The sequence below is a fragment of the Tamandua tetradactyla genome, chromosome 16 (assembly GCF_023851605.1).
Source record: "Tamandua tetradactyla isolate mTamTet1 chromosome 16, mTamTet1.pri, whole genome shotgun sequence".
NCBI lineage: Eukaryota > Metazoa > Chordata > Mammalia > Pilosa > Myrmecophagidae > Tamandua > Tamandua tetradactyla.
The window spans coordinates 76,840,995-76,913,083 of NC_135342.1; the positions used below are offsets into that span (position 1 = coordinate 76,840,995).

Here is a 72,089-nt window from a genome sequence, read left to right on the forward strand (position 1 = left end):
TTCTGGCTGGTGAATGAATATTGTGCAGACACCGGTCCAAGTTTTCCTCAGCCAATGATTATAAGGAACTCTCCCATGAAGTCATAAGAGGGGCATTGCAGGAGAAATGGGTGTTGAATGAGTTACTCTACACTGCTTATGCAACTTTTCGTGCCTTTCAATCACAAAAATGTTATACTCCTTTGATATAACATTCTACTTCATGAAATTTGTGTCTTACATGCCAAACCTAATGGATTTAACACCCAGTCTGTGACTGATAGGTTAAGTCACACAGTCCCTATGTAAACACAAGCTGCTGAAAGAGGTTTGGATTTCTCTAAAACCCATTTCTGAGCTGTGATGTCCTATTGGCTTTTGTTAAAAGCTCCAAACATCTTTTCTATTTGTCACAAACACTGAGTACCATTGAATCTGCTTCCAAATACAGCAGCTTGGGATTGTTACTTAGCCTTCTCTTGCTGTTTTTTTTTTTGTTTGTTTGTTTTTTTTTTTTCTTTTAAATTTTTTTATTAATCAAAAAAAAGAAATTAACACAACATTTAGAAATCATTCCATTCTACAAATGCACTCAGTAATTCTTAGTATCATCACATAGATGTATGATCATCATTTCTTAGTACATTTGCATCGATTTAGGAAAAGAACTAGCAAAACAGGAGAAAAAGATATAGAATGTTAATATAGAGAAGAGAATTAAAATAATAATACTAATAATATATATATATATAAAAAGGAAAAAGAAAAAAACAAAAACAAAAGATACAAACACACAAACAAACAAACAAAAAACCATATTTCAGGTGCAGCTTCATTCAGTGTTCCAACCTAGTTACATTACACTTAGGTATTATTGTGCTGTCCATTTTTGAGTTTTTGTATCTAGTCCTGTTGCACAGTCTGTATCCCTTCAGCTCCAATTACCCATTATCTTACCCTGTTTCTAACTCCTGCTGGACTCTGTTACCAATGATATATTCCAAGCTGATTCTCGAATGTCGGTTCACATCAGTGGGACCTTACAGTATTTGTCCTTTAGTTTTTGGCTAGACTCACTCAGCATAATGTTCTCTAGGTCCATCCATGTTATTACATGCTTCATAAGTTTAGTCTGTCTTAAAGCTGCATAATATTCCATCGTAGGTATACGCCACAGTTTGTTTAGCCACTCGTCTGTTGATGAACATTTTGGCTGTTTCCATCTCTTTGCAATTGTAGATAATGCTGCTATAAACACTGGTGTGCAAATGTCCGTCTGTGTCTTTGCCCTTAAGTCCCTTGAGTAGATACCTAGCAGTGGTATTGCTGGGTCGTAATCCATTCTGCCATTCTATGTCTTTTGATTGGGAAATTCAGTCCATTAACTTTTAGTATTATTACTGTTTGGATAATAGTTTCCTCTACCATTTTGGCTTTTGTATTATATATATCATATCTGATTTTCCTTCTTTCTACACTTTACTCCATACCTCTCTCTTCTGTCTTTTCGTATCTGACTCTAGTGCTCCCTTTAGTATTTCTTGCAGAGCTGGTCTCTTGGTCACAAATTCTCTCAGTGACTTTTTGTCTATAAATGTTTTAATTTCTCCTTCATTTTTGAAGGACAATTTTGCTGGATATAGGAGTCTTGGTTGGCAGTTTTTCTCTTTTAGTAATTTAAATATATCATCCCACTCTCTTCTAGCTTCCATGGTTTCTGCTGAGAAATCTACACATAGTCTTATTGGGTTTCCCTTGTATGTGACAGATTGTTTTTCTCTTGCTGCTTTCAAGATCCTCTCTTTCTCTTTGACCTCTGACATTCTAACTAGTAAGTGTCTTGGAGAACACCTATTTGGGTCTATTCTCTTTGGGGTGCGCTGCACTTCTTGGATCTGTATATTTAGGTCTTTCAAAAGAGTTGGGAAATTTTCAGTGATAATTTCTTCCATTAGTTTTTCTCCTCCTTTTCCCTTCTCTTCTCCTTCTGGGACACCCACAACACGTATATTTGTGCGCTTCATATTGTCATGCAGTTCCCTGATCCCCTGCTCAAGTTTTTCCATTCTTTTCCCTATAGTTTCTGTTTCTTTTTGGAATTCAGATGTTCCATCCTCCAGTTCACTAATTGTAGCTTCTGTCTCTTTAGATCTACCATTGTAGGTATCCATTGTTTTTTCCATTTTTTCTTCTTTGTCCTTCACTCCCATAAGTTCTGTGATTTGTTTTTTCAGATTTTCTATTTCTTCTTTTTGTTCAGCCCATGTCTTCTTCATGTCCTCCCTCAATTTATTGATTTGGTTTTTGAAGAGTTTTTCCATTTCTGTTCGTATATTCAGCATTAGTTGTCTCAGCTCCTGTATCTCATTTGAACTATTGGTTTGTTCCTTTGACTGGGCCATATCTTCAATTTTCCGAGCGTCATCCATTATTTTCTGCTGGTGTCTGGGCATTTGATCAGATTTCCCTGGGTGTGGGACCCAGCTGGTTGAAAGCTTTTTCTGTGAAATCTCTGGGCTCTGTTTTTCTTTTCCTGCCCAGTAGGTGGCGCTCGTGGCGCTCGTCTGTCTGCACGGCAGTCAGCCTGGGAAACCGCGCGTGGAGGCGGGGGTCGCTGGCCGCCGCGGCTTGGGAGAGTGCCGGTCCTAATTGCCCAGCTGGCCTGAAATGCCAAGTGTGACAGGAGGGCCCCGCTATCCAACGTTCCCAGTCAGACCGGGGAGCCACGTGCGTGGAGGGGACCCCAGTCGCCAGCCGCCCCAGCCGGGAAAACGCGCGCCCCTCAGGTATCTCACCGCAGCAGATTCTCCCTGCCCGTTCAGCTGTTCCAGAATGGGGTACGCTGTCTTTTTGGTCTCTGTCGTGACTCCGGGCCTCTTGCTGTTTTTTACTCAAAATGCAATTCTCATATTATTCAATAAATCGTGACAGTATCACTCACATGTGCTTTCAAAATTAAAAAATGCCCACCAAGAAATGATGGTAAGCAGTTTAAAATGTAGTAACTTAGTTTTCATCTTGGAGGGATAACTCGGAATTCTCTAGACTACTGGATATCAAGAAAGCTCTTCCGGAATGGGCCCATGAATTTTCAAGACTCTTAACACCCTTTGTATTGTATCTTACTAATGCATCTAAATGACTTGCTACTTTCTGCTAGTAAGGTCCAATCAGCATAATGTCATCATGGTGGGGAAGTGTGATGTTCCCCAAAAGACCAAGATGGTCAAGATCTCTGCAGACCAATGCTATGGCTGAGAGCAGGACGGATATGGTCATGGCAAGACTGCAGAAGTTGATCCTGCCAGATAAAAGTGAATAGTTCCTGGTGGGTCTTGTAAAATGGGTACAGAGGAAAAAGCATTTTCCAGGTTGACAGCTGCAGAGAATTTGCTAGGGGCTGTGCTGACTTGCTCTAGTAAAAATCATGTGTAAAGTATCAGCTACAATTGGAGTCCTTTAAGTTCAAGATGATCTAGTTACTAAGATCCTCCTGCCCCCTGCCTAGGCCAAACTAGGTGTGAAGGGCTTTGATATAGGTGATTCCACGGCAGGTGACGGGTCGTTAGGACACCTAATATGAGAAGGCATTGAAATGTTGAGGAACATCAGCAGGTAAGAGCGTTTCAGGGAAGAGGAGAATGCTAGGAATGGCAGTGGAGAAAAGTGGTATTATGAATTTCTACTTTCAGCCAAGATGAAGAGCCTTTCTATAGCTGCTTTTGGGGCACCAAACGCATAGTGCTGGGCTTGGATGAAGAACATCTATTATCTCTGTGCCTCAGTTTGAAGAGGGACGAGATGCAGAGAAAGATTTTGCTGTTTCTGGAATTTGGGGCAAAGGTCTGAAGGTCAGCTAGTTTTACCCTGAAATTTCTGGCTTAGTGGTCAGCTTCTGCAAAACACTTGGCTCCACCTGATCCTTCAAAATTACACCATCTTTCATTAATTGCTAATATTAAAGCTAGAAGCCAACATTAGTGATCAGAAGCTGGGATCACATCAAGAGCTATGCCTTAATTGAATGATTGTTCTGGAGAACAGACCAGCCAGTAAATGTTTTTTTTTTTATTGCTCTGATATTTTAAAATGAATCCATCATTAGCACTGAGTCTACTTCATTGACACATCACATCAATTAGTTGGTTTCATGATAATACTTGATTATACTATATAGCAATAAAGTTTATCACTTATATCACAGGCTGTGGAAGTAGGCTGCTTACTTAGGTCAGGGGTTGGCAAATATTTTCATAAAGGGCCAGATGGTTAAGTATTTTAGGATTGTGGGCCACATGGTCAGTTCTGACTACTCACTCTGCAGTTGTGGTAAGAAAACAGTCACAGACGATACATAAATGAGTAGGTGTGTTCAGTAACACTTTATTTACATTGGGCAGCTAGCTCTCGGGCTGTAGATTGCAGAAACCTGGCCTAGGTTCAAATCCCATCTCTTCTACTTAGAATTTGCATGACTGGGAAGGTCCTTAAATTCACATGAAGCACTTGGTGTCCATATAAAAAACAATTAAGTGTTAGCATTTTTATCATTCTTTAAAAATCTCTATCTTTTCCCCAGTAGCATCAGTTTTTTTCTTTCACCGATAAAAATTTCATACCTCCACAATTTGGATTTCTGATCTTGTGAATCAATAAATAAAAATAATCTATCAATCAATAAAACAAAATGACCTAAAAAAGCAAATGTATTATTGTTTCAATTAATGTTTTGATTTTTAATCTTTCTTTTTCTGCTTCCCTGGGCTTCTTCACTCTATATTTTTCATTGATCTTTCTCCTTTTTTGTTTTCAGGTTGATTTTAGGATACAGGGAAGTGGTCAGTACATAAAAATAAACTAAAAGATACAAGTCGAGGGCAAAATTGATAAGGAAATGCCCGGGGTGGGGGAGGGAGTAAAAGGACGCGCCGGAGAGCCCAGTGACACTGGTAATGGGGAAGACAATGAGCACATGGCAGCCCCTCACCTCATTATGTTGCCAGGGACAAAATTACATGAAATCAGTATTTCTTAAAAGGGCCAGGTATGCATCGCCAGTTAAACACACATTTAAATCCACACACCTCTGTACTGATTAATATTGAGAATAGAAGATGGACTGACCAATTGGTAAATCTACTGGGCTGTCTCATAAGAAATTGATTATTTTCAACTACTTTTACTGTAATAAGGGCAATTTCTTACAGTTCAACCTGATAACCATTCTAAATTAACGGCTGTTTTTTCAAAGTTACCATTTGGCTAAAAGTTGGATTACTGAATTGGACTAAAATTATTATTTGAAAGTAGAAGAGAACAGAAAAAGTTTGTGAAAACATGTTTATTTCAAAATAGACATATTTTTTAATTAAGGGCTTTAAGTAAATAACTATAATACCATAAACTGACAATGACTTGGTAGCATGCAAATACTTCAAGTTGGAATGGCATGTTCATTCTTGATAATTTACATAGAATAAATTCTCATAGACATTTGGTTTCAATATTATACATACAAATTGGTCTTAACCTGATAATTAAAAGTAAAATATAAACATAAGGGTAATTTGAACATTGATTTTAATTTATTTGAGCTAATTCAAGTCAGTGACTAGAGTGCTATATTTTAAAAAGTTGAGGTAAAAAAATCTTTAGGAGACAAACATGTACATACGTACATTTGAAGATCAAGGGCTAAAAAGCCATTCCTGATGAATACCATTAAGCAAAGGATGTATAACATCCACTGAACATCTATTTCAAAAACAGCATGTTTCCAAAATTATACATTCCTTTACAAATAAACACTATAGTATTGCTAATATAGAGAAACAATTAGAATGATTTCCAAAATATAACCTTCACAGGGCATCCTGGAACCATATCTTAGGGCATTCCTTTTAATCTTGGGGCTTTAAGAACATCTTCTTTGCTTTAATTGGTTTTATGTTTCCATTTTCATCTTCTTCATAATTGCCACGGTCTCTTTTCTTGGCAAACTTTTTTCCAATTGTTCCCACCAAGGTCTCATATCTATTAAAATGATATATAATGTAAGTTTAATACAAACTAAAATAAAGCAGACATCAAGTTTTGTCATGAAGATCAAACCAAATAAATGTCTAACAAAGGATAAAAATCAAAACCATAACCAAAAGAAACCTTCTGATTTTATGAATTTCTCCAGGAATGATTAAAGTCTTCAAATTTTGTTGTTTTTTGGTATTATTTTAAACTGAGATGTGCGTTTTTTAAATGTGTACTGGAAGCAGCACTGGAAATGAGTCTTCCAACTGGCAGCCTAAGACTGGCCTGAGATCATCCCAGGCAGTGCAGGAGGAAGCAGGTTACAGCCTCTGGGCTGTGGTTCTCCCCTTTAAAGGCACCAAAGACTGGGGGTAAGAAGAATGCGTATGTGTAAGCCAATAAATACTGGGCCCTGTTTACAAAACAATTCCAAGGTAACAGCTACCTTTTAGCCATTTCTTCATCGGACACATCGAGCTCCACTGTCTCATCTTCACTATCTTCTGCTTTGTTCTTAGCATTCATCTGAAGCATTAATTTCTGAAAAATACACCAATTCTGACCATCAGGGCTGGAAAAGGCTTTTGAAAGGAAAAGGTCATAAGCTTATTTGAGAATAGAGAAAGTAAAGCCACAGAATCTACAGGACCAGCCAAAATTTGTGAGTCACTGTAATACTTCATATCAAACTGGGATAACAAAATCAGCTCAGAATTTAAAAATGACAAAGCCCCCTTAAATTATATTTACTGTTAAAATTGGAAATTGTATTTTAGATCATAAATCTTATTCTCAGTTACTAAGCAGGCACATTGGTAATACACTCCAGTAAGAAAGCAAGAGAAGAAAAAAAAAAGAACCTCCTAGATTTGATCTGGATTTCTCATCTTTGAGTCAAATGAAAAAGAGTACTACAGTCAACAGTATTTTTAAATACATTTTTTTGGTGGTTGGGTACCAGCAAATTATTGGCTAGAACTGGAAGGCTAGCTCTGCATAATGAGGAGTCTGCATGTTGGCCTCACCCCCCAAACTTTAGGGTGGACAACATGTCCCACACAATGCCTGGGCACCACAGCGTCTCCTCTCTCTCTGTTCACCTTTGTTCTTCCTTGACAGATAGAAGGACAGAATCTTTTTTTTTTTTTAATGTGCAATAACTCCCTTAAAGCAAGCTTGGGGTGGGAGGAGGAAGGAAGAAAAGAGGGCAGAAAAGAAACCATTTCAACTAGTTTTTCCAACTTTTAAAGGGTTGAAAATAAAACCACTTCAGGAACAGAAGTCCCACAAGTGCAGAGATTTTGCATCCCATCTTCATTTCCAGTATCTGAAGAGGGCTGACAGACCACAGGTATATAATGAACACTACCAAAGAAACTCTATACCAGGAGAAATATATTAAATACAAAGAGTGTGTGTTCTAAATACATCCTGCTTTAAATGGGTGTCATTTTTTCCATAATCAGATATATTGTACTTTTATCACATTTTAAAATCACTCAAATCTAGAAGGTGAATTGTTCAAAACCTTTTTCCTGAGAATGCATTTATTGGTAGGAATTAAAGCCATTTTCTAATGACCTCCCACATTAAATTCTAAGGGCTGTATTGACTCTTTCCTGCTGAATGAGAAATATTTTAGAGGGCTTGCCTATCTACAATCTATCTACTCTTTGGGCATTATACACTAATTCATGAGTACTGATCTTTTCTTTTTCCTTTCTTTACTCCACTGTCCTCTTTCTCTTCCCCAAACTAAAGATTTTTAAGGAGGTCAAATCAAAGAAAGTATATATTAAGAACATATACGTTTATTCTTGACTTTGAGTAAAGTAATTATAATACCTTAATTATCAATACCCCCTTACCCAGCAAAAGGGGAAAAAGAGAAAATCAAATTACATTCTTTTAAATAAACTTTGGCAACCATCTTAGTTAATGTGGTTTTTACTAATACAGGCATCCTTAGAGAAAGTGGTCCTCCTGTCTTGGGGGTACAGGTGGGGCCCAGGGGACACTTGGCAATGTCTGGTTGTCACAATTTTTGGCTGTCAAAATTGGGAGGCTGACGTATTTCTGCTGACATCTACCGGATTGAGGTTGAGACCAGAGTTAGTGTTAAACATCCTACAATGCACAGGACAGCCCCCACACAAATAATTATCTGGACTTGAATGCCAATTGTACCAAGGCTGAGAAGCCTTGAATTCAAGTGATAAAACTAAAGGTTTGTGTGCTAGCTTGAAAGGATGTATGCACCTTAGAAAAGCCATGTTTTAATCAAAATCCCATTTCGTAAAGGCAGAATAATCCCTATTCAATACTGTTATGTCTGAATTTGTAATTAAATCATCTCCCTGGAGATGTAACTCAATCAAGTGTGGTTGTTAAACTGGATTTGATGGAGACATGTCCCCACCCATTTGGATGGGTCTTGATTAGTTTAATAGAATCCTATAAAAGAGGAAACATTTTGGAGAATGTGGGAGATTCTGAGAGAGCAGAAAGACATAGTCACGAGAAGCATAGTTTACCAGCCAGTGACCTTTGGAAATGAAGAAAGAAAATGCCTCCCGGGGAGCTTCATGAATGGAAGCCAGGAGAGAAAGCTAGCAGATGATGCTGTGTTCAACCTTCCAGAAGAGAGAGAAATCCTGAACCTGTTTGCCATGTGCCTTCTCACCCGAGAGAGAAACCTTGAACTTCACTGGTCATCTTGAACCAAGGTATCTTTCCCTGGGTGCCTTAGATCGGACACTTCTATAGACTTGTTTAATTGGGACATTTTCTCGGCCTTAGAACTGTAAATTAGTAACTTATTAAATTCCCCCTTTAAAAGCCATTCTGTTTCTGGTATATTGCATTCCAGCAGCTAGCAAACTAGGACAGTTTGTCTTAAGCAATTTATATTAATAAATGTCCATCTGGTTGGTTAAGACCTAAGAGGATGGCTTTTAACATGAGTTATAGAGTTCTAATAAATATTTGTCTAATGAAGCATTAATGCTTCTCCACAAACCTGAGGCAGGTGAATATTTGCTTTTAAAAAAACTTTTCAACTTATCAGTTTAAAAATCTATTTACAAACTTGGATTAAACCTTGTCCATTAAAAGTCAAATTATATGAATTTTAGTAGTATTTTCCCATTAGGTGCCAGAAAAATAATCTGTCATAATAGCATTATATGAATGAAATCCTGACATTCCTGTAAAAGACCCAAGCTGATATCCTGATACTTAAGTGGTACTGTCAGTGGCTGAACATTGCTATATTAAATATCTGCTCAATTCTACCATAAAACTTAGATTGCAATGCCTGCATTTAAAGTTCTTTAAATAGCTATGGTGTTATTTCGAGACTTGCTATTTTCTACATAATGAGAAGAAATAGTAGTTGGTAGGGAAAGAACCTAAACCCAATTATTAGCAGAATGAAATCAATTGGAAAATATTTACATCTGAAGCAATATTTAATACCTCAACCTCAGGATTAAATCCTCTGAATGACATTCTTCCATAAAGAAGGTCTTCACATAGCATAAAACTCTGCTCTTCTACTATGAAACTCCTAAATGAAAAAATAAACTTATGTTAATAGCATGTCTGCTTACAACAAAGTACAGCAAATAAAAGTCAAGACTTCAAATGAAAAAATCAATCTTACAATTCTTAGTAGAATCAAGTAAAAATACAGCAAGATTTCTAACCGAGAGTCAGAAATAACATCTGATTAATTTGGCCACCAAAAGCATTAGGAGACAAAAGCTGCAGGCTGGAGGCACGGCATCTTCTAAATACTACATTTTATTGGCAGAAATGCCTGCCTAATGTAGAAGCTCACAATATACATAAATCAGGATTTTCCAAAGTTGAATGAAACAAAACTTCCTTTATGTTTATATTCCCCACTAAGTTTTTATTAACTATCCAGGAGGCTGTGGGGAACCAGAGACTGGGGGGCCTGAAGAGAATGTATCAACTGAAGTTCTTAGTAGCAAGCACCAAAAATTGACTCTGGATGGTTTAGGCAGAGAAGGAATTTACTGAAGCGGTAGCGGGTGCCTCACAAAATCATTAGGAAAGTTGGATGCTCAGAGCCAAAATATGGACAGAAATAAGGTGACCTGGTGGTCAAACCAAAACCAAACTCCTGCTACAGAACTACCCCAGTTAAAACAACGCTGCTGCTGGGAGGACTAGATACCGCAGAGGGTGAGGCAACCACGCGTGCTCCTGAAACAGGACTTGGATGCGGCTATTTTGGCCCAAGAAAGGGATTCTCCTGAGCTCAAGATCCACATCCAGGTGAGTATATCTGACTACAGTCTAACCACAGGCCACACAAGAAGCTAGGAGAGTAAATTTCACCCTTACACCTTCTTTGGTGGGAGATATGCTCTGTTTCTCATCAGGACTGATTAACTGATTCAGTCATTCTTTCACTCACTCAGCAATTCATTACTAAACCAACTGCGTGCCAGGCACTGCTCTAGAAGCTAGGGAAACGGCCATGAATAAAATGGCCTGTGCTCTCACGAAGGTTGTATTCTGGATGGTGGTACCAGATGGTAAACAAGTAAAAAATTCATATTCTACAATGGATAAAAATAAAGCAAGTTATTCCATTTGTGGCTATAGGGAACAACTGTAATGGATTAGCCCTTCTACCATAATCAACTATAAAATAGGACAAAATAGGAAACTATCATTTTCAGAAAATGGACAAACAAAACCAGGATTGCAATCTTTAAGAGAAGAAAACCAAATGAAGTGAACCCTGTGAACACCCCCACCTCCAGCCTGGAGATGATTTCCCCAGACTGTGGAAGCCCAACCAGAGCTCAGCCTCACTGAGTTAAGAAGTTTGGGGTTGGAGGGGTGGTTGGAATATATGGGCAGGATACCAGGGAACGGGAGACACACTAAGGACTCTGGGCAGCTGCATCTAGGGCCTCCATGAATCTTGCACCTTAGGTTCCCTCTCTCACCTCTAGCACCTCACTCCATCTGGGACCACTACTCTGTTCTCTGTTAGGGAACCTAAATTCAGATACAACAAGCTCCTCAACTGTTTGTTCAGCCTTTCCCAAAACCTGGGATTTCCTCTCAAATGCTCCATCTTATCCCATTTACAGTACACCTGATAAAACTTCACCAAACCCCCAAACTGAATCACTTTTTTTAGGAAAGCACCAATACACATGCATTTAAGCATTCACTTAAGATACCAGGTGGACTGAGAAAGGAGCAACTTTAGAGGTCAGGAATGGATTCTGAGCAGGTGTATGGGCCCTTAGGGGCCTTTCCCATGGGTTTCTACAGACGTGAGAGCTTTAACATTAATAAGCTAATTAATTACAAAGCTGACAAAGTGGAATATTTCAAAATGTAAATATTTCTTTAAGTTCTCCATTTTCATTAAGAAGGATCTATAATTTTGGAACTAAAGCATACCAAGAAATCATCTGCTTTGAGAACTTTGTTTTATAGATGAGGAAAATTACTGCTCATAAAAAAATGACTAAAATCATAAATAATAAACACGGCAAATGAGGCAAAACCACACTGTTTTTGAACAAAAACTAATTTTGTTCATCTTGTGGGGAATAAGTTGTCCCTTTGTTCCAGATTATCTTTTCAAGGATGTTTGTATAGTAAACAACACTGAAAGACAGTGTCTCCCTCTAGTGAAGGGCAGATGAGCTTTCTGCCCAGGATAACATCCCCTTTGGGGCCAAGGACGAATTTGTTTGAAGTCCATTATCAGAGATATGGGTTTACTGAGCTCAGGATTCCTCAACTGTGATGCAAATCTACTGTGTGTACAGCATCCACCTGGGCCCCTCCAGCCACCCTGAAGGGACTTGGGGGGCAAGGGAGCAATGGCACAAATACGATGCTCATGTTGCTACTGAGCTGTGTGTATTAAATTCTTTATCTCTGACCCAAGAGTCTCCTATCTCTACTAGCAACCATGAAACTGTGGCAGCTAACTTGTTAGATTGCAAGTAAGAGTAAAATCTCAGCCCCCTTACAGTTCTTGAACTCCTCAGACCACAAAATTCAAGCACAAGAAGAATAATAGCTAAAAATACCTTTTAAGTAACCTCTATGGTAAAGGAGTAATTAAATGGATTATTCATACACTCTATCCTTTGGAGAAAAACAGTAAGGTTTCCAGATTCAATAGCCACCCCTGGCCCTTAACCCTTGTATTAGTTTGTTAAGTTGCTGAAATGGAATATACCAGAAATGGAATGGCTTTTAAAAAGGGAATTTAGTAAGTTACAAATTCACAGTTCTAGGGCTGTGAAAATGTCCAAATTAAGGTACCAACAAGAGCTACCTTCACTCAAGAAAGGCTGGTGCCATCTGGAGCACCTGTCAGCTGAGAAGGCACATGGCTAGCGTCTGCTGGTTCTTATTCCCAGTTCTGTTGCTTCCAGCTTCTGATGTCAGTGGTTTCTTCTCTAAGTGTCTGTGGGCATTCACTTAGCTTTTCCAGGACACAACTTTGGGTTCTGGTTTGCTTATTAGCACCTAATGGGAAGGCATATAGTGATGTCTGCTGGGTTCTACCCATGTCTAAGCATCTGCTCTCTCTGTCAGCACTCCAAGTATCCCAAAAACATCTGTGTCTCTGTCAGTTCTGAAGCAACGGTTCTCCAAGCATTGGCATCTGAGGTTTCTTCAAAACGTTTTCCCCTTTAAAGGACCTCCGGTAACCTAAGCAAGACCACCTTGAGTAGGCGGAGTCACATTTCCATCTAATCAAAAGGTCACACCCACAACTGGGCAAGCCACACCTCCCTAGAGATAATCTAATCAAAGTTCCCACTCTACACTACTGTATCAGGATTAAAAGAAACGTCTGCCTCCACAAGATTGGATCAGGGTAAACACGGCTTCTGTGGGGTACATAATAGTTTCAAACCAGCATCTTCTACCCTCTGGACCCAAAAAAAGACATGTTCCTTCCATATACAAAATACATTAACTACATGACAATAGCACAAAGCCTTAAACCATTTCAGTAACAATACAAATACAATACAAAATCAAAACTAGTACAAAATCTCCATCCAAGTCAGTGACAGGCATGGTCTATCCTAAAGCAAAAATTTCTACTCTGATTGTGGACCTGAAAACTCACAACAAGCTAATGCTTCCAATTTACAAAGGAGGGACTATCATAGGATACATGCTTCCACTGCCTTAGGGAAAAATAAAAAGAAAGACCGGACCCAAATAGTTCTGAAAAACTGCAGGGCAAACCCCATTGAATTTCAAAGTCTGAGAGTCATTTATCCTCCGGGCTTTAGCAAGTGTCAGTCCTACCCTTTTCAAGTACCTAGACAGCAGCTGTGCTCTTTTTCAAAATGCTGGGGCGAGTTGCAACACTGGAGTGCATTGGTGGGGCCACCCTTCTTTCAGCTCCACCCTCTTCAAGTTTTGGGGCAGCACGGGGGATCTCTGCTACCTCTGGGGCACACGCTCAACCCCTCCAGAACAACTGGGTGGCAGCCAGGCACCCCCTCAATCCCCAGTTTATGTGCTCCACCCTCTCTGAGGCCCGGGGTGGTAAGACTCTTTCTGAGCGAGCATCAAGGCAGAAGGCCTACCCTCTGCCTCTGGGGTGAACTCATCCTCTCCCAGTAGATGGTTGGTTTCACTCTCTTGGCCCAAGTTTTCCTGGCTTTAGACCTTAGCCTCCATGGCTCTCCCTCAGAAGTCATTTTTCTTTCAATTTGTCCTTTTTCATCCATACTGGCAGTGCTTCCATTTATAAAGATCCCACAGTACTCTTGCTGGTTTTCTATCTAGTAGGCTGGGATCATGCCCATCAAACAAAAGGACTTTCCACAAATCCATCTCTAACTGTTTGTCCTGTAATGGCTGGCTGCTTCCATGTTTGGTTAATCCTCACGTAGGGCTCTATTCACTGGGGGTCTCAATTTCTGGAAGCCCAGAATTTCCCAGAGTACCAATTTCTATTTTTTTGTACATAGAGTTCAGTTCTCAACTTACCTCTTTCCTCTCACATTTTACTGCAAGCTGCAAGGAGCAGCCAGACTGTGTTTTCCACATTTGGTTTGGACATTTCTTCTGCTAAATATCCAAGTTTATCACTCTTAAACTCTGCCTTCCATCCACAAAGAATGTCTTCCTTCCAGTTTGTAATGACACATTCTTTATTTCTGTCTAAATCCCTGACAGTAGTATCTTTAGAGTCCATACTTTCATCAACAGTCTCTTCAAAGCATTTTAGGCCTTTTCTAACAAGATCCTCACAGCTCTTCCAAAATCTTCCCCTTAGCTATTAAAAAATCCATTCCAACATGTTTGGTATTTGCAAACTGCAGCAGGACCCCACTCTCAGTACCAAAATATCTTTTAGTTTGTTAAGTTGCCGGGATGCAATATAAAAGAAATGGAATGGTTTTTAAAAAGGGAATTTAATAAGTTACAAATTTACAGTTCTAAGGCTGTGAAAATGTCCAAATTAAGGTACTGTCAAGAAGTTACCTTCACTCAAGAAAGGCTGATGCTATGCAGAATATCTCTGTTGACTGGGAAACCATCTGCTAGTCCTTGTTCCTGGTTCCGTTGCTTCCAGCTTCTGATGTGCCTCCACTTAGCTCTTCCAGGACACAGCTCTGGGTTATGGTTTGCTTAGCACCTCACAGGAAGGCACATGGTGATGTCTGCTGGGTTCTACACATGTCTAGGAATCTGTTCTCTCTTTCAGCACTCCAAGTTATCCCAAAACACCCATATCTCTGCCAGTTCTGAAGCATCTGTTCTCCGAGCATCTGCATCTGAGGTTTCTTCCGAGTGTTTCACCTTTTTAAGGTCTTTCAGTAAACTAATCAAGACCCACCTTGACTGAGTGGAGTCAAATCTCCATCTAATCAAAAGGTCATATACCACAACTGGACCTGTCACATCTCCCTGAAGGTAATCTAATCAAAAGTTTCTACCCCACAACACTAAATCAGGATTAAAAGTAACAAACAGCTGCCCCTATAAGATCAGATCAGGATTAAAACATAGGTTTTGTGGGGGTACATAACAGTTTCAAACCGGCACAATTTCCATATGTGGAGCAGAAATTATTCCCATTAAGAAGCCACAGGGTCCCGCAGCATTCCTAGTGGTTCTCCTATGCCTACTCACACCCTGATGGGGCTCTACAACTCTTCTCAAATTACCCAATTTGAGTGCCACCAGCTTGACCTAATAAACATATGATTCTGAAAAATGGCAAAAAGTTACTATATACCTTCCCAGGAAAGTAACCTAAAGGTCATTTTATAGGAACAATATGCTGTGTTGGGGGGTGGAGGAAGAAACTGAGAAAAGATAGTAACTATCTTACCATTCAATCAAAACAAATAACAAGACATCTGGAATACTTTGTGAAAACTTAGTCAAGGCACAAACTTAAATTATAGCTCCTGATTTCTTCCTGCTGCTCCCTCCTCTCCCCATCTCTGGCATTATCTTCCTCCTCCTCCTCACTAACACCTGCTTCCTTCTAGGAAACAAGTAGAGAAAAGTTAGTACCTTCCTTCTATTCCTTCTAGCGGGTCATAATTTCTGTTTTTAGAGAAAGACATCTGATCTTCTAAAAAAAGATCCAGAAGGGGTCAGTCAATGAACAAGAGAATACAACATGTTAAAAGCAAAACCCAAATTATGAGGTACTGAAAGGAAAAACATAAATGTGCCCGAAGGTAGTGAGGGGCATCTTTAGTCACTTGAAATAAACCAACATGCCCACAGAATTTACTAACCTATGAAAAGTATGAGGGAGAAATGATAACAGGCTCAGAAGAATTTTGATAAATTAATGGATGATGTGAATCCATCACTCTTTCATCTGAAATTATTCACCAAGCACCCAACAAGTTCAGAAGTGGAAGAGAAATCATTTGGTGAGTCTTCTGGTTTCAGTATTGACTAGCTGGGTGACTGGGCAGGCTACCATCCCTAAGTTCAGTACCTCAACTATAAAATGAACTTCCTGATAACAGCCAGCTCTCGGTCTGCTAGGAGGATTAAATAAGAGCTATAAAGTGCTCAGCCCAGATTCTGGCCCACACTATAGTCTCAGTAAATGTTAGTTAATATGTTTAGTAATAAAAGTAGTAACACTTAAAAAAAGAGAAGGTGGGCGGGCCGCGGTGGCTCAGCGGGCAAAGTGCTTGCCTGCCATGCCGGAGGACCTCGGTTCGATTCCCGGCCCCAGCCCATGTAAAAAACAAACAAACAAACAAAATACAATAAAACAAGAAAATGTTTAAAGATGTTTCCCTTTCTTCCTTCCTTCCTTCCTTCTCTCTGTCTTTCCTTCCCTTCCTCCCTCTTTCTTAAAAAAAAAAAAAAAAAAGAGAAGGCAAAAAAAAAAAAACAACTACCAATCTATGCTTAAGAAGCTCAACCTAATGAAGAACAACTTTCAATTACTGAAAAAAAAAAACCTGGAGATGCCTGAAGTGTGCGCCTAATCTTTGGAAGTTAAAATGAGAGCAAATTAAAGCATCTCATAAAAGGGCCCTGTTGTAATCACAAATCTATTGGCTAGATTCCTCTTTTCAACATAAAAGAAAAAAAAAAAAGGATAGTGTAAATGATGACTAGGGGCCAATAAAAATACTTAAGTTCAAGAAGAACTTTTGTAAGTTTAATAATCTTAGAAAACTATTTGCAAGGCTAACGCAAGAAACTGCATAGATACTTCTTTGGGGTTTTGTGTCATTGCAATGATAAGTCAAATTTATAAGGGATTTCACTCCAAATGCCGAAAGCATCATCAATCTAATAAACTTACTCTTTTTCTTTAAGTTCTGGCAAATCCAAGTACCAGTGCTCTTCACTAATGATTTTCTTCTCTTCCTCTTCTAGTTGTTTCTTGGTTTCTGAGTCCAATCCTCTTTGCATGAACTACAATAACATAATCACACAAAACCAGCATCAGCAACTAAGTTCCTCTATATGAAGTTGCTGAAAACTCAAGTAACTTTATTTTTCCTCTTGATCTCCCTCTTCCAATAATCCCCTCTCACTAATGGGGTGGGAATGGGGCACTCAAATAACTTTGCTCTCCCTTGATGACTTCACTAGAATACAACAGAGTGCACCAGAGCACACAATAAGGCAAAATGCCTAGTTTCTTTGGAAAACTTTAAAAATTCTTAGAAAATTTTACTTTCTCTAATTTAATGAAATAGGCAACATAAAACTGTACTGTTTCTCACCCTCCTTCTCCTGGCTGATGCCCAGTCCTCTCTGGCCCAGGGAAAGCTCCCCAATCTTTGTGAGACGGTCCTTGATGGTCACAAGCAAAATCAGTGCTCTTGTGGGTCCCTCAAAGAGTTTCTCAGCACTAATCTCACCACATTTTAATTTTTTGACCTTATGCCTTGGGGCAGAGGGACTGTATCTGGTTCAGATCCATCAACAGCTCCAAAATGTTGACTGATAAACAGGAAAGCTTAATAAAGGGAGGGGAAAGCAAACCTGTGTCTATAAGCCTGTTCTTTGCTTTTATTTATCCTCTAAAATTTTGATGAACTCTTTAGTTGCTCTTTATTCTCAAACCTGCAAAAGCTTGACTCAAAATACTCCAGCTGCCCATCTTTCCACAGCACAAACAACAGTTCTATCTTCTTCAAGAGAATACACCAAGAGCTGAAACGCAAACTGGTAAAGTAGCAATATCAGGAAGAATGCAATCAGCAAACAATCAGGAGCCTCAAAGCAGTTATGGTCTAGGGTTTCCCTGGGTCTTCCTATTTCCTTACTTCTTCCCCTTATCATATATATATATACATATATATATATATATGTATATATATATGTATATATATATATATATATATATATATAATTTCTCCTTCCATTTCAGCTCCTCCAAAAATAAACACCAGCTTTTTAAGGCAATATGACATTACCAATGATTACTTAGTAAGTGGCAAAATTTACAAAAACATTCAGATAAAATAAAGTGATAAGAGCAAATGCTGATGAGGGTATATGGAGAAACAGGTTCACTCAACTGCTAATGACAAAGTAAAATGGTATAGCCACTCTGGCAGACAGTTTGACAGTTTCTTAGAGAACTAAGCATGAACTTACTGAATGACCTAGCATTCCTAGCATTATCACAGAGAAATGAAAATTTACAGTCACTCAAAAACTTGTACGTGAATGTTTACAGCAGACAAAACTGAAGGCAACCAGAATGTTCTTCAACAGAGGAAATCTGAAGCACGGTATACTCTATAGTAATAAAAAGAACTATTACTGATATATACAACAACTTAGATCAAGGGAATTATGCTGAGTGAAAAAAGGCACCCTCAAAAGGTTACAGTGCCTGATTCCAGTCATCTAACAGCCTCACTGCTGCCAGGGCTGTATGGATGGGGAAGAGAGTACAGGGGTAGCTTGAAGGAAACTTGCAGCGATAGCACAGTTCTGTTTCTTGAATGTGCTGGTGTTTACACAAATCCACACAGGTGACAAAACTGCATACAACTATAAAACATGTACAAATGAGTAATACAAAACTGGTGAAATGTGAATGACTCTCTGGATTGTATGTACCAAGGTCAATTTTTTGGTTTTGATGACACTCTAATAGCAGGAGTTACCATTGGAGGTATGGGTGAAGACTAAATGGGACCTCCCTGCATATTTTTTTCCCAACTTCCAGTGAATCTATTATTATTTTAAAATAAAAAGTTATAAAAAAAGTTTGCAAACTACTTAAATTGTTTTGCAGCCCAAAGATACCATACTCTGAAAGAACTTGCAGCTTCAGGAATGCATACTTTCTATTTCCAAATCCTTTCACCTTTGCTATTCAACATCATGCTGCCATTTATAGGCAGCAAAATATTCACTCTTCAAGGTACAGAGCAAATGTCCTTTTGCTAGGACCAAGCATCTTTCCCTGATTTTCATATACCATTCATCAGGATTCTTTTGTGTTTTCCAAAAGACTGAGACTCTGAATAGCAGACCATTTCTCTTATTCAGTCTAGATTTGTCTTATTTTACGAGTCTCCTTTTCTTGGATGCTTCTTTAGCATTATTTCATCACTCTTATTTCAGGCAGTGAAATGCACCAATCCTGGCCAACTGCCACTTTATCTTCTGTTTTTAGTCAGTAGGCATTCTTTATGGTATAATATACAGGATTTCTCATTCTCTTTCAAAAATATGGAAAGGATAGAGCACTCTTAAATACAAATCAAGAAACTCCAGACTTTGGTTACAATTTAATTCTTCCTACTCTACAGCATCTGAGAACACACTCTGAAAGTTAGAGATGACCTACAGCAGGGGTCACAAACTATAGCCACCAGTTTTTGTAAATAAAGCATTACTGGAATATAGCCATGTGCTTATGGTTCTCAGTACAATGGCAGAACTGAGTAGTTGCAGGAAAGATAGTACAACCTGCAAGCTGTACTTCAAGGGCCAACCCCTATGAAGTTTGTAGATTCTTAAGGGCAAAACAGTTAAAATCACAAAGTAAAAGCCCTCTCTACAACCAAATCATCATACTGACAGACCTTCCAACAACATCCTTCATTTTCAACTTCCCAACAGGCTCTCTCCTCACCTCGCAATAGCTGACAGAGTTAGAGTTTTCAAGCACTGTTTGTTGTTCAAACAAGGATTAAAACTTCAATTCTCTTATTCCTGTTCTGTACTTGGCACTGGCTGAACTATACTGTATATAGTAGCCTAAGTCTATAGCTGCTCCATTCATTCTCACAGGACATTCCACTCCCATGTGTTTAGTGTCTCCTGCTAATCCTGTAAATTCCTTCCTGCTAATCCTGTAAATTCCTTCGGACCATAAACTGAACTTGCTAACCCAAACTGAGAACATTTTATTCATTCTCCTTCTTCTTTTTTTGTTTCACATTTGCTTCCAACATTCAGCTAAGTCTCCAACCCCAATCATTAGGGTGAGGGTGGGCATTTTTTTTTTTTTGGCAATTGTTTTTTAAAGTTAATTTCTTCCTTCCTAGTTCCAGAATCAGCTTTTCTGTCTGGAACCTAAAATCACTCAGCACATATCCATTTGGCTTATTACAAGAGGGAAAATAACAGCTAAAATCTTTTCAATCCCCTGCTGTGGATGCATGTCACTTCTCTGAAGTCTACATGATTACAAACCATTAAACAAGAAGAAAATTCTACTCACTAAAATTTCAAATTTTGCTAATATGCCTGAAAGCAGTACATCAGAACAAAATAATTCTACAATTTACCCTCTACCCTCACCCACCCTATTCATCCCTAGTTGCATCCTCCCCTAGTCATACCCTCACTCCAGCTCCATTTGAATCTTGTACACACAATGCTTACTCTCTGATCTTTTAAACATTACTTATTTCTTATTTTCCTTTTGCTAGAAATTCCACCAGACCCTCTAAACATTTAACAGTTTGCATATCTCTATAAGTAGTGTTCACCAATAGGCAGTGTAGTCATTATGAAGTGGGGTTCTAGAACGAAATTTGTCTGTGTTAAGAGTCCTGTCTGCACTACTTCTTAGCCTGTGTATTTGGCAAGCTACTTCTGTTTCAATTGCTTCAGCTGAAAAAAAAAGATAATAACCATAGTTAACTCAGAGTTATTACAGGGATTAAATGGGTTACTACATGCAAAATACCCAGAACAAGTTTTTGTTTTACGATTTGGCTGTTTTCCTTGTCTTAATTCCTATATACATTATATTTACCCTTGTCTCCCCTCACCTCCTCTTCACTTCGAAACTATAGAGTTAAACTGCTTCCAATCTCAAATACAAAAACAATTTTTCTTAAAATTCGGTGAGATAACAATTCACTTGCACCTCAACTATAATAGTTCTCTCCATTCGCACCTTACTCAGGGCATCATCTACCCTCACTGGGATCATCAGAACTTCTAACTGGCTTACTGACTTCAATTTTGTTCATGATACGGCCTTCCTTCCACCAAAGCATTCTCCACTGAAGAGTCAAAACTAACATTAAAGTAAATAAAAGTACAATGCACAGCAAATGACTGACCCTGGTGCTCGACAGCTTTTCGCTGCTCTTAAGATAAAGGTAACAATCCTTCGTTTGGCCCCAAATGCCCTGCACCCTGTGACCACTGTCTACTTTTCCAACCTCATTTCCTGCTACTTTCTTTCCAGTCATACTAAATTGTTTTCAGTTCTTGAAAATCTCCATGCTTGTTTTATTTTTTTTTTTTCTTTTAACAGCTTTTTAGACTGTAACACGCCCTTCACTCAGCTGACGCTCCTATGTTCCCCATATGGCCCCTGCCACAACTTATCCTTCAGCCTCAGCCTAAGGGCTAGTTTCCGCGAGATGCTTTCTTTGAAGCTGAGTCCAGGTGAGGTCCCAGAGCTCCGCGCTCCACCACGAGTGCTCCCGGCACGCTGTATTCTAACCACTCGTGTACGTGTCCCCGCTCCTAGTTCATAACCCGGTATGCCTAATACGGAGACGGCTCAAAATGAAAGAATGAACGCGAAAGTTGGAGGCCCTCCGGGCCCTCTCTGGTGCCCCTGTGCGCCCGCCGCTTCGGCCCCAGCCTGGCCCGGAAGACCGGCTGCCCCACCGCCCCGCCCGGCCCAGCCCGGCCCGTGCCACCGCACCTTCATGCGCAGCAGATTCTTGGACAACTTGCTCTTCTGCTCGGCCGCCATGCCAACCTCCCATCCGGCGCCGCGTTCCAGCCTTCAGCCCTGCCGCGCATGCGTGCTGCTGCGTGCGTCGTGGCGTCATACGTGACGCTAGATCGCCTGCCCCGTGGCCCCGGCCCGCTGCCTCAGCTGGGCTTGGCGCCCGAGGGAGCTGACGAGGCTGCTGTGGGCTGCCGACGCGGAGTTCTAGTGGACTTAGCGCCCGTAGAGAGACCCCAGATCAGAGTAGACCGAGAGCTGATGGCCACCTTCTCCGCCAGCTTCCCGTCCCTGGTCCCCCAGGCGCGCGTGGAGTGTGTGCCTCTCGGGGGCCCCGCTTCAGGCATTCCAGTGAGCATTTGCGATTGTTGCCAGACCTGCCTTCTCATCTGGATCGCGGCTTCTTACGTAATAATTCAGTTCGTATTCACAGTAGCCCCGCGTGGCGGTTCTCTCATCCTCGCCTTGTTGCAGTTGTGTAAAATATAGGGCACTTCCTTAATGAGCCCAAATTAAGAATGAAGGAGGGGGCCTGTAAATCCAGGCAGTCTGGTTCAGCAGGACTCTTAACCACCAAGCTACAAATCGGTGAAAAACCATGTTACATTCACCTATTAACTGCGTCTTTGTGCTTAAGTGATCTCTTTGTTATCTAAGAAGGATGTCCTGTCCCAATCCAGCACAACCCAAAGACCAGAGACCACCCTTGGCAGAGAGTTAGGCTTGGGTTTATTGGGATTTACTAACAGGAGATCTGTCCACACGGTGGCCGTCTGGAAAGTGAAAGTCTGTGCTCCCTAAGGGGCCTGGAGTGCAAGGGGTCAGCTTATAAGGGTTTAAAACAGAGACATTCTATAGGGCTTGAGACCAGAGTTCGGCAGGGTTGTGACACAGGGGTCTGGAGTCTTATCATCAGTAGTGGTCAAGGAAGGGGAGTTTTAATCCTTTGTTTATGATATCATCTATACTCCCCTGCACCACCTCCCCGGGAGGTTTAATGACCTCTTACTTCTGTCTGGGTCATTGTAGGCTGCTCCCTGTAGTCACTGATTCTCAATATGGAAGAGGTGGGGCAGGGCCCTGTGTCTCCGCAATCCATTCCCACTCAGCAAACCAGGTTGACCACAGCACAGATATTGCATCCATGTTCCACAGCAAAAGTGTAACAGACACAGAATAGGTGTCCCCCATACAGAGATAACCCCACAAAGAGATGCTGCCATGGCCAAGAAAAGGAAGTAAACCATTTAGACAGGGGGTCTACTGATAATTGAGCAATATTATGCTCTTGCATATGATTCCGAACTTGTGAAATATTGTGTGAATGATCCGAAATACATGTGCAACATTGCACGTTAATTAAGGCACGGGTGCCGCCTTGTGCTACAGTGAGAATATCTCAGGCCCTTCTATTTTGTAAAACTACTTTTCTAAGTTGTGTGGTTTCTTCATTTAGCAAGGCGATAGCTATTTTGGAATCATTAAGTGCTTGGGCAGTGTGATCTGTTAAAGGTGTCACGTGCTTTTTCAGTAACAATTGCAGCTCCACTTGGTACAAGAATGGCTAAAGGATAATACCACTAGGGAGTGCATTTTATTCTATATCTAGCTTTAACCATTTCCAAATTACTAGGCGTATGGGGTAAAAGGTCATATAAGGTAGCGGGGACATTGGCCTGTCCCATGTATTTACAAAGTAAATAGGGCCAACTATATTGCCCACCGGTCCATAGCCATCTCTTAGGGGAAGGATGATGTTGCTTAGAGATATCTTGTCAGTGGGAAGACTGGCATGTTTGTTGGTGATATATTGCCAGTGAAAAAGACTATTGTTTTGTAGTTTAACAGTAAAATCACACAATACCCACCCCTTGTTATGAATTCCATCAAGTTGTTACATACAGACAGGGCAACATGGTCTGTTACAGGTTCTGCTGGCAGCCACCCTAAACCACCAAATACAGCATACTCCAATACAGGCTGCGGCTTGTTCATCTGTTCCCATACAAGGGAGAAGGTGCAACTCCTAGTCTCATCATAGGACAATAATTGGATTTCAGTCTTAAGTGAGAAGATTTTCTTCCAGATTTTCCTGTGCATTGAATTTTGCCAGGCCAGCAGGGTATTTCACACAGTTCAGTTCTCAGGGATCACAGTCCAAGGAAGGCTAGTAGCTCCTGAAGATTGCAAATCTGTGCAAACCCAACATTGGGTTTGATTGTGGGCATAAGTTACGGCTGAAGCCATTGTAGAAAGGCGTTTGCTAGGGCACTATGGATAAAAAGAAAAGTGTTTATGGGGAACGATAAGGGGTATTTTCTGCTGATGTAATAATATATGTGCTAAGAGTTCCATTGGTGGATAATTAGGTACCAGGCAGAAGGACACTATGGGGAGGTTTTAAATACCACATATTTGTTCTCTCCAAATCTTGAGAGTCCTCTACCATTACATTAATTGCTAATCTGCGTATAAGAAGGATCCATATAGTCATGGGTAAAGCTTCCGTGGGACTAGGAGGCCCCAGATTGGTGATAAAAATTTTAACAGGCAATTTTTTTTTTTTTTTTTTTAGTATAAATGATGGTCAGGTTACAATATTTTCAGTGACTCCTGTTCCACAGTATGTGGATTTAGGATTCTCAACCAGTGCAGCTGCATAGACCAGCACTAAGGCCAAAGTATCTTGTTTTCCCTGTCTGTATGGTCTGAGGCACAGGCAACAACATATTATTGTCATTTCCCCTTTTCAGCTGCAAAATGGCTGGCCCTTTAATTTGTATTCTTGGGGCCTGCATGTGTCCTACCATTAGCATTTCTATGGGGGCAGGTACGATAACCCACTACATTGCATTCAAGTGAGTTGAAGCCTTATAGAACCTTTTAGTCCACTGCTACAAGGACTTCTTATCATCTTTTAGCTGTTCCTTTAACGAAACATTCATTCTTTTAATAAGGCTTGCACCTGTGGGATTGTAGGGCAGATGGACATCCACATGATGTCCTGATCCATGGCCCAAGATGGGGCTGTTTGTCCAGGGAAAGGGGTAACTTGATCACTGTCTGTGTAGACACACCATACAGAGTGCTCACTTTCTCCAAACATCAGACAGTGGCCTGCTAGTTTGCCTTCCCTATCAGGAAAGTTATCAACAGTCCTATGGTCATGTCCATGGTGGTAAAGGCATACCTCACCCTCTCTGAGAGTGGAAGGGGATTGATGTAATCCACTTGCCACAGGATCATCAGGATTTGTGACTGGCTGATGTGCCCCATTTGATGTGATAAACTATTTGGTTGACACAGGGAGCATCGTGGGCATTCTCTGGTGATGTCCACTAGCTGTTGGCATGTGATTGGCAGCTGTAATTGGCTTTTATTGTTGGCAGGCATCCCAGATGTCTTTCCACAATTCTTGTCTCCAGAGGGGTGACCTATGACTGTCTATTGGTCTTGCTTCCAGGTTGCCATCCAGATCGTAAGGCCTTTATAAACAGCCCAGCTGTTGGTACAGATAGTTAACATGTCTCCTGGCACCCAACTTCTTTGCCAAAATCTTTCAGTTTGCTAAAGCTGCCAGAATGTAATATACCAGAAGTAGATTGGCTTTTATGAAGGGGATTTATTAAGTTACAATTTATAGTTCTAAGGCCTTTAAGATATCCAAACCAAGGCATCCAGAGAAAGATAACTTGACTCTGAAGAAAGGCCTATGGCGTCCATGGTTTCTCTGTCACATGGGAAGGCATGTAGTGATGTCTGTTGTCCTTTTTTCCCAGCTTCTGGTTTCAAATGACTCCCTCAGGTCCTGTAGGTCCTTCTAGCATCCCCTGGGGCATCCTCCTTCTGCATCTTCAGACAACTGTGTCTTGGCCTCTGCTCTCTATTTTGGCTCTGAACCTCTCTTGGTGAGCTCTTTTAAGGACTCCAGTAAACTAATTACTGGAGACCTTGAATAGGTAAGGTCACATCTCCCTCATCAAAAGTCCAGTCCACAGTTGATTGTGTCACATCTCTATGGGAACAACCCAATCAAAAGGACCTACCTACAATTGGTTGGGTCACATCTCCAAGGAAACAACCTAATCAAAAGGTCCAACCCAACAATAGCTCTGCCCCCACAAGATTGGATTAGAAGAGCATGGCTTCTCTGGGGTACATAACAGTTTCAACCAGCGCATGATTCATGCACTACATTACCATCCATACTGTTCTTAACTCAGCTCATTGACTGCTCTGCATAGTGTCAGTCTCCCACTATTTAATGTCAATACTGGGTTATACTGCCCTTATTGTCCATGTGGGAGACTGTCCACAAGTATATCAGTGTACCAATCAGTGTGCCTGTTTGGTACAATGACTCAGGAATGGTACCGGTGCCTTCTGTAGTGGACATTTCAACAGCTATTTCAGGTGCCATGACTTTAGCTGTTGAATCTTCTATATAGGACACTGGTCTGAGAATTCTGTACATTTCTTGTACTACTCAGAGGACTCATAGTAAAAATGCTACTCTGTAGCAGGTAGGCTTTCCATTTGGTTAGTATGCTCAGTTGGGCATTTCCAGAGAATGCCTTAGAAGCCATGTCGGTTATCCATCCCTGAATGGGGACGGCCATTTTCAAGGTGACTGTATATCTTTGTGTCAGTCCCTCTACTTACAATAAGGCAATCTATGCAACATACAATTCCTTTTCCAGGGGGCTATTTCTCAGTTCTGTTTCTTTCCATAATTGTGACCAGAAGCCAAGGGGTATTCATTTAGAATGTTACCTCTGCCACAGACCCCACCCAAGGCCAATATCAGTGCTGGCTATGTCGAATTCATAGGGCAGGTCTGGGTCTACATCCCCTAGTGCTTGTGCCTGTGCTATGGCCCTTTTTTGTCTTTTCAAGACCAGCCTGTTGGATGGGAGATAACTCCTAGGGATGAGCCTGGCCCTGACACTATGGGATCAACAATGCCATCCAGGCCAAAAGGGGAAAAAGAAGAATAACAAATAAGGTATCAGTGACTGAGAAGGTTCAGATAGAGTTGAGAGGCAATCTGGAGGTCACTCTTATGCACCATTCAGTTAGACATTGCTAGTATAACTTGTCAACCCCCAACTAAAACCATTCTTGCCAATCCTAAAGAACAGAGAGGGTGTAATGTAAGATTCTATAAAGGTTTCATGTCCTAAGGTAACTTTCCAGAAACCTACACCCTCCCAGTGTGTCCCCAGACCAGGTAAGCCCTGAAATGCAGAGGGGCCACCTCTCCAAAATATCAACTAATTTCATCTCCCTATCCCAAATTATCAATAGCCTCTTCCAACGTGAAAAAAGTTGGAATGGACATAGCCCAAATACCTCTTAAGAGTGGAGAAAGATCAAAGGTGATGGTGGAGTTATACAGAGAAGATAGAGTTTAACAAATGAGTATGATTGCTGAATAAGTGTATTGATATTTCTTTTAGTCTCCAGTATCTTAGGGAAGCTATATTCATGATTGCATGGTATGTGAATATATAATATATATCAATAAAAATAAATAGTTACAAAGAGATCAAAGGAGAAGATAGAGTTATAAAAGAGAAGTTAGGATTTAACAAATGAGTGTGACTCCTGAATCATTATATTGGTATTTCTTTTAGTCTCCAATGTCTTGGAGCAGCCAGAAGGGAAAACCTCAAATTGTGGAACTATAACCCATACCAAACTCTTGAAACCTTCCATAACTAACTGTTGTGGTGTGCTTTGCAATTTATTACTTTTTTATATGTATGTTATTTTTCACAATTAAAACAAATGAAGAAGAAAAAAAAAGCAGCCTGTTGGGAGGTAGCCCGTTCCCAGGGATGGCCTTTCCTAATCAAAACATACAAAGGTTTTAACATTTTGTCTAAGTGAAGAATAAAAGGTCTCCATTACCTCCCAACAACCCATTAGTTGTTTTGGCGTTTGTGGCATAGGGAAACATAGTACTTTATCAATTACTGCATGTGGAATTTTTATCTTACCCAACTATACAACACCTAAGAATTTAACAGAAAAACTAAGGCATTGCATTGCCATTTGTCACGATTAATTTCCCTTCTCTGACTCTTAAGATGAGATAACAATGAGCCTGATGCTTCTTTTAGTACTGAAAGACAGTTACAGGTTATCATGACGTCATCAATGTAGTGAAATACAGTTACAGTGGCAGGACCTTTCCACTTAGCTAAATGCTTTGCCTTGAGACCATGGCAGATGGTCAGGCTATGTAAATAGCCTTGGGAAACATGGTGAAAGTCCTCTGTTCTCTTTCCCAGGTGAAGGGGAAAGCAAGTTGATTGGCCTTATTTAAGGAAATACTGAAGAAAGCATTAACTAAATTTAAAACGAACTAATGATGACATAATTGAATGCTAATTCCTTGTATTAACCTATGGAACTGCTGCATACAAAGGTGGCATTACTTTAGCCTTTGCTTCCCAAACTTTTCCTTCTTCTTGTGTTTATCATCAGATAAAGAATCTGTGGTATCCCAAGCTTTTGGCTCCCACCCTGGATTAATCAGTATTCTCTGAGGCACTTTATGTCCTCTGACTCAGGCATACCTGCATGCACCAGTCTCTAACTGATCTTCTACTCAGTGCAGGTAATCAGTCAGAGTCCTTCATTTCCACCTGGGCAAGGTGTGTACCTCTTTCTAGTTTTAATTCCTCCTCTAAATGGTGTACAGTGGATTTTGCTACTTGTTCTGCCTCAGTAACCATTTGCAGGGCTCCTAACAGGGCCCATGCTATCACCACCCCTATTTGGTGGTTTTTTTCCTTTTCTAAAATTTGCTTGCCCTGCTTTCTGTTGCAAAACCATTAGTAATCCCACTGGAGTTTTCAGGGCACTGCCCTATTCATCCAGGAGGGCAGCCACTAATCCCCATATGGCTGATATAGGCCAATTTGGGAATTCCTTGATGGATTCCCTCTTCCCAGAACACATACCACCCTCTATGGCCCGCAGCTCTATGGTTTGGCTGTCTCACCAATTATTCCAACCCAGTACAGCCCCAGTACCAAAGAACATGCTAAGCAGAGAGTAAGGCATAGTTTATTGGAATTTATGAACAGGAGAAGATCTTTCCTGGTAATGGCCATCTGAAAAATGAAAGTCAGTGCTCTGTGAAAGGTCTGGGAGTGCAAGGGAACAGCTAATAAGGGTTTAGGACAAAGACATATCCCAGGGTTTGAGAACAGAGTTTCAGCAGGTCCTGTGACACAGGGGTCTGGAGGTTTGTTATCAATAGTGGTCAAGAGAGGGGAATTTTTATGTTTTGTTTACAATACCATCTGTATGTTCTTTCCTCCCCTGTGAAGATCTGATGACCTTTAGCTTATCTCAGTCATTGTAGGTGGCTCCATGAAGTAACTTATATTCAATATGGAGGAGGATGGGCAGGCCCTGGGACATCACAGACAGCAAGAAGTAAGGAGATAAAGAAGGGGGTAGATGTGAAAGACATGTGAGCACCAGAAGAAGACTTTTTTTTTTTTTTTTTTTTTTTACATGGGCAGGCACCGGAAATCAAACCCGAGTCCTCAGGCATGGCAGGCAAGCATTCTTACCTGCTGAGCCACCGTGGCCTGCCCACAGAAGAAGACTTTTTCTTTGTTTTGATTTAAGGGAATGAAAGGGCGTTCAGAAGGAATCGCATTCTCACACTGGGGTTAAGTGCTCTGTCTGGATGATAGTGCTAAGGCTCAAGATTTGAGAAGAACTTGATGTATGAAGAGTTGGAGGTTGAGTGTTCTAAGAATAGAGAATAGCAACTATGGAGTTGTAAAAGGGGAAAAAGACAAAGTCCCTATTGCTGTGGCATTCACCCTGTGATTAGTTACAGATTACAATTGTGATAAGAGCCTTAGAGAAGTGGGGTGCAGTGAGAGGGTAGAGCAAGGAATCAAACCATTCTTTCCCAGGAAAGGGAAGGGCTCCCCTGAACATGTGACATTTAAGCTGAGATGTGAAGAGGGAGGAGTTAGTCCGGAGAAAGGCCTTCCAATCAAAGATGTCGTGTAAAAAGCCCCTGAGGTCAGGAGGAGTTTATCCAGCCCAGGGAACTGAGAGAAATTTGTCTGGAGTTAAGTGAGGGAAAGGGAACTCATGCTGAACGTTGAGGCTGAGGAGGCAGACCAGGGCTGGCTTAGGCAGGATCTGTTCAGGATTTTGAAGAACATGTGGGAGCAGAGGGGAATCAATGACTCAGTCTGCCTTCAGCATTCAGTAAATGAAGAGGTACCTTTGAACTGGATCTTGAAGGACAAGCACATGCCATATCAGCTTAAGAGAAAAACAGCATTCCTGTCCAGAAATAAGATGGTACATTCACCGCCATGGATGCTAGAAGCACCACACCTTTTCTATGGGTTGCTGTTACTGTGCTACCTACACACTGGATTCTGATTCATTTTCCTGAAACTGATTTCATCACAATACTCCCCTGCTCTTAAACTTACAATAGCTGTTAACTGCCTGAAGGATAAAGGTCAGAATCTTCAAACTGCCATTCAAAATTCTACAGTTGTATTTGACAATGAAAATACTTATTGTTAAAACTAATTCCCAAAGTCTCTTCCCACCCATCAAATGTATACAAACTGAGAAGTGATTTAAGAATAATAGGGTGATAGCTTTTGAATTAAACTCCCTGACAGGGAAGAGAACTCCTTGATCGCTCTGTGTTCCCGAGTCCTAGGACAGAGAAGAGGGTTCTCAGACTTGATAATGTGTTAGCCTGTTTGGTTACATAGTCAAGGAAACATTTTTGGGGGAAGAGATATTTCTAATAAGTCTGCACAAATTTATTATTTTTGTGTGTGTAATTTTATTAGAGAAATTAAAGGTTAACAGAAAAATCATGCATAGAATGCAGATGTCCCATATACCACCCTATTATTAACATCTTGTATTAGTGTTCACACAATGCAGAATTCTTTCATTATGGAAACTGTTCAAAGTGTGAAAGCCTACAACTGCCAAATATTGGATCCATCAAAAGAAAAGGTTCTTTGAGTCTCTTCACACTTGTAGCAAATCATATCTAAGACTGTGCTACCCCAGTCAGCAGGCATTGACCACATGTGACTATTGAGTGCTTGACATGTAGCTAGTGCAACTGAGGAACTCAATTTTTAATTATAACTAATTTAATTTAATTTAAATTTAAAAACTGTATCTGTGTAAAATATTTTTCTGTTGCACACAACTTAATTGTTTCAGAAGGACTACAATTCACTTTCTTTGAGAATTGAAATGCACTGGAAGTATATAATACACATCAGACTTCAAAAAAAATGAGCGTAAACTACCTCAATTTTTCATGCTGAGTACATCTTATAATAATAGTTTGGATATATTGCCTTATAAAGCATAGTATTAAATTAATTTTATCTGTTTCTTTTTACTTTTTTTTCCTGTGGCTGCTAGAAAATTTAAAATTATGTGCATAGCTCTCATTATTTTTCTTTTGGACAGCACTGATTTAAGGACTGCAGTGGCTACACATGCCTTCCCAGTGTAGAGGCTAGAATAGGAACCAGGAGTAAGAGAAGAAGAAACTTTTATCTAATGAGGCAATGCTGGTAATGTATTAGGTGTTACCTTTTGTTTTTGTTTGCTTGGTTTTACAAGTATCAGAAACCAATTATTATTAAATTGAATAAATAAGTGTGGCTTATTTAATAAAAAGGGATTTAATTAGAAGGATACTGGGTAGTTCATGAATTGATGAGAAAGCCTGTGAACAAGGTCAAGTTAAAAGAACAGGAGCCAGGGTATCACAGGGATCTTGTGAGCAGGAATCAACTGATGTCACTGTAAGAATGAATGAGCTCCAACTGATATTTCTGCTCTTTGACATTCTACTCATGCTTTCAAAGCCTAGGAGAGAGTTTCATCAACTCTTGGCTAAGGTGGGGCAAGACCTGATTTACAGTCCCAGCAGGGCTGCATACAAGGAAGTCGGGTGCTGTTATGCTCAAAAGAGATCGTTATAGACAGAACAGCAACATGAACAACAAGTATCCACTAAGGCAGGCAGGATGAAGTTCCATGGGATGTTCTGTCCAACATCAAGTCTATCCTTTCTCACAAAATGTGCTTCCTCTTCTTGCTTCCCTGTTTCATTCATTAAGCAATGATTTTTTGGCTGCTGTTATACACAAATTGGAACCCCAGGCCATCCAGCCTGAAAATCTAAGTAGTGTAATGCATTCTTCTGCTCTTATATTGTTGCTTAACATGCTCTATTAATGATTTACTCATGGGTATATGGGTTAAATCAGAACATTGGTGTTAGAAGTGGCCTTATAGGACATCTAGATAAATAATTCATAAATATCAGTCTGTAGTTATAACAGAATGAGCAGCCAGCGGGAATGAAAACACATCAGTACCAAAAGACAGTTTTGATTCTCTCCTTGGATGATTATGATGATCAGCCAGGACTCGGAAACCACAGAGCTAGATGAACCCCCTAACTGTATGTACTGAAACTGGTCAAGTTGTCAGAATTCAAGTTTCTTAACTTTACATTCAGCTTTCTTTTTACTGTACCCTATTCATCCCTTCCATTCAGATTTCTTTTTACTGTGCCCCATTCATCCCTTCTTTTCCACTGCTGCCAGGCTATCCCTGAATTGATGACTAAATCTTACTAGTTTATGACTGTCACAGATTCCTGTTTTTCCTTCCTCCTGCCTTTTTCATTCATTCTCTCACTGAGAAATATTTTAGAGCATCTCTTACGTTCCCTGCACTTTGGTAAGTTCTGGGAAAACCACCCCTGTCTTGAGAGTATTTCACAGACTAGTATCCAGGTCCCCCTTGCTGTCATAGTGAGAGGGGCCATGGCAGGGAACCTACTCTGGATTCCAGAAGCTCAGAGAACTTTCCTTGGTGAAACGACAGCTAAACTGAGACCCAAAAATGAGCTCGAGTTTGCTAGATAAAAATGGGAAAGGGGCAGGGAGGAGTGAAGGCGTATGTCAGATGGAAAGGTCTTTTAATGTTGCATATTGTGTAAGCGATGAGTCTAGAGAGTCAAACTCAAGTCAGAGCCTAAAGACTATATGTTAAGTGGGTAGGATTTCATCTGAAGGATGCCATGAAACTATTCAACTATTTTAAGCAGGAGAATGGTGCCATTTAAAAATTGCACAATAAGAATTGTATCATTCTTAGAATCACCCTGGCTGAAAGGGAAGAAGGGAAATGAAGGAAGGAAAAATGAAAATGAAGATGGAGAGAAAAAGTCTGACTCTTAAATTGTCTTAAACATTCTTTTCTTTTAGGTAACTCAGTTTCTTTCATATTAGTTTTCTATTTTACGTGATTAATCCTATTACCTGTGAGAAAGAAATCCAAATCTGTGCTGATGGACCAGGCTTTCTATACCTGCCTTCTAGCCTTTTCCTCCTAACTTTCTAGCCCTGTCTGACACATCTCAATTTACTGTCCTATAGCCAAATTGATCTTCCCATCTCTCCAAAATTTCCAATTTACCCTTTATTTAAATACCACAATGTCTTCTATTTCTGGAATGATGCCTGGAATGATGTTTTCTCTTCTTTTAACTTTTCAAATCCTACCTCCCTCTCAGGGTGCAATTCAAATTTCACGTTCCTCTTGCATCAACCAAAAATGATGATTCCTTTTTTCCTGAATGCTGACAGGGCTGTTTTACAGTTTCAATACTTGGCTATATACTACCTTTTACTATTACCTAGCGTGATTACAGGTTCAGGAGGGCAAGTTCTGGGTTTTACACTTAACTGAATCTTTCACAGTTTCAAGCACAGTTCTTAATATACTCAGTAAATACTTATTGAATGATTTAAGTGAAAAACTCTTTAAAATGGGTGAGACAGCAGTTTTAAAAATTATATACATCTTCTAATAATTTACAAGCCAGAAAACCCAAGAAGTCTACCAGCTGAATTGACTTTTTTTTTTTGTTTTCACCTTACAAAAGAAAAATTTAAAAAGAAAGGAAAAGCCAAAGATGTGGTAATGAAACCAGTTTACTTTCCTAATTCTATTCAAAATGTTCTGTTCAATTAAGAGGTATATCTTTGGAATTTCTAAGGAAGTTTTTAAAGAAGCCAGTTGCTATGGGGATTATGAAGAGAAGAAACTAAAATAATAATAATGAATTAATTTTTGCAAATGAAGCCACCAGGTCTAATCCTAGAAGGTATTTGGGAGGGCCAGAGGAGGTTCTCAGAAAGAAAAAGAGCACATTATAATTGTGAAAATCAAGCCACAGCTGAGGAGGATGTTTGTTTTCTCCAAGGGGAAGGGCAAGTGACACGTTTACTAGTAAGAAGGAACAAAAGAAAGATCTTAGAGTGCTGGAGAGTTAAACAGTCTCTTTACCCACAGTAAGTTTTAACTTCTAGCAAAAAAGAGACCAGGTTGCAGAAGTTAAAGCCAGTAGTTAAAGGAAAGCTGCTAGGACTTTGAACTGTGCCCAAGGCAGGGGCTCTTGCCTTTTGTACTTTACATCCTGCTACCATTCGTTCTAAGAATATGAGTCCCCCCATTATAAAAACAAACGGCCCATGATTTTTCTAAGAAGGACAGTTATATGTTTGCAGCTATTCTGTTATCGTGTTTATTATTTAGAGTAAGTTTTGCAAATCTAGAAATGCCTTTTGCCTTTTGGAGAAAATTTTCCTGTTATAGCTTTAAAATAGAAACAAACAAAAGTGCTTTTCTAGATTACTACCTATGTGCTGAGAGTATTCTGGAAAAACCGATAGCAGGTGTGTACAGCTCTGCACATGTGCCAGATGGTGTAGGTTAATGGAGAGTGAATTGTTAATAATTCTGATGCCAGTTCTATCCTTCTCGGACTACTTTATCCCACTGGTATGCTCACAGCAGTTGGGTTTTCCTGATCTAGAGGGCATGCACCAGCCTGGACAAGGGTTTTTGAGGCAGAAGTCAATGTGTAAGAGAAAGAAATCAAAGTTTTCGTTTTGAAGCCCTATAAGGTATAAAAGGAGAAGAGGACTAATTTTGTGATAAGGAGGAAAAAACCTAACTAGATATTAGATTCCTTTGCTTAGAAAAACACAACTCTTTGTTAGTTTTTAAAATTACAATTTATTACAGAAGTAATATATTTTTCATTGTGACTAATAGGAAAACATAGAAATATACAAAGTAGAAAAATGGGAGCTTATCTTCTTTACTTTTCCAATTCCAATTCCTCAGAGGCAGTTCCTGTTAAATCCTTTGGTTTTATAAGTTCATACTAAAAGAACACTCTTTAAACAAGCTGTTTATATCTTTTAGTTTTAAGATGTCTGTTTCTGTTAGTAAGAAGACATTGCAAAGTTACATGCGCTTTTCCTTCCAAACATGTCTACAGATGTTTATTTTGCTGTGTTTTTATATTTAGTGAGGTTTGGCCACGATTTAGTACCACCATTGGGTGGCAGCCTGAATCATAAGCCCTTCAGGAGCAAATACGTCCTTAGTATGGGGAGTCTATGAAATCCATCTTATAATTGACAGTTTTGTGCAGATGTTTTCAAATGAAGTGTTGAATAAATTTTCCTAACAAGAATGAGAGAGCAAGTGCACATATAAGTGAGCAAAGGAAATATCTAGTGACCAGCCGTCTGGGAGAAAATCCCCTCTTCCATTAAGCCATTTCTCTCCTGCCCATCTACTCCCAACCATCCAAGAACCACAGAACCCTCTTAACACTGCAAGGATCAAATGAGATTACAAATGTGGAAACACCAAATGTACAAAGATGTGCAGTTGTGAAGGGTGGTGATTATTACAGCCCGGATGCAGTTTGAACACCTCTTTTTTGGGGGCATGGTTGATTTTTAAATGGAATAGTGTGTATGAAATATTGCATGTCCTTATTTTCTTTAAATCTTCTTAGGACCAAATGTAAGATTTTTTCGTTCTGCTGTATTGATAGAAAATTAAATCTAAATCATTATTGCTTCTCTCCTATCCGAAACGTAGTGGACAGGTGTGGAATCACACAGTGCCAAAGTGTAGGGGAAGGTCCCTCTCGTCATTGACCAGGTCACACTGTGTAATGAGGAGATACCTATTTTCCAGCCAGCTTAGTCTTTTTAGATTCTGCTCCTTTCTGGGTACACTACACAGATACTCCTTTGTCTTGCCAGATCTAGTCTCACTGGACCTTCAGATCTTTGACTCTTCCCAATTTTGAGGATGTCTTTCCTCGTACTTCCTATTGCCCTAAAAGGTACTTCGTCTCTCCCCTTTGCCTCTACAATATGTGACCATAACTCTTCAGCAAGTTTAGGCTTTCACAAGAACAGAGAGAGCTGTAGATTTTAAGAAGCTACTTGGCAAGAGATATTAAGGGGTTGGCTATCTTCTTGCAACTGTTGCGCTATAAATAGAGCCTAATACAAATTAATGACAGCTATCTGGGTGAACAAAACACTAGAAATTGTCTTCATGATTTCTTGACTGCATATGAACTAAAGAGATTTTTCATCGAACTGCAATAATTCCAATATAAGATAAAAAGGAAAACATTTCTTCATTAACTCTAGAGAGCAATAAGTATACTAATTTCTAATTTACACTTGTTGATAATAGTTCCCATAATTTTAGTGAATATTGTTTCTCTGGGCTGGTAATTGTATTTGGATGTCTATAGCATCATTCAAACTACAATGAAGCTATGTTGCTTTTTGTTTATGCTACCTAGTGCATGGGTGTTTGGAATGGTTGGTCTTGATTAAATCACCATTTAATCAATCACTAATTAAAAGGTATAACTGTTTGTTATTTATTAGTAAGTTTTAAGGAGAAAAATGTTAAACTATTTTACTATGGAAAATTTCAAAACTATTGAAAAGTAGAGAAGAGAATAGTCTAATGGACCCCCATACGCTCATCAGCTAGCTTAATTGACAACTCATGGCTAATCTTGTTGCGTATATTTTGTCCCAGTTTTTCTCTCCCCTTCCAATTATTTTGAATCTAATCCTAAGCAGTGTGTAATTTATCTGTAAATATTTCAGCAGCTATTTCTAAAAGATAAGGATTTAAAAAATATGTAATCACAAATCCCTCATTACACTTAAAAATTAAACAGAGATGAAAGAACATTTTAATTATCTTTATTCTTACCAATTATCTTATAATTTACCATCTAATTTAAAATTAAAATTATATTTATGTCAACAGCAAACATGCACACATACTAATGATGAATAAGATATCCAGGATATATTGTTAAGTGAAAGAGCAAGTAGTAGAACAATTTTTTATAATGTGGTTCAGTTTCTATTGTAAACATTATAAAAAACTATAGTGCTGTGCAACAATAGCATGGTGGCAGAATTCTGACCTGCCATGCTGGAGATGTGGGTTCGATTCCTGGTGCTTGCCCATTCAAAAAAGAAAACAACTATGCACCTATGTTTGTTTATATGTGTAAAAGGGTTAGAAGCATACACTCCAAACCAAGAATATGATTACTTTTGAAGTAAGAATGATCAAAGTTGGTATTGGGGATAGGGAACTTTAACTTTCAACCTATTCAGTATTTTTGATTTTTTAAAAATATATGTATATTATTTTTGTAATTACATTTTTTTTTTTCATGGGCAAGCACTGGGAATCGAACCTGGGTCTCCAGCATGGCAGGTGAGAACTCTGCCTGCTGAGCCACCATGGCCCGCCCTGTAATTACATTTTTTTTTGCATTTAAAAAAATTTTTTTATTTTTATTTTTTAAATTTTTATTAATTAAAATAACAAGAAAGAAACACAAACATTCTGAGTATATGCTCATTCTGTTCTACATATATCATCAGTAATTCACAATATTATCACATTGTTGCAAATTCATTATCATGATCATTTATTAGAACATTTGCACCAATTCAGAAAAAGAAATAAAAAGACAACAGAAAAATAAAACGAAGACAGAAAAAAAAATTTTTACATACCATACCCGTACCCCTCCCTTTCATTGATCACTGGCATTTCAAACTAAATTTATTTTAACATTTGTTCCCTCTATTATTTATTTTTATTCCATATGTTCTACTCGTCTGTTGATAGGGTAGGTAAAAGGAACATCAGACACAAGGTTTTCACAATCACACAGTCACATTGTGAAAGCTGTATCATTACACAATCATCATCAAGAAACATGGCTACTGGAACACATCTCTACATTTTCAGACAGTTCCCTCCAGCCTCTCCATTACATCTTGGATAACGAGGTGATACCTACTTAATGCATAAGAATAACCTCCAGGATAACCTCTCAACTCTGTTTGAAATCTCTCAGCCATTGACACTTTATCTCATTTCACTCTTCTCCCTTTTGGTAGAGAAGGTTTTCTCAGTCCCTTGATGCTTGGTCTCAGCTCATTCTAGAGTTTTTCTCAATCCCTTCATGCTGAGTCTCAGCTCATTCTAGGATTTCTGTCCCACATTGCCAGGAAGGTCCACACCCCTGGGAGTCATGTCCCACGTAGACAGGGGGAAGGTGGTGAATTGCTTGTTGTGTTGGCTGGAGAGAGAGGCCACATCTGAGCAACAAAAGAGGTTCTCTTGGGGGTGACTCTTAGGCCTAAATTTAAGTAGGCTTGTCCTATCCTTTGTGGGGCTAAGTTTCATATGAACAAACCCCAAGACTGGGGGCTCAGCCTATAGCTTTGGTTGTCCACACTGCTTGTGAGAATATCAAGAATTCAACTTGGGGAGGTTGAATTTTCCCCCGTTCTCATCATTCCCCAAAGGGGACTTTGCAAATACTTTTCTGCTCATTGATCAGATCACTCTGGGATTCATCAGGGCAGCACTCTGGACAAACCAACAAAATCTCATGTCCTACCCAAGGTTCCATTACTTAAGTTGTTCAACCAACTATCTATGTAAGTTATATTAGGAGATGCACTAGTCAAAATATAAATTTTATACCAAATAAGCATTTTTTGCTTTAGTCTCACACATAAATTGAAATTTTAAAGTATTAATTACCATCTATTTTCAGCACGCTGCAGTAATGACATTCCTTTGTTCTTCCTCATGCAAAAACATTTTTAAATTTGTACATTTAGTCAGTATCATTATACACTCTAGGCATTCCTAGATTATACCATCTCAATGTTTATTGTCTATCTTTCTTTCTGATTTCATTTATACCCCCAGCCCTCCTCCCTCTATCATTCTCATGTTCAGCTTCATTCAGTGTTTTAACATAATTCTATTACAGTTAGGTAGTGTTGTGCTGTCCATTTCTGAGTTTTTATATTCAGTCCTGTTGTACAGTCTGTATCCCTTCAGCTCCAGTTACTCAATATCTTACCCTATTTCTATCTCCTGATGTTCTCTGTTGCTATGTTGTTATATACTTCATGACTTTATCCTGTCTTACAGCTACATAATATTCCATTGTATGTATATGCCACAGTTTGTTTAGCCACCCGTCTGTTGATGGACAGTTTGGCTGTTTCCATTTCTTGGTAATTGTGAATAATGCTGCTATAAACATTGGTGTGCAAATGTCCATTTGTGTCCTTGCCCTCATGTCCTTTGAATAGAGATAGCATATAGATGGGTCCTGTTTTTTAATCCATTCTGCCAGTCTATGTCTTTTGATTGGGGAGTTTAATCCATCAACATTTAGTGTTATTACTGCATGGGTAGTACTTTCTTCTACTATTTTGCCTTCTGGATTTTATATGTCATATCTAATTTTCTTTCTTTTTACTCATAGTCTTCATTTCTACACTCTTCTCCACACCTCTCTCTTCTGTCTTTTCATATCTGTCTCTAGTGCTCCCTTTAGTATTTCTTGCAGAGCTGGTCTCTTGGTCACAAATTCTCTCAGTGACTTTTTGTCTGAAAATGTTTTAATTTCTCCCTCATTTTTGAAGGACAACTTTGCTGGATATAGAATTCTTAGTTTACAGTTTTTCTCTTTTCGTAATTTAAATATATTATCCCACTGTCTTCTTGCTTCCATGGTTTCTGCTGAGAGATCTATGCATAGTCTTATTGGGTTTCCCTTGTACATGATGGATTGCTTTTCTCTTGCAGCTTTCAAGATTCTCTCTTTCTTTTTGACCTCTGACATTCTGATTAGTAAGTGTCTTGGAGTATGTCTATTTGGATCTATTCTCTTTGGGGTACACTGCACTGCTTGGATCTGTAATTGTAAGTCTTTCATAAGAGTTGGGAAATTTTCAGTGATAATTTCCTCCATTAGTTTTTCTCCTTCTTTTCCCTTCTCTTCTCCTTCTGGGACACCCACAACATGTATGTTCGTGCGCTTCATATTGTCTTTCAATTCCCTGAGTTCCTGCTCATATTTTTCCATTTTTTTCCCCTAAATTTTCTTTTTCTTGCCGGATTTCAGATATTCCACCCTCCAGTTCACTAATCCTATGTTCTGTCTCTCGAAATCTACCATTGTAGGTTTCCTTTTTTTTTTTTCATCTCTTCAACTGTGTCTTTCATCCCCATAAGTTCTGTGATTTGTTTTTTCAGACTTTCGATTTCTTCTTTTTGTTCACTCCTTGCCTTCTTTATATCCTCCCTCAATTCATTGATTTGGTTTTTGATGAGGTTTGCTATGTCTCTTCGTATATTCTGAATTAATTGTTTCAGCTCCTGTATGTCATTTGAATTGTTGGTTTGTTCCTTTGACTGGGCCATCTCTTCAATTTTCCTAGTGTGATTTGTTATTTTTTGCTGGTGTCTAGGCATTTAATTACCTTAATTAGTTTATTCTGGAGATTGCTTTCACTTCTTTTACCTAGGGTTTTCTTGCTGGATGAATTTGTTGTCTATCTGTTCTTTGACATTCAGTTCAGCTTTATGTGGACCTCTAGCTTAAGTTTTGTTTAACAGAGGAGAATTTTCCAGTTCTTGTTTTCTTGTTTCTTGCCCTGTTTGTTTCTTCCCCCCACACACACTTAGGAGGATCTACTTAGGTATTATAGACCCCAGCTGGATTTTCCCATACCAAACTGGCCTCGTGTCTGGAGGAAAGAGTCACCTGCGTCGGTTTTCCCTGAGGGTGTGACCCAGCAGGTTGAAAGACTTTCCTGTGAAGTCTCTGGGCTCTGTTTTTCTTATCCTGCCCAGTATGTGGCACTTGTCTGCTGCAGGTCCCACCAGCATAAGATGATGCAGTACCTTTAACTTTGGCAGACTCTCCCTGCTGGGGCATGGTGGAGACAGAGGAGAGGTTGTAGGCTGGTTTTAATAACTTCAAATTGCCAAGCCCTGGTTTCTGAATTCCTTGAGGGAGGGATTCCACCTGAGTTGGGCTTCACCCCTCCCCTGGGGAAGGTACAGGCTCCAGAAAAGCCCCCAAAGGAGCTTGTTTCTGCTTATGCCTGGGGCAGTTGCGGCCTGAGAAGCCCCGCTGCTGTATTCAAAGGTTGTCAAGCCTTTGTAGAAACACAGCCACAAAAACCTCTGTTTCCTTCTTTTTTTAAAATTTTTTTATTTTTCCGTCAGCCCTGCCCCCTTGGTGCTGGGGCAAAAATGAGCAACCTCCACTTTGACCAGGTTCACCTGAGCTGGGGGCCTATTTTTAGTAGTCAGAATTTGTTAATTAATTCCACAATTGGCATTTGATTGCGCTCAGCCCCTGCTACCGGTAAAGTCTCTTTCCTTTCCTCTCTGGGAAGCCGCTTGTGGGGGAGGGGCATCGGCCACCACAGCTTGGAGAACTCACGGTTCTAGGGGTGCTCACAGCTGGTCCAGACTGGGGTACGCTGTGTGTCCGGTCACTGACGTGGCCCCAGGAGCTGTTCTGAACTGTTTCTGGTTATTTAGTAGTTGTTCTGGAAGACGAACTAAAATGCACACCTTGTTAAGCTGCCATCTTTGCCCGGAAGCTGTAATTACATTTTAAAAAAGGAATTCATGATAGGATGAACTTAAATAAGTTATGTCAGTATATGAAATCAGAGACATTCTCAGGTCAGAATTTCCTATCCAAATATAGTTCCTCTGCTGTGTGAAATTATTCCTGATTACCCAGAGTAGTACTAGCTAGCATTTTTAGAGTGCTGACCATCTGCCAAGCACTTTGAAAATGCTTTCAGTCTGATTACTTATTTTTCACCACAAACCCTTTGAGGGAGGTTTGGTTATTACTCCCATTTCACAGATGAAAACACACACTCTAGAGCAGTTAAATATTTTGCCAGGGGTTTGGAAGAGTTGGAACCAGGCTTGTTGCTCAGGTAATGAGACTCCTAGCCCAGGCTCTTAATCACTCCACCATCATTCCATTTCCTGGGTTTGAATGTCTGACTCTTAGGAATGAATTTTGTTATTTTTTTGAATTGTTATTTTGTTTCATGCTTGTATGGATCTTTTGTTGCTGAATTTCCATATTAGCTTTAACTCTTTCATTTTTACATATAGTCTAGCTCAAGCAAGAAAGAGTATTACTTCCTCTCATTTTCCCCCTTGTCCATAGAATCTGATTGGCCTGTAGGACTAAGAGGAGAAATGACCCCAAAAGAATTTCATGCTTTTCTGATTCAGGAAAATTTAAAATATTCTTAAAGATCTCTCCTCATACTCTTATTTTACGTGGTAGGAAACTGAGGTTTGAAAGCAGTAAGTGGCTCATGGCAATCCGAGGACTAGAGAGAGGATTGTATCATGGTTAAGTGCTTTGATACTGAAGCCAGATGGGCGGGTTTGAATCCTACCCTTGTGTGCTGGTTTGAAATGATGTATGTCCCCTAGAAAAGCCATGTTTTAATCAAAATCCCATTTCATAAAGGTAGCATAATCTCTATTCAATACTGTATGTTTGAAACTGTAATCAGATCATCTCCCTGGATGGTATGCTTTAGTCAAGAGTGGTTGTTAAGCTGGATTAGGTGACAACATGTCTCCACCCACTTGGGTGGGTCTTGAGAAGTTTCTGGAGTCCTATAAAAGAGGAAACACTTTGGAGAATGGGAGATTCAGAGAGAGCAGAGCAGAACAACATAGCCATGAGAAGCAGAGTCTATCAGCCAGCAACCTTTGGAGATGAAGAATGAAAACGCCTCCCGGGGAGCTTCATGAAACCGGAAGCCAGGAGAGAAAGTAGCAGATGATGTTGTGTTTGCCATGTGCCCTCCAGATAAGAGAGGAACCCTGACCGTGTTCACCATGTGCCTTTCCAGATAAGAGAGAAACTCTGTGTTTACCATGTGCCCTTCCACTTGAGAGAGAAACCCTGAACTTCATCAGCCTTCTTGAATCAAGGTATCTTTCCCTGGATGCCTTTGATTGGACATTATTCTATAGACTTGTTTTAATTGGGACATTTTATCAGCCTCAGAACTGTAAACTAGCAACTTACTAAATTCCCCTTTTTAAAAGCCATTCTGTTTCTGTTATATTGCATTCGGCAGCTAGCAAACCAGAACACCCTTCCAGTTATCAGCTGTGTAACCTCATGCAAGCTATATAACCTCTCTGTGCCTCAGTTTCTGCATCTGAAAATGGGATACAAATAGTGCCTAATTTATAGGTTATTGTAAGGATTAAGTAAGTGAATATGTGTTAAACCTTTGGTATAGTACCTCAAACACAGTAAGTGTTCGATAAGTGGTGTTAATCTTAGAATTCATGCGTCCTACCTCTCAGTTGATTGCTTTATGGTTGTACCACCTTGACTGTCATGACATCTTTTAAATAAAGTAAAATATTTTAATAGTATCATTTCTCATTAGAATTAATAATAATTCTTCTGTGAATATTTTTAAAAAAGAACACATATTTAGCAAGCATCATCTTAACCATTTTTTCCATGTGGGATATTTCCATGTAATTACTGGAATAATTTAGAATAAAGATGAAATGATATATGTCTGAATATATTGAGGTATTAAATTATATAATACATAATTTTAAAATTCAGCCAGATTCCTCATTTGCATAAATATTTGACTGCATTAGTAGTTCCTTAGATAAATTGAGTCCAGCTACTAACTTATTTCAAATGCACATTAGGATTATAAAAGTGCCACTGGAAACTCATTTGAACTTAGATTTCCAGTAAAGGAAACCTTTGATTTTTCAATAAAAGAGGAAATATCCATTCTGGGTACATGCAGATGATACAGATTTAGTAATGATACGTTTTCCAATTGCAATCACTTACTGCCTTTTTTTTTTTTTTTTTTGCATGGGCAGTTACGGGGAATTAAACCCAGGTCTCCCGCATGGCATACTTACTGCCTTTTAAAGAGAGATTCATGTGTTTCCAGTTCTCTATGAAGATATGTTGCTCTAGCAACTTTGACTAATAGCTGATTTTAGATATATGATTCTGTCCACATTTTAAATTGTGTAATGTCAGTTCTTTACATTGAGCTATTATGTAGTAAGTTAAGATATACTTCTATTATTATTAGGTATTTGTGGTAGACATTGTAGGTTGCTTAATCCATGGTTATTTCCACCAGCCTTGTTTCTTGCTAGTAGAACCCTAATTTTTCTCTAATATTGGGTGACCATTTGCTTCAGGAGAAGTTGGAGCCTCCCCAAGACTAGAAGGGATGTGAATCTTGAATAGTCTAAGCCAGAAATTCTAGTTATTATCCTTCTAGTGATTGACTTAGGCATGGGTATGTAAAACAACTCTGGCAAATACTGAGGGAGAGACTCTGATAGTTGTCCTCTTTACAAAGTGCCTAGAATTGCAAAGTTCATCTTATGTCCTTGGGGGGAACCAGCCTAACAGGACAAGCTAATGTGCTTAGGGTGGCAGAATAGAAAGATGGAAAGAACCAGGGTCCTTGCTCATGTTGGTGAATTACCAAGCAAACCCAGTTGGAGCCCTTGGACTTCCTGCTTTGTGACATAACAAAGGTCATTATTTAAACCAATTTTAGTTGACCTTCTCTTATTTTCAACTGAAAACTTATGTATTAAGGTTGCCGTAGCAAATGACCACAAACTGCTTGGCTTAAAACAACAGGAATTTATTCTCTAATGGTTCTGGAGGCTTAAATTCCAAAATCGTGGTATTAGCAGGGCTTAGCTCCCTCTGAAAGCTCTAGAGAATACTTTGTCTCTTCTTGTTTATTCTTAGACTTGAACAGCATGAATCCAATCTCTGTTTCCATCATCACATGGCCTTATCTGTGCCTATTTTCTTATAAGGACACCAGTCATGGATTTAAACCCACGGTGGATCCAGTATGACCTCATCTTAATTAATACTAACTGCAGAGACCCTATTTCCAAATAACATCATATTTACAGGTACGGGGGTTGGGACTTAAACATATCTTTTGGGGGGATGCAATTCAACTCATTACAATCCCAAAGTATACCTTTTTGTTGTAGTTTCTTTTTCATTTCTTAAGCACTTTGTGTACTCTCATTCTGGGGCACAGTACATTTAAGAAGACCAAACTGAATGAGCAAGTACCTCAGTCAGCACAGCCAAGGATTCTGCACATCTTTTTTTTTTTTTTTTTTTTTTTTTAAAGGAAAGACAGAGAGAAGGAAGGAAGGATAGAAGGAAGGAAGGAAGGAAGAAAGGGAAACATTTTTAAACATTTTCTTGTTTTTATTGTATTCTGTTTCTCCGTTTTTGTTACATGGGCTGGGGCCGGGAATCGAACCGAGGTCCTCCGGCATAGCAGGCAAGCACTTTGCCCGCTGAGCCACTGCGGCCCGCCCCATCTGCACATCTTTTGCTACGTTAGTTCAGCCTTCTCTTTTGAGCTGACATACTGTTTTCTTAACAAAAAATGCTTAATTTAGATATCTTTAATTAGCTCTCCACTGAATATAGGTGAATTGGGATTAGTGTTGTGATACATGAAACAAAAGTTAATTCAACATACATGTGACATAAATTTAATTTTTCTGCTGGATGATCATTAGACATAAATGTTAATTGATCCAAATAAAACATTAAGATTTCAGTTTATAGGTGCCTTTAAAGATAAATACAGTCAGATAATAATAAAATCTGCAGGGAGGTCTTAACATCTTTACAAAATCTTACTCAACTAATTTGACTCCTGAACAAGTCCCTCCATTTTGGCTATCACCCCATACATATCCTTGTAGTGCATCATTACAATGACAGAATACCATACCCTTTTTCTTTGAATGTGGTAGTTTTATCAAAAGAGATTTATCACTGGATCCATTAGGGCTGGAGGGCAGGATCTCAGTTAAGGGCAATACTGTGGAGTCAGGTATTTCTATCAGTCATCTAGGCAAAGCAAATTGGAAGTGAACTGAACAAATGGGGCTACTAAGAGGGAACCTTAAGTCCCCAAGTGGTGCCTGAGCCCATGGCATTGCCATGTAGTGAATTTTTCTTCTCTTGGTAATAGGTGAACTAATGGGCTGTGACTTTAGTTCTTAAGCAAAGAGCAAAATCTTTAGGCCCTTTCCTGATAGACAGACTGCTGTGTCTGTATATTGAGGAGGAAAATAAGAAATGTCTGTACATCCTCTTTTTCAAGCCTGTTCATTTAGAGTATTTGTCTGCTAGTACTTTTTAGTAGGTATGCTTGTAAAGGCAGACTGGAGAGAAGCTTGCCCATTCTTGTTCCGTAGAGGCCACAACAAAGGTGTAACTAGAAGTCACTGGTGGTTTCCAATTTCTGCCTACAGAAAAGTAAAACTCTGCCAGGACTTTCTGTCTCCTTGCTGGGAACCCCCCTCCCATGCAATCCCCACGGAGACTTACTGTGGGGATAAGGCTCCTCACCAGTTGAGCCATGTCAGATTTGCTTGATTAAATGTTGCCACCTTTGGGCAGGATTCTAGAAGCAGGATGAATAATACTGAGATATTGTTTGGAATTGCATTTGATAGCCAATAAAGAGTGTGTGAGGTCTTTTTATAAGCCTCTGCCTTCTGGCATTCTGAGATTTCCTCCTTATTGTGATAGAAAGAAGGTATAGTTTAGGCTGATCAAAATATTTTGTGTTGAATGGCATCTATGAGATCCACAGCCTCAGATTAGTGTCTTCTGATCTTGGGCACAAAGAAGCACCAGTACCTTATGGAAGAAGAATGTGAATGTTCTCTCCAAAGTGGGGGCTGAGAGATTCATGTAGCTATTATACTGGGCTCTATAAACTCAGCTGCTCTTGTGCTTCTTACATAAAGTGAAATAACAAAGTGTTCTTTAAAATTTAGCCTATCTCATTTGAATTAAAGAGTGCCAAGGAAAGAAAGTGTGTATGTGTGTGTGTGTGTGTTTGTGTGTGTGAGTCACAGGGCAGAGCTGTGGGTCACTTGATCAAAGCCTCTGTCCAACCAAAGTCTTCTTCAAGTGTTGGAAGCTTTCAAGTTCCGTATTTTGCTTTAACTAATAAGGGCTGTGAAAAGCCAAGGCACTGACACACATGGCCCCATCTAATCCTAAATAGATTGCATTTAGTTTACACATTTCAGTATATTCTTGTGTGTTTTGCAAATATTTTCATCCACTTCCTGTTACAGATTGTAACCCTTTGGAGAAAAAGATCTTTATCCTAATTCTGTATTCTTCCAGATGACACACACTGCAAACTTCAGGGATTTGGTAAATCCTGATAACTTGCTATTTTCGCGTAGATAAGACAGCGCTTTAAAGGTTGCAAAAATTTTAGCAATTAGCAGCAGGAGCCATCTTAAACTCTTTTCTTAAGGAATACAGTTATGGGAGTTTGTGTAAATATTTCAGTTGTCTTGCTAGCATTCTTTCTATGATTTCCACTTCTTTAAGAAGGTAAAAATAAGCAGAGTTGAAGTGTGTTAGCTACTGTTATTACCTGATATATTAAGCATAAGATTGTTCAGTATACTTTTTCTCTTATAGATCCCTTCTGGATCATACCTTGCTTCCTGTTTTGTTTTTCAACATCTTCATTATTAGTTCAAATGCCAGTTTTCCAGCTGGTAAAGTAAGGTGTGAAGTATAGAGGGGAGGTTGCGTCTCTGTGGTGTCAAGATTTCTCTTTTACTCTTGGCTCATTTGATCCATTTCTGGACCTCTATCTCTATAGTGTATACCTGTCTCACAAATGGCATTTAATAGTAACCATGAGGCCCACAGCTTCAGAGATATGTTGGTCCCTAAAGCTGATGCTGCAGGAAGAATCAAACACACAGACATAGATATATCTGCCTTGGTTAATGAAGATCATAGATGGAAATACTATTTTTCTGTGTGTGTGGACATGCTGGGATTTTAGAACTGATGTTATTAATCAATCTGTCCTAAAACAGAAATAGTTACAAATATGTAGTACAGAGTATCAATGAAATAGAAAACAAACCTTTAATGAAGCCTGAGTTTTGTTTTTTTTTTGAAGTTGGAAAATGTTGCCAGCCTGATTTTGATGTAATTGAAAATGTTTAGAAGCTTTCCTGAAGAGTTGATTAATATATCAAAATCAAAAAAGGCAATTTTGATTCTAACTTTGTTTGTTTACTGTGCAATACAGGATTCTTGGCTTTGAAATTCTGCCATGCAGGGTGAAAAATGACTGTCAGTGTGAAATAAAGTAGTCTTTTGAAAAGAACATTGTATCTAATAGGGAACAGCTGATACCAGTCCATGACTATTATCTGGAATTAAAATGATCTTAATCAGTACTATTTGTTCCTTGTGGGCAAAAAAAAGAGAGTCCAGATGTGACCAAGGGCCCTCTTTTGTCCCACCTACTTCTTGGTGCAAGAATTCCCACAAGTGGAGTTAGTGAGCAAGCACTCTGGCCCAGGGTTCAGGAACATACTTAGATTGCATCCCCACATGTGCACAAAGGTGGGTGAGATGTCTTGAAGAAATGGGATATGTCCCTTGTAGGAGGGCCTGAAATTTTTTTATTATGCTTCTAGAAGCTTTTCCAATTGCTTCTTGACTTCCTAAACCCTAAGAAACTGGGATAGGTAATTATAATTTGGCACTCAGCTTTTGGAGAAAGAGGCCAAGAAAACATGCTGTGAATGAAGAAACAAGTGAATTCTCACCAAGAATTTCTATCCATTTGAAATTTGAATACTCCAAGAGAGATAAATGCCTACCTTAAAGTGATTTTGCATCTTCCTTTCCCCCAGAAAGTCTCATTTTCAAATGTCTTTCCCATTATTTCAATCATTGTTGTCTCCCAAGAATGCAATATTTTGGTGGCTAAACTGTATCTCCTAGACTGTCTTCCAAATCCGGAAGCAACTCAAAGTCTTTTATAGGATCACAGGTTATGGGTGGGGATTCAGAAAATAAGGTCACCCTTTATGGAAGGAAATTGGACTGAAAAGCACACAAAGTCAACTTCATTTTCCATCCCTTTGGGTAGATAATAAAGTACCCATACCAGGTCCCATCATGCAGCATGCTGGAATATTTCCACTGTGTGAGTGTGGGCTCACACCTCAGAGGTTGTCTAATTATTGATAAACTTTTTATCTTTTTTCAAAACCTGTTTCTTTTAGCCCTACTCATCAGGGTGACAGAGAACATCCTTTTGTTTTGCCACGTCAGTCCCTTACATATGAAAATGGTTCTCATATCTGCCTCTTTTCTTTTCCAGGCCAAGCCCTTTAATCTTTTCTTATATAACAAGGTGTTCATCATTCTAGGGACCTTAACACCCTATTTGGCAGTGATTTTCCTAGTCTGGCTTCTGCAAAATAAAACTGGACTCCCCCCACCCTCCTTTTAAATCTCTGATAATGCAGGTTAAGGTTGCTTTAGTTCTTTTGATAGCTACATCCTACTATTGGGTCATGTCGAGCTCATGATCAGTTGATATCTTTTGGTCTATTTCAAATAAACAACTATTTCTCCTGACCATGTACTTGTGCATTTGATTTTTAAAACTGGGACTTTATCTACATACCTAATATGTATATACTTTAAATTCTAGACTGTCATTCAGGTCTGCCAATATTTTGTTAAATCTTTACTTGTATCTAACATCCTGGTTTTCCTGCCAGTTGCAAATTTAAGTAGGTTTTCCATGTTTTATGAGTATTAAAGCATTGTAAAAAAGCATGGACTTTGCAGTGAGATATGTCTTGGTTTCCAGCCCCAGCCTCATCCTATCCCAGTGACTTGATGTTGGGCAACTTATTTAAATTCCGTGGTCCCAGTTTGCTCACCTGAAGATGAAGATGATCATCATTCCCACTTTTTGGTTTGCTTTGAGCATTTGAGATAAGAACTGAGTACAGTACCTATTGCACAGTAGGTAATGATGAGAGTAATAATAATAATAAATGGTTTTTTCATGACTTAATAACTTAGAATGGATTCTTTTCTTTTCTTTCTCCTTATCTAAGTCAGAGTTAATATTTTAGATAGGGCGAAAAGCAGAGCCATGTAGCCAATAGAGATCATTTTCCAGGTTGACATCAATAATTAGCAAATATTATTGAACAATAAATACTTATTGAACAGATTATTTTCCAGTGCTATTCTAGTGATTAGGGACATGGTGATAAAAAAAAATGGGAAAGTCTCTGCCCTCATGAAGCTGACATTCAAAAAGGCAGGGCCACCACATACCATAGAGGATGTCATTCGCATAGAATTTGTTGCCTCTTCAAGAAGATAAGACAGACAATAAACAATGCATATGTGTGTTATTGGACATTGTGTTGGTTTGGAACTGTTGTGTACTGCAGAAAAGCCCTGTTCTTTTTCCTAATCCAATCTTGTGGGAGCAGACCTATTGTTTAGTGTGGGACCTGTGATGCACCTAATTGTGGGTGGGATATTTTTCATTAAGTTGTTTCCATGGAGATGTGACCCACTGCAAGTGGGTGGGGCCTTTTGATTAGGTGGCCATGGGGATATATCTCCACCCATTTAGGGTGGGTCTTAATCTGCTTGCTGGAATCCTTTAAGAGGGAACTATTTTGGAAAAATCTCAGAACTGAAACAGAGACATTTGGAGATGGAGAAAGAAAATGCCTCTGAGGAAACTGTTTGAAACCAGAAACCAAAGAACCAGCAGATGCCAGCCACTTGCCTTCCCGGATTGGCCTTTCTTGAGTCATGGTATCCTTCTCTGGATGCCTTAGTTTGGACATTTTTATGGCCTTAGAACTGTAAACTTATAATTTAGTAACTTACCTTTATAAAAGCCAACTCATTTCTGATATTTGCAATTCCAGCAGCATTAAAAAAAAACAGACCTATTATTATATATAATATAAAGCAAGAAAGCAGTTAAAGCTAGAATATGTAATATGATATCAAGCAATGGCAAGAATTATGTAGAAAATAAAGCAAAGTACTCAGTGTTATGACAGGGACAGATGGTGGGAGATGCCATCTCTAAGGAGGTGGCATTTGAGCTAAGTTCTGCACAGAGGGAGGAAGTGAACCAAGCAGCTATCTGAAGGTAAAAAAACCATCAGAAGGACATTGATTCATAATTTCAAGATATTTTGCTGTGAATGGCCAACGAAGCATTTATCCTAACAGTACTGTCTGACTAACCACCATTTATCCATCATGTCCACAAGAATATTAAGAGAAACTTTGTAAATATACTTTCCCTAATATAAACCTCAGATGGATTGAGCTTGTTTGAAAACTCTGGGGATGCCCAGGATTTATTTTCCCTTGCCTATACAAAGACCTATTTCTTTTTGGTGTTCCTCTTTGAGCAACGTGCAACTTGAAGAGTGCTACGCACAGAGCATATAGCAAAGAAGAGGCTCCATTCAGCCAGCTGGAACATCTGAGCCAACCCTAGTGGCCACATTTTTCTCACTGTTTTCACTGCATGTGGTATTCCCACTTTCACCCGTCCATATCCCTATGCAAAAAGAGACGTGAGACTTTTTCTCCCACAATGAATCTGACCTGATTCCTAGTGATCACCACTTCCTTTTCTAAGGGCTCATAACTGTCTAATAATTCATTATAGAATATTGACAAGTTCAACATCAAGCTTGTAGATCTGTTGCTCATGGAACATACTTTTTCCCATGTTGAAAAATTAGGATGCCATTTTTCTAGCTCCATTGCCCCAGCATCTTTTCTATTCTTTTTGATCACTTAAAGATTATTGTCAGTGACTCTTAGATTACATCTGCAAAGTCTCTCCATATCCTGGATCGTAATTTATTTAGGCCTGGAGAGCTTGAACTCATTTTAAACAACTAGATGGTTTCCTACTATCATCTTACCTATCTCATACTTCAATTCCTTCTAAACTACATTTATTCAACCCTCCTGAGTTTAAAGATCATTCTCCTTGATAAGAAAGATGGAAATACAATAAGAGTTGAGATATATGACTTTCTCTTTGTTGTTTCTTAATGCTATTTCATCTGCCTCAAGCAGCAACAGTGTGTTTTTAGATTCATCTTTTCACTTCGAGTGTAGCTGATAAAGGCGTATGTGTGTGTGTGTATTTCTGAGTTTGTTGGTGGAAGGCTTAGGTGTATTTCACTTTGAATTATTGAGGGATTTATTCTATCATGCTCTTTCAGTTCAGTACTTCTGAGTACATTTCTTTGTTGTAGCATATTGTTGTGAGTCAGGGCTCTGGAACCAGGTTGAAATCCTGGCTGTTTCTATAGCAGTAAGACAACCAACAATTTAGTTAACCTTTCTGAACCTGAATTGCCTCATCTATCAAATTGAGATATTAAAGCATCTACCTCCTAGGAATGGATTTGAAAGTATATTATTTAAAACGCATAAAATAAATTATTTTAAACACATTAGAATAGTGTCTGGGACATAACACGCTCCCCCACAATGTGAGTAATTACTATGATCACCACCCCATCATCACCATCACCATCACCATCACCAACCTTATGTCATAATCATTATCTCTAATGTAGTCCTATAATCTTTCATATACATTTTTAAAAGTATAAACTCATCAGAGAATTTCCCGTTCAGCCACAGTCTGTCTTGTGGTTAGGGCACATTCGACCCAATTAAAAAAAAATCTCTTTCTACATAGCCAGTGCTAAACAGTGAGAATTGATATGAATAATGAAGTTTTTAAGACTATGAATTATCAAAGAATGATTAAATTATACTCAGTGTGCTCATGACAACAGCAAAGTAAACAGATGAATTTAAAAAGACTCTCAATTGAGTTTGGTTTGAAACGAAAATGGGCTTTCTTCTTCAGGGAACCTAAGTAACCAGTACACCCATTTCCAAGCCTTCTGAATGTTTAAGGAAAAAACTTGTCTTGTGCCCAGAAAAGGCCAAACAAATTCATAACACAGCACAGGCATCCTAAAATATGGTTTCATAACATTAATAGGTAAATTTGCACCATATAAGGGCTGTGGGTGCAATATCTGATAGAATTTGATGCGTTGCAGTATGGAGGGACTACCCATTCCCCCTCTCTTATGTTTTCTTGATGGACTTCCTTGGGTGTAACAATCATCACTTTCTGCCCTCTTCTGATGGAGAAAGAACTAAATTTACTTTTCTCTTTTTTTTGAGCTGTGTACGGGACGCTGACGTATGTTGGAAACTCTCAGAAGCAGTCACTGCCTGCGTGGGAGGGTCCTTCAGTAGTTTAGTGATGCCTGTGACTTGTAGGTAAATCTGCCTAATGTAAGAGGCTCATTAGCAACTCCATCTGTGCCCAGTTCTAAAGCCAAGTTCTCAAATCAACTTCATCAGTAATAATAATAGAGCTGATGTTTTGATCTCTGTGTGTCTCCTGTGTCTTGATTCTCAACAGATTCATTACTTGAGAGAGGAAGAGTGGGATAATTTTATCAATATCCTCATATCTCAAAATATGCAAACAATAAGGGTGAAGGTAAACAATATTCGTTAGCTCCTTTCTTCACATGTCAGAGATGTGAACCACGACAATCTTAAGGCAAATATACAAAAGTGATCTGATTGATTTTCCCGGGGAAAACCTACCCTTATTTTCTCTTTTAAATCTTCCATCCTGGTTGTCATGGTTAGGTTCTTCATGTGTCAACTTCGCCAAGTGGTGATACCTGTTTGTCTGGTTGGGCAAGTGCTGTCCTGTCTTTTGCGTTGAGGACATTTCATAGAAGTAAATCATGATCATGTCAGCTACATCCACAGCTGATTACATTCATAATCAGCCAAAAGGGAGTGTCTTCTGCAATGCATAATGCTTAATCTGATCACTGGAAGCCTTTTAAAGAGGATTCAGAAGAGATAGGCTCTTCCTTTTTTGGCTGGTGAGCCTCTCCTTTGGAGTTTGACCAGACCCTCCATCGGAATTGTCGGCTTCACAGCCTGCCCTGCTGGTTTTGGACTCTGTGTTCCCGTGGTCACGTGAGACACTTTTATAAATTTTATATTTGTGAGTGTTCCCTGTTGATTCCGTTTCTCTAGAGAACCCTAACTAATACACTGGCTAAACAAACAAAAGGCATCTAGAAGTCTTTGATGAAAAAGAAGCTATTGGCAATATCCAAGCAGAGGGAAAAGCCAGACTGAGCATATTGGAAAGCAAATTTCAGGGGCTGGTGAGGGAGGTGTTTTTAAAAAATAGGAGAGAGAGTGTCACTGTCCTGGGGAAAGGGACATGTTAAAGTAGATCAAGAGTAGAGGTTATGGAGAGTCACAGAAATGAAGGAGAGGTTATGGAGAGTCACAGAAATGAAGGTTGAAAGTTTCTTAAAATTTTTGTCTTGTACAATGATTTATCCAGTGCCTAGACACATTTTTCATCTTCCCAGAACAAGTGAATACCAAGCTGAAATCCTTGCAGAGCTAGAGAGAGATAAGGAACAGACTGAAGGTCAGAAAGGAAAGCAAAGGGTGTCCTGGACACATGAAAAGATGCTCAACTTCACTGGCTATTAGGGAAATGCAAATCAAAATCACAATGAGATATCATCTGATATCCACTAGAATGGCCATTATCAAAAAAACAGAAAACAACAAGTGCTGGTGAGGATGTGGAAGAAAGAGGCACACTTACCTACTATTGATGGGAATGTAAAATGGTATCGCCACTCTGGAAGGCAGTTTAGTGGTTCCTCAGGAAGCTAAGTATAGGATTGCCATATGATCCAGCAATCTCATTGCTAGGTATCTATTCAGAGGACATGAGGGCAAGGACACAAATGGACATTCACACCAATGTTTATAGCAGCATTCTTTACAATTGCCAAGAGATGGAAACAGCCCAATGTCCATCAATGGATGAGTGGCTAAACAAGCTGTGGTATATACACATAATATAATATTATGCAGCTGTAAGGCAGAATAAAGTCATGAAGCATGTAACAATGTGGATGGACCTTGAGGACGTTATGCTGAGGGAAATTAGTGAAAAACAAAAGGATGAATACTGTATGGTCTCACTAATATGAACTACCATTAATGAGTGAACTTGGAGAGTTGAAGTTAACACAGGTTATCAGGGTACAGAAACAGAATAGAGATTGGGCAATTGGTGCTGAGGGAACACAAATTGTACAATAAGACTGAGTGTAAAAATTCAGAAATGGATAGCACAATATTACCTGATTGTAGTACAATAATATAAGTACACTGAATGAAACTGAATTTGAGTATGATAGAAGGAAAAGGGTTGGGGGCACATATGAAACCAAAAGAAAAGAAAAAGATTAAGACAGACAGTATAATTTAGGAATGCCTAGAGTGTACAATAATAGTGATTAAATGTACAAATTAAAAACTTTCTGCATGAGGGAGAACAAGTGAATGTCAGTACTGGAGGGTGTTGAAAATAGATGGTATATGGAAAAAAGTACAATTAATGTAAACTAGGGTCTTAAGTCAACAGTAACATTGTAATATGCTTTCACTGAACGTAACAAAGGCATTATGCCAAAACTAAATGTCAATAGATGGGGGGATTGGGAAAGGAATACGGATTCTTTGCGGAAGAAAAGGAAATGTCTTCAGATAGAGTACGTTGCAAAGGCATGTCTATATACTTAGCCTGGCTTGTTTGATGAGTGAATGAAACTTTAAAAATGAAAAAAAAAAGGGGGGGCCTGGAGATAAGATGAGGGGATATGGATGCAAAGAACCCAGGATGTATGGTCAGATAAATTCTGGTTAATAAGCATGATTCAAACAGGCTGCCTAGAAAAAAAAACCTATTTGCATCAGGGTGGACCTTCCAGGGATGGAAGGAAATGTGCAGAGAAGAAACGAGAGTTCCCAGGGCTAGGAACCAAAGGGAACTCCAGAAAACCTCAAAGTGAATGCTGGGAAAGTCTGAAGACAGTGAGTACTCTTTGGAATTTGGTAGGGAATTTGTGTTCCCAGGGGTCAGATATCAGGGATAAGTCTGAGCTCAAATCCAAAATTCATGAAATAGTCATTGACCCATCCCTGTGCTGGGTACTGGAAATGGAATGTGGAAGCAATGTGACCTAACTCTTGTCCTCGTGGAATGTATGTACAATCCAGTGGGACATAGGAAAAATTAAAAAAAAAAGAATAAAGTGGTGCAAAGTACTATGGCAACAGAGGCTGCACCTTAACCAGTAGCTGGGAGTAAGGTCAGGAAAAACTTTCTGGAGGAAGTTATATCTAAACTGAGACCTGAATGACAAGTTGGAGTTAGCCAATCAAAGAACAGGGAAGAGCAAAGGAAACAGGATGTGTTAAGGCCTAGGTGGGGAACAGGAGAGAGAGCTTCAGAGTTTGCCATCCAGAAACCTCCAAGTATGTCAATACCATACTCCAGGTGCTTATTACAGGGAGTAGCTTTGCCAAATGGTTCTGGGCAAGGTATCTAGGTGGCAAGTGTTGCTTGGTGTGGTGGTTTGGAATTATATATACCCCAGAAAATCATGTTCGTAAAGCTAAGCCAATCCTGTGGGTGAAAACTTCTTATAAGTAGGACCTTTTGATGAGGTTACTTCAGTTTAAGGTATGGCCCAGGGTGGGTCTTAATCCTTTTACTTGAGTCCTTTATAAGCAGGATGAATACAGAGAGAAAAAGAGAAAGCTGTGGAAGCAAGAAGCTGAAAGCAACGAAACCTGAAACAGAAAGAAGAGATCAGCGGATGCTGCCATGTACATTGCTGTGTTGGAGAGGACCCAAGGGCCTCCAGCAGCTGGCCTTTGGGATCAGAGCATCGCCTCGATGATGGCTTGATTTGGACATTCTCATGGCTTCAAACTGTAAGCAAATAAACTCTCATTGTTTAAAAACCAACCCATTTCAGCTGTCTGCTTTCAGCAGCCTAACAAATGAAAATACTTGGGGGAAGGGGAGGGATCATAAAAGGTGGCATTGAGACTTCTCTGCGAGTCCCTAGGACTCTGATGGAAAGATGGGGTCAGGGGGACACATACTGACAGGATGGTCAGTAGGAAAGTGGAGTAGGTGGTTGGGGATTTTCTGGGTGACAATGGAAAGAGGTACAGAATGCTGCAAAGTCCAGAAGAAAAGAACGATACCTATCAGGGAAGTGAAACTTGTGCTTGGCCAGCAAAAAAAAAAAAAAAATTAGTTGTATGTTACATTTTAATAATAGTCATTTGTAACTTCATAATGAAATTTATGAACAAAAGTTCATTTCCGAAAGAATAATCACTAACTGATATGCAGTGCCTCAGTAGAATTGGGCCAGTTTTTAATTTTAGCTTGAATAAATAATGTAGATACTGGGATTGGTGAGATAAAAGGAAATCTCTATACTTTCATCTCTCCATGATGGAAATAATAACTACTTTCTTTCAAAACAAGTTTCCAATTAGTTTCTGTGAAATATCATTATCCCCCTTTCCCAGATACTGTAGTTCATTTCGAAACTTAATTTTGATAATATATAAACATTTCTGAAGTGTACTCTATAGGAATGACAGATTTGGAGGGAGGAATGCTACTGGGCTATAACTGTTTTATTTGGGACTGTTTTAAGTAATAGTAAAAACAATAAAAGAGAATCAGTTGAAGTACCACCTCATTTTATGGCCATTCATGATCTAGCCTGCATTTATCTTCACCTAAGTGTAAATGAAGGCTACTTCCTCTGAAGTTGTTCAGTGGACTTTGTTTTCCCATCAGTTATGCTTTACTTAAGGTTATTTATCATCCTGTCCACATTTAAAGATGTAGTATTATTTAAATACTTAGTATATTAATTCAATAAAAGTGATTGAGGACCAGCTGTGGGCCAGATGCTAAGATGTCAGCGGTTAATCAAGCAGATGTCACCTGTGACTTTGAGAGGCTTATAGTCTAAAGGAGCAGGCAGGTATTAATTAAACCATCTCTCCCTCTCTCCTCTCCTCTTTTTCTTCCTCTTCTTCCTCCTCCATCACCTCCTTCTCTTCCTTTTATGTCCCTCCTCCTCTTCCTCCTCCTCTTCCTTCCTTCTTCTGCTTTTCTTCCTCCTCCTCGTCTTTCTCTCTTTCACTCCTTTCCTTTTCCCTCCCTCTTGCTCATTTGCTCTCTCCTTCATTGTGTCTCTCTGTATATGGTAATTTCACAATATATATAACAGCGAGGTAGTGAGGTAGGATTAGAATTAGGGCAGTGGCTGAATAAGCACAGGGCAAATTCCCAGAAGTAGTCAGTCCTTCAGGAGAAAGATATCTTTGAGAATGACAGCAATAAAGAGCACCTGGGTTCTTTGAGAACCCCCACCTACTGAGTCATCTATGCGAGGGTGCCCATATGCTCTCTCACATGTGTTCTCAATAAATTTTATGCCTACTTGTTCTCTGTGTTGTGCCCATGAATTCTTTCGCATGGCATGGCCAAGATCCTAGGAAGCCAAATCTGGCAATGATAAGAGGATTTGAACTAGTCAGAATGAACAAGGAAAGGCTTTGCTATGATTCGTAAAATAGAGCACAGATTAGAATACAGGCTAAACGTGTATAACAAAAGAGGTGCTAAATTGTAATGGCTTAAATAAGATATAAATTTTTTTCCTCTCATAACACAGTCCAGAAGCGAGTAATTCGAGGATGATGGGTGTGCTGGTTTGAAAGTGTTGTGTATCCCAGAAAAGCCATGTCCTTTAATCCTGATTCAATATTGTTTAGGGTGGAAACTTTTGATTGGATTGTTTCCATGGAGATGTGACACACCCAATTCTGAATGTGACCTTTTGATTAGATGGAGATGTGACTCTGCCCATTCAAGGTGGGTCTTGATTAGTTTATTAGAGTCCTTTAAAAGGACATCTCCAAACCCAAGTACTTGAAGAATAGTTACTTCAGAGCTAATATAGACACAGATGTTTGGAAATGCAGAAGTCCCAGCATACAGTTGCTTGAGAGATGCAGGCATTCGAAGATGCTTGGAGTGCTGACAGAGAGAGCAGGGCCAACATGAGACCCAGACATTTGGAGATGTAGAAAGAAAATGCCTTCAGGGAAGCTGTTTGAAACGAGAAGCTAAAGGACCAGCAGATGCCAGCCACATACATTCCTAGCTGACAGGGGTGTTCCAGATCCATTGGCCCTTCTTAAGTCAAGGTATCTTCACTGGATGCCTTAGTTCGGACATTTTTATGGCCTTAGAACTGTAAACTTGTAATGTAACACATTTCCTTTTAAAAAGCCATTCCATTTCTGGTATATTGCATTATGGAAGATTTAACAAACTAATACAGTGGGGCAGCTCCACCTCCCTTAACATGTGGCTTCCAAGGTTACCCCTTGGAAGTTTGCCATTTCTAGGAAGTAGGAGGGGAGAAGTCAGATTGGCTTCCAAGAGGTTACCCTGAAGCTGTACACATCATGGCTGCTCACAGGCTATTGGCCAGAACCCTTCTCTTCCCTTTCTCACCAGTAACACCTGGCAGTCCCTACCTCTGTTGCTGGCTTTCCAGACTCCCTCCCTTGGGTTCACCTTCTCTCAAAGTTAAACTCTGCACCACCATTTGAGGAAGGTTGGAATGGAATGGGGGAATTGAGAAGGGCTTGTTGATATGCAGAGAGATCGATTCATTCTCTGTCTCTCTTTTTAAAATGTTTTTTTAATTGTGAAATGTAACATATATACAAAAAAGCAATAAATTTCCAAGTGTATTTTAACAAGTAGTTATAGAACAGATTTTAAAGTTTGGTATGGGTTACAGTTCCACGATTTTTCATTTTTTCTTCTAGCTGCTCCAAGACAATGGAGACCAACAGCAATATCCATATAATGACTCAACAGTCATACTCATTTGTTACTCAATCCTATCTTCTCTGTTATATATTCCTCCTTCTTTTAAAATAACATATATACATAAAAGCAGTAAATTCCAATGTATATCATAACAATTACTTGTAGAACAGGTTTCAGTATTTGGTATGGGTTACAATTCCACAATTTAAGGTTTTTTATTTCTAGCTGCTGTTAGGTACTGGAGGCTAAAATAAATATCAGTATAATGATTCAGCACACATACTCATTTGTAAAACCCAACCTTCTCTGCATAACTCCACCATCAACTTTGATGTTTCTCCCACTCTTTCAGGGTATTTGAGCTATGCCCATTCTAACTTTTATGTATTGAAAGGAGCTGTTGATAATATAGGATGGGGGATGGAACTAGTTGATGTTCTGGAAAGACTGGCCCCTCTGCATTTTAGGACTTATCTGATTCAGGGACACATCTGGAGGTCATAGATTTTGGAAAGTTACCCTAGTGCATTGGAACTTTTGTAGAATCTTGTATAATGCCCTATGTATCCTTTAGGATTGGCAATAAGAGTTTTGGTTGGAGTTTGGCAAGTTATGATAGGTAGCAATATGTAACTGAAGCATGCTTAAGAGTGACCTCCAGAGTAGTCTCTTGACTCTATTTGAATTGGTTCATCCTTTTTGTTCATTCATTAACTCATTTTTTAATTAATTCTTTCTACAAGCATTTATTGGGCACTGACTCTGTATGAGAAAATGTGTCGGAGCTACAGATTTGCACCGAGAGTGGATAAAATGATCTGGTTCTTTTGGAGCTCATTTGTTAACATGTCTCTATTAGGGGAGGCAGGCATGTTAACAGATGAGCCACAAAGCAATCTGGATTTATAACAAGGATATGAACAAAGTGGCATTCGGGCTTGGACAAAGTAGGCGCGCAAGTGGTACTGGAGAACTTCTGAGAGCCTCTACCCATGTTTCCCCCCAGATCGTACAGAAACAAAGTGGTTAACTGGCCACACCTTTTTAAAGTGTATTTTAAATCAGGACCTGGCCATTGTCTGTGAATCCTTTCAGATGGATAAACTGATACACAAAATACTCCGGCTCAAACCATTAGCTATGAAGCGGAGTTTTGAGTGAAAGTTTGGTTCCCTTATAAGGTCTTCACTCCCCAGGCCCCATAAGCTTGCTTTTCTACAATTACAGTGTACTATTCATTTTTGTTTTTCTTCTCTCAATGCAGAAAGGTAGACTTGCAATGCTATTTTTCAAATGTAGAAAACAAGACAGAGGGAATTTACCCAAGACTACTTATCACTTTTATGGAGGAACTAGAATCACAACTCCTATCCTTTGTGTTTCCAGCCCGTTGCCTAGCTACCAAACCTCCCTACCTCTTCCACTGCACAGTAGCAGGGCAGTTACTTAATAATCACAATTGTTGATATTGACTAGAAGGGAGAGCTCAGAGTGATTCTGCGGAATTTGTTTTCACATCCCAATGAATTTCATTCTTCCTTTGGTCAGTAGCCTATACCCATTTGCTTGAGATAATATCTTGTCTTTTTCTACAATGAAACTTTCAAGTCTACATTGACATTTCTTTTTTTCAACTTTTCTTTTCTGGGGGAAATCCAGTTTCTGTTTACAGGTATTTCACATTAAAAAGAGAAATAGATATAGTGATTGTCCAAAGGTTTTAAAGAAAAGAGACTCACTATAGCTGTTTAAAGAAATAAAATGCAACTCCATGAAAATTAAGTAAATTCCTCCAGTAAATAACACTCTGGCTTCTTTAAGTATTCACTCCATTCATTAATTGGTTGATTATGTTAAGATTATGTGAGCCCTTTGCGTTCCAGGTACTAGAGGAACTTTCAACTATGATTTATTGAGTGCCTTGCATGTGCCAAATCCCGTTCTAATGCTGGGGATTCTGTGGTCTTCTGATGTTGCTGGTAACCTAGGAGGAGTAAGACCATCACAAATAATCCCACAGATGGACAACTGCAACCTTCACATGTGCCTCAAAGAAGATGCACACAGAGTTGTGAACGCCTCTTATGGGTCGCTTCTAGGCTGATCAACTTTATGTGTCAACTTGGCTAGGTTATGGGGTCCAGTTGTTTGATTAAACACTGGCCAGTTGCTAATTTGGAGGTATTAGGTGGGTTTAGCATCTAGTCAGTTGGCCTTAAGTAGAGGAGATCACCCTAAGCAGTGTGGTTGGGTCTCATCCAATCAATTTGAAGTCTTAACAGCAAGAATGAGAGTTTCAGGAATCAGAAGAGTTTCTACCTTAAGACTTCAACTTCAGTTGTTACCAGAATTTCCAGACTGCCAGCTTCCCCTAATGAGTTTGAACTTAGGGCTTCAACATCACCTTTACTGGAAATTTCCAGACTGCCAGAATTCACACTTGCCAGTCACCACACTCATGTAAGCCAATTCCGTGTTTGCGTGTGTGTATATCTCCTGCTGGTTGTTGGTTGTTTCTCTGGAGCAACTTAACTGATACAGATTTCCAGAGGAAATGATACTTGAGTTGAGTTCTGATATATGAGTAAGAGGGAACCATTAGATGAAGAAGGAATGGAAAAGTGTTCCAGGTAGAGGAACAATATGCTTGGAGGACCTGTGGTGGTTGGGAACATGTGGCATCCAGAAACTACAAGTCCAGTATGGCTGGGATGAAGTCAGAGGTGAGAGGAAGCTGGACAGATGACAGAGACCAAACTGTGCATGCATATCATACACCCATTCTGCACCTCCTCAGAGCTTCACTCTGTCTCCATCCAAGGCTGCTGTGAGCAGTGCCATGCAAACTTCCAACAACTCCGTACTGACTTTATCCCTAGTGTGTCTGGGTCTTCTCTGATCCCTGGGTATGGAACCCTTGCAGAACACAACTTACAGCCACTTATAAGCACCAGAAATACTAGGGAGTTAGTGTCTATAGAACAACCTTTAACCATCAGAAGATTAAAATTGATAGGCAAATGCATCCCCCTTTCATTTCTGGAGGACAATTCTGAGACACATTCCCTGCAGCTCCTCAGTTTTCTACAGAGCAAGTGTTGAAGAATTCCAGCATTGAATTGGAATTCTTCTAGGCAAAAGAGAATTAACCCATAAATGGGAGGAGCAGCTGGAGAGGCAGGAAGAAATCTGGGAAGATTCACTTAAACAATAAAATGCGAAATAACTGCCTTCTTGGAGTTGATAATCTAGTAATCAGACTCGAGTTCAAAAACTCATGGTGATGTGGACAATTACAATACCACGAGTGAAGGTCATCAGAGAGACACAAAAGTAGGACAACAAAGGAGAAAATGGCTAATTCCTCTAGGGAGAGAAAGGGACCATGTGAGAAGAGACTTAAAAGATTACTGAGGTTTTGTCAGTTGGAGAAGTGGAAATCTTCAGGTCTCTGTTGAACTTACATAGAAAATTCAGGAAGGAAAGGGCAGGAGCTAAGGGAGGCCATCTAAAGAATGGGAACTTGAGGACACAGGCAAGGATTGTATAAATGTGTATTGACTGAGGGGAAAAGCTGGATGTATCATGTGGATCATGTTTGTGGGTGGCTATTTGTCTTAAGGCCTCACTGAATCACTCCACCACTTCAAACACCAGCTTGACTGGCCTAGATTGGCTGGCTGGTTGACATAATTATCAGGTTGTTTTGGCACTAGAAAGACAGACTCTAAATCTAGAAGGTTTTTATAAGGTAGATATTGAGTAGTTTTCTGTTACTGCCAAAGTGTGGACAGGAAGAAATATGATTACATTTCAACAAAGGCAATTTAAGTTAGACATTAGGAAGAGTTTTCTTATCAGCACCATTTATTTTACCTGTCTGCTTCAGCCTTTCAATTTATGGGCTCAGCCAGACGATGATAGCCCTCAGAGATAGGAAAGCTGTACACTAGACAAACACACTGGAAATAAGTAATTTAGTAAGTTTATTGGGCATGGGGGTGGTGGTGGAGGAAGTTACATCTGGAGCAGTCACCTTAACATTTCTAACTAGCTAGTGAAATGTTCCTGGAGGAATATGATTTGGAGACATAATTAGCCAGAATGAAAGGATTTCCAGGAACTTTGGGCAGAGAGTAGCTGTGGTAGGCAGAATAAATGTTCCCCAGAGATGTCCACATCTTAATCCCTGGAATTTGTGAATATGCTAAATGATATGGCAAGGATAGATTAAAGGAATTATGGTTGCTCATCAGATGGCCTTAAATTAGGGTGACTATCCTGGGTTACCTGGGTGGACCCAGTGGATTTACAAGGGCACTTTAAATTGTAAGAGGAAGACAGGGTAAGTCAGAGCCAGAGGAAGATTTGAAAATGCTTTGCTTTGAAGATGGAGGAAGGGGCCATTGGGCAAGGAATCCAGGTGGTCTCTAGAAACTGGAATTGCAAGGGAACAGATGCTCCCCTAGAGCCCTCAGAAGGAACCAGCCCTGCTGACAATGATATCAATCAGACTGTATTCGACTTCCAATCTATAGAACTGTAGATAAAATTTGTTTTATTCTAAACCACTAATTTTGTGGTCATATATCTAGAAACAGTTAGGAAACTGGTATAATGCTTGAGGTGGTCTAATGAACAATAGACTCAGGGAGTTGGTGTGCCTCTGGGACAGACAGAAGCTATGGGAAAGGAAGGGAGGCCAGGACTCAACATGTTATCATTGCCTCTTTTTTTTAATTAAAAAAAATTTATTTTGGAATAACTTCAGACTTTTAGAAAAATTGCAAAAATAGTACAAAGAATTGCTGTGTACTTTTCACATAAATCCCCCAAATGTTAACATTTTAACACATTTGCTTGATCACTTTCTCTAAATAAATAAATACAATTTCCATCAAATATATAATTTCTAATACACAATTTATCCCATCTAATATATAATTTCTAATACACAGTTTATTTCATTATGTGTATATCTATGTGTGTGTATAATTTTCTTTCCAAAATGTTTGAGAGTAAATTGCAGCTATGATGACCTCTACCCACAAATACGTCATTGTATGATTCCTTAAAACAAGAGCATTCTTTTACATAGCCACAGTACAATGATCAAAGTTGGAAAGTAAAGCTGATTCAACACTACTATCCTATTTAAAGGCTTCATTTAAATTTTGCCAGTTGTTCCATAAAATGTCCTATATAGCAAAATAAATTTTCTTTCTCATGTAGGCTCTAATCCAGGATCACACTTTACATTTGGAGCTCAGGTCTCATCAATCTTCTTTAATCTGGAGCAGTAACTCAGTCTATCTTTTTCTACTGTGACCTCCACATTTTTTAGAGTGCAGGCCAGTCATTTTGTAGATTGTCATCAGTTTGAGTTTTTTCTCATGCTTCTGCATGATTAGATTCAGCTTATGCATTTTTGGCAGTAACACAGAGAAGTGATACTGTGCCTTTCTTAGTGTGTCATATCAGGAGGTACATCATGTTGATTTTGCTCATTACTGTAACTTTAGCTTTGATTACTTGGTTAAGATAATGTCTGCCAGATTCATCCATTGTAAAGTTGCTCTCACTCCCTTTAAAATCAATGGGTATCTTATGGGGAGATATCTTGACCAAATACAAATATCCTGTTTCTCATGATACATTCACTCACTAATTTTAGCATCCATGATGATTCTGAAACAAGTAATGTTGGGTTGGATGTTATTTAGTAATTTTCCCATTAGTTAAAATTTACATGTCTTAAACCAATTAGGATTTTTAAAAGCATAACTACATCACCTTCATCTCACCTAAAAACAAAATAATTCCTTACTATCAAATATCTTTACTATCAAATATTAGTAGATCTTCACATTGTCTCAAGTATCTTATAATTTTAAAAAACACAACTTTTGTTTTGAAATAATTTTAGTCTTCTGGAAGAATTTCAAAAGCAGTGCAGAGGGCGGGCAAAAGTGTCTCAGTGGTGGAGTTCTCACCTGCCATGCCGGAGAGCCAGGTTCGTTTCCCTGTGCCTGCCCATGTGAAAAAAAAAAAAGAAACAAGCAGTGCAGAGTATTACTCTTTATCACTGATTTTGTATTAAATCTATAGATCAAATTGAGAAGAATTGACATCCTAGTAGTAATGAGTTTTCCAATCCATAGCCAAACATGATTATTTAGACCTTCTCTGGTTCCTTTCTTTAGTGTTTTATAGTTTTCAACATACAGATCCTGCCTGTATTCTTTAGACATATACCTAAGCATTTCTTTTCTTTTCTTTTCAGTCTGGACTTTGTTGATTGCATCCCTATGGTGTGATTTTACAGGGTCGTCCATCTTCTGTATTTCTTGTAAGTCAGTTGTTGATATCCTGACTTTATCAGAATCAGATTCATTTTTCTTGATAATTCGTAATATGTGGATATTTCTTTTTTGTGTGTGCACAATGTTATCAGCCATTGCTGTTCAATGCCAACCTCTATTAACTCATTAGGACTTCATTTCTTTTCTTTTGGGAATATGGAAAATGAGACTCAGAGAGGTAAAATGACTTTTCTAAGAAAAAACATCCATTTAGTAAAAGTTGGAGCCAGACTTGGAATCTGTGCCTTATAAATGCAAATACTATATACTCTCCATAGCATATTGCCTCTGCAGTCATCAGACTATTAAGCAATAGGAAGATCAATGTTCCATCCCTAAGGACATGAGATGTGCTCATCTTTTCTGGGAAGGAAGAGTTTAGTTTTGCTTAGAGACATGGAATTGTGCCAAATGATTATTCAAAAAACAAATCCCTTAAGTTCTGGATTACATTCAGTTTTTTAGGGAAACAATGAAGAAACTATTCATGCTTTTCAGTGTTTAGAATAATACTAAAACCCAACTCAGAACCCTGAACATATCTGGGATTCTGCTTGCCCCTCCACTTCTAAGGAAGAAAAAGACACCAGTACAAATAGATGTAGGATAAAGTACCACAGAGCAATTTGTCTCTTTTATACTGCATTCAAGACTTGCTGCTAAAATATCTCCTCAGCTCTGAGAGAGCAAGAGTGAGAGTGAGCAAGCGAAAGAGTGAGAGAGAACGTTGCAATTGGCTTTTATCTACCACCTAAATTTTCCATGAGTTTATATCTAAGATGATATACTATCTATCTTAGGGGCAAGCAATCCCATGAATTATTGTTTGGACTTTTGTAGAGACATTTTAAACTCTATAAAAATATATTTATCATGCTCAAATCAACCAAGGGCAGACATCTATCTATACTTGAGCATTCACTTTTCACACAAGTTGATGTACTTGAATCTCCATCCTGTATCATTTGTCGCAAGACTATGATGGGCCTAAGTTTATTTTCCAAAAGGAAATATTCCCACCCTGTAAATATTTTCTGCAAGTGTTACAATTTATGAAATCAATAACATAAAGGTTATTATTGAAACAACCTTCAATCTATTCCAAATATGGTAAGGAAGAATGAAATTGGAAAATAATACCTTTCAGTGGTAGTGGAATAAAGGAGAGAGATGTTTGTGGCAGCACTTTGTAAACTCTAAGTCAATAGAAAAGTTGTTATAGCTATGGAGTTAAACTAGGGTGGTTAGAGGGTGGTTAGAGCCAGTTATAACATCCAAGAAATTTCATGCTAGTTCTAGACGTGCTGGGTCCTTGGAACCCTGGGCGTGAATCTGAAGCCCATCGTTATCTTCTGCAATAAAGAGCTGGTGAGGTGGTCTGCCACCACCTCAGCAAGATAATCCCGAGGGGCCCCCACTCATAACCTGGAAGAATCTGGTTCCTGGGAGTTGCTGGCAGGACTGTGTGGACATCCTTTAGCATTTTCTTTCTGCTGTGAAAAAAAATAAAGTTAATAAATCTCACTAATGTCTCTAGGAGTGTTCACCAGGGATCTTTGGGAAGACTAATCTTCACATTTAGAAGTATTTTCTCATTATGGATAATGGGATGATGAGGTGAAAAATGATTTTGGCTACTTAGATTCTAAAAAGCCTCCAGACTGAATAATCTAGGGTGAATTAGACATAATGGCAGCAAAGAAATAACTCATTTCCTACAAGGCTCACTTAGTTATTTAATCACTTTTACTCTCATACAAATATATATTTCCATGCAAAGTGGTAAAAAGTTAGTAATGGCATAAAATGCAATTGCATAATGACAGTCTAGCAGATGCTATAGAGGGAGAGTGTCATTCTGGAGGGTTCTGTGATTGAGCAGAGTCTTCTTGAGGTGTGTATATTGTAGAGGAGAAATGATTGGAACCCTTCATTTTCCCCTACAATAGCACACATTGTAGAACAGAGAGGCATACATTGTCAAGTTAAACCTAGAAGCTGTTTGTCCTGAATGAGATCATTAGAATGAAAATACTTTGGGAGAATACTGGTAGAATAAGGACATATTATTAGTATAATTTAATTTTTTAGAGAATTTAGGCTACATATGCTGAAAATAACCATCAGTATTAAAACCAGCCTTTGAGTTACGACAGGCATCGGAATGCCTCACCTGGATTTTGGTGTCACCTGAAATAATTAGCAAAAAACACAGTTGCCAAATTGTGTTACATATACTAAGTGCTACCGGAGCTCAGGGAGGTGGGGCGCTTGGTGAATAGCCGGGCAATGAGAGGGAGTTACCCAAAGATTTGGAAGTATGGGCAGGAAGTTGTGTTTGTGTTCCAAGAAACCAGCCAAGAACAGTGTCTGAAGCATTTGGTTCTAAAAGCTGAGCTTGCCCTAATATTGGATCCTTGCCCTTTTTTGTGGACCCTCAAGTAGTCTTGAATCAATTTGGGGATCTTGCTCAAAGATGAGCACATGTGCAATCTTGACATAGTGAGACTTTTCTCCCTTCTCAGTCTCATCAAACTCTAAAGCAACTATTCTCTGCTTTAAGAGAGCTGTAATAATTGGCATCATCCTCTCTTGGCTAAGCTTTGCTTCTTATCAAGATCTACGATGGAAAGGGTCTCTGTTAGAGCAGTGCTGTCCAATAGAAAAACACAAGCCATTTATGCAACTTCAAATTTCCTAGTTAGCCACATTTAAAAAGTAAAAAGAAAACTAATTAAATTAATTTTAATAATAGATTTTATTTAATTCAACATATAATCAATAAATACATTATTAATGAGATATTTTACTTTTTTTTTTTTTAACCCAGTCTTTGACATCTGATGTATATTTTACTTTTTTGGCACATCACAATTTGAGCCTAGCCACATTTCAAGAGCCCAATAGCAACACGTGGCTGCATGTTATTGTGTGGGCTAGCACATTTAGAATTTTCTCCCCCCTTTGAGGAGTGGGACTGCCTGAACTCCATCATGCTTTTGGGATGATGCACTCCCAAATTATCTGGGGAGCGGTCTGTCCATATATAATATCCATTTGAAATAAACTCATGTGATTTACAGAGTTAAAATATTTACAAGAAGAATTTGAATAAATAATGATTGTATTTAAATTTTGAAGAGCAGAAAATAAATCACAAAGGAAAATTTTATAGATTTAGATCTATAAAATGTAAAACATTTAGATAATGAAAAACATCAAAATAATAATTAAAAAGGCACCCAACAGATTGGGGGAGATATTTACATTTATTATGAGGTTTGAAAGACTATCTACGCTATGATAAGAAAACCTCACTCAAATATATAATGAATAAGATTAACATCTCAGTTTACTTATGAGATATTTTATAATTTATAGAAAAGGGCAAGCAAATAATAAAAATTTAAGAAAATGTTCCACCTTTCTGTTCCTCAAAGAAGTGAAAACCAAACCATCATTAAGGCCAGGTAATGTTTTATATTCATTAATGAAGCAAAAATAATAATCCAATGCCAATGAAATTTTGGTAGAGAGCATTGGTAGAATCCTTTTGAAATGCAATATGATACAATAGCACAAGAACCGTAAATTGGTTCTGATACTGCATATCCTCTCACCTATAATTCTATTCCTGGGTATATATCCTACATAACTAATACCTAAGAAGAAAAGAAGGTATATGTTTGAAAATGCTCATTTCCACTTGTCTGTAATAGTGAAAAATTGGAGGTAGTTAAGCTAATGATGCTAGATCATCTTCATGTACAATCATGTAGCCATTAAAAAGATAATTAGGAAGATTACATAGAAAAATGCTTCAGGTATATTAAGTGGAAAAGAAGAAAGAAGATTTTAAAGTTCATTTTGATTACAACTATATATGTGGACAAAGACCAGAAGGGAGTGTACAAAAATAAAAATAATCGTGTAAAGGTGGAGGCATTATGGGTTTGGTTTCTTTGTTTTACACATTACAAAGGGTTGGATCAAGATGGTAGGAAGGGGCATATACCTCTATCTATCTCTGCTTCCACTCACAAATCTCGTATTAAGAAATGATATAGGAAAATAAACTAAATTGATAGCCATGCTGGAAAGCCTGGATGAGTTCAGGTCAGGAAAACCTGAAAAAAAAAAAAAAGAGTGCATAAAAAAATGAAGGAGAAAGTAGTTAAAATGCACAAAGGTGAAAAAAAATGCACAAAGGTGAGGTTTGCTGTAAAGGTGGGATCAACTCTGGAGAAGCTGCAAACCCAGAGTCAAAGCCTCAGGGGGCTGAAGGCCTTTCAGGCTGTTAAGGAGTTCAGTAGTTGGGTGTCTGGGACATCTGACACCTTCATCCTCCTTATAAGAAGCAGCAGGCAGCAAGGGTACCTGACAGGGAATTATGAGTTTTGGGTCCAGGAGGTAGGGCAGTGCCGCTGGTAGCTTCCACTTATATTTAGGGGGCTGAGGATCCCTGAAATGTGACAATAACTTAGAAAATGTAATGGAAAAATAATCTATTTCAATCAGCAATGAAACTCATCATTAAATATCTAGGAATAAATCACACAAATGGATGGCACCTAAATAAATTAAAGTGAAATTTTAATCTTTACTGAAGTACATAAAAGAAAAAATGGAGAGAGAAACTATATTCCTTGCTGGGATGATAATATTTCATGAAGGTATTTATTCTCCTTTCCTAAAAAAAAGTTTGGGACAAGATTAATTTTCTTGAATTGGACGAAAGTACATAAAATTTGCATAAAAGAGAAAACACTTAAGCCAAAGGAAAAAAAAAGCAAGAAACAAGACAGATCGCAAAACTCTAATAGTTTTAAGTGTGGTGCTAATTTACAAAGAGATAAATTGAAGTATGAAATGGGACAGAGAATAGGAGCAGACTTAGGTAAATATGGAAGTTCAGTTTATGATAAAGGAAATATTTCAATCACTAGAAAAATAGCAGACCATAGGATGAAGTTTTATTCAATTGGAATAAAAGTTATATGTTACAGCATACACAAAAGTATATCCCAGATGTGTCTATAAGCTAAATGCAAAAAGTACTGCTTCATGAGCAAATAAAACTGCAAAAGCATTGGAAGAAAATACAAACTAATGTTTTATAATTTTGGTAGTGAAGATCTCTTTAAATAAGACATGAAATACAGATACAGGAAAAAAATATATATATAAAAACACATATATATACACATTCACCCACATATATATGTGTGTGTGTGTATATATATATATATATATATATATATATATAAACTTCTTAGTTTTGAATAATTTTAGATTTACAGAAATGTTGTAAAAAAGTAGAATTCCTATAAAACTCTCACCCAACTTCCCCTGATGTCAACATCTTACTTAGCCCAAGGACATAGACATTTGATGATTCAAAATAAAAACATATTAAGCATATCAAATGGTACATTAACAAATCTTGTGAACATATTAAGCATATCAAATGGTACATTAACAAATCTTGTGATGAAGTTAAGGTTCCACTTTGAAAGACAAACTGGGATAATGTATTTTCAGCATAAATTACAGGACATTTATTAGTATTTAAAAATAACTCCTACAAATCAGCAACTAAATGCAAACAGTTCAATAAAAATGTGCAGGGAATAAAAGATTGGGTAATCCACAAAGGAAATTTGAAGGAAAAATGTAATATCTGATACATTTATGACTAAAAGTACATCCAAAGTTAAAATTAGGAAAAATAAAAATTAAAACACGATAAAAATAGTCGTTCTTTGGAATGTCAAAAATTAAAAAGCTTGATAATATGAAGTGTTCATTTATAATAAGCAATGAAATACATAGTCTCGTGCTGCTGTTGCAAGTATGAATTGTTTAAGCTTATTAAGAAGATATGTGATTAATATCAAATTTACAAATCCACAATTTTTTTTTAATATAGTGTTTATTCTT

The 72,089-nt window shown here is 38.8% G+C and overlaps 2 protein-coding genes across 6 annotated transcripts; one reads left to right on the forward strand and one right to left on the reverse strand.

The window, feature by feature from the left end:
- Positions 1 to 5,305: 5,305 nt before the first annotated feature.
- MPHOSPH6 (M-phase phosphoprotein 6) lies at positions 5,306 to 21,807 on the reverse strand. Of its 2 annotated transcripts, none has more exons than XM_077133138.1 (5): positions 21,683 to 21,807; positions 16,841 to 16,953; positions 9,484 to 9,574; positions 6,452 to 6,546; positions 5,306 to 6,012 (listed from the first exon to the last, which is right to left on the reverse strand). In XM_077133138.1, exons 1-5 carry the CDS (start codon positions 21,731 to 21,733, stop codon positions 5,880 to 5,882), a joined length of 483 nt encoding a protein of 160 aa, XP_076989253.1. In that variant the 5' UTR covers positions 21,734 to 21,807; the 3' UTR covers positions 5,306 to 5,879. The 2 variants fall into 2 exon arrangements, with proteins under 2 accessions (XP_076989253.1, XP_076989255.1); XM_077133140.1 differs by lacking the exon at positions 21,683 to 21,807 and adding an exon at positions 20,355 to 20,852.
- LOC143659822 (uncharacterized) lies at positions 21,724 to 56,874 on the forward strand. 4 transcript variants are annotated; one of them, XR_013163765.1, is made up of 3 exons: positions 21,724 to 22,297; positions 31,211 to 31,317; positions 53,181 to 56,874. XR_013163765.1 is itself a non-coding variant. In XM_077133141.1 (3 exons), the coding sequence occupies exons 1-2, from the start codon at positions 21,782 to 21,784 to the stop codon at positions 31,214 to 31,216; spliced, it is 342 nt and encodes a 113-aa protein (XP_076989256.1). In that variant the 5' UTR covers positions 21,744 to 21,781; the 3' UTR covers positions 31,217 to 31,317; positions 53,181 to 56,874. The 4 variants fall into 4 exon arrangements, 3 of the variants coding, with proteins under 3 accessions (XP_076989257.1, XP_076989256.1, XP_076989258.1); XM_077133141.1 differs by having other exon boundaries at positions 21,744 to 22,117; XM_077133143.1 differs by having other exon boundaries at positions 21,747 to 22,060.
- Positions 56,875 to 72,089: the final 15,215 nt, after the last annotated feature.

Coding starts and splice junctions, on each gene's coding strand:
- MPHOSPH6 (XM_077133138.1), bottom strand. CDS start 21,733: ATGGCGGCCGAGCAGAAGAGCAAGTTGTCCAAGAATCTGCTGCGCATG. Junction 16,954..21,682: donor AGAATCTGCTGCGCATGAAG/GTGCGGTGGCAC, acceptor ATGTTATTGTAG/TTCATGCAAAGAGGATTGGA. Junction 6,547..9,483: donor GATTTAATCCTGAGGTTGAG/GTATTAAATATT, acceptor TGTATTTTTCAG/AAATTAATGCTTCAGATGAA.
- LOC143659822 (XM_077133141.1), top strand. CDS start 21,782: ATGCGTGCTGCTGCGTGCGTCGTGGCGTCATACGTGACGCTAGATCGC.